Raw genomic sequence first — 72,089 nt, forward strand, 5'->3', positions numbered from 1 at the left:
TTTCACGCACAATGTGTGACCCTGGTCAACTCCTATAACTTCTCAGTAACCTTGACACATTTATAAATTGAAAAGCAGGATCCGATTTACATTGAGGGAGGGAGTTTCCTCACAGGGAGTTCCCTTACCCAGTACAATCAAAAGTCAAGAAAACCAAATCAATGCAACTTAATGTTCCTTTGGCTAGTGGAGGCATTGACTGTTTTTTATTCACCACAGACTTCTGGGAGGATATATCTGGAAGTGTAGTTGACCAGGTGAGGAGCTGATGTGGGATAAAACATTAAGACAAAAAGGATGTTACCTACCCAAGCCTTCATTTTAAGGACTCTCCAGCATTTTAACTACGATCTTACCCCATCTCACTAGCAACTTACTTACATACCTTACCTTTCTCCATTAGAATATATACTCCTTCTGGGCCAAGGGTTATCTTTTTGTTTTTTTCTTGTTTTTGTATCTCCAGGCCTTCACACTTGCACTCTGAACCTAGTAAGTGATTTTTGACTTGACCCAGATGTGGAGAATCTCTCCCCGCTTTAAGTGGGCACACTCACATGTCTCCCTTCCAAGTCTCTGCTAAAATCCCACCTACTACCGAAAGCCCTTCCTGATTCCCCCTTAATTCTGATGCGAATTATTTCCAATATATTCTTGCACGACTTGTTTGTATGTAATTGTCTCTGTTATTAGACTGCGAACTCCACATGAGGAAAAATGTCTTTTACCTTTCTATCCCCAGCAGCTAGCACACACGGTGCCCGGCACATAGTAGGTGCTTAATCCATGTTGACTGATTCCTTAGACTATGAGCCCCCAGTGAGCAGGGACTGTCTGTTACCTTTTCTTCCCCAGCTATTAGCTATAGGTAATTAGGTTTATTGATTTTTTTAGGGACCTCCCACTGTTAATTATTTCCAATATCTCCTGCACTCATCTCGTTTGTATTAGACCGTGACCTCCCCGAAAGTGGAGAGTGACTTTGGCTTTTCTTTCTGTCGTCCCGCACGCCCCATCCTCGCACTCAGCACACACAGTAGGAGTTTACTGAAGGCTTCTCACCTTCTCTGCTAGCTGGACTTGCGCTCCACGTGGATCAGACTCAGCCTCCCTCAATCCCGGAGGCGTGGGAGGGAAGGAGGGAGGAAGGAGGAAGGAGGGCGGGGGAGGAGGGAGGAAGGCGAGAGAAAAGGTCAGGCTCGTCGGCGCCCCGCCCCGCCCCGCTCCGCCCCGCCTCTTCTGCCTCGTTTCCCTTGTCCCTCCCCTCGCTGGCCCCGCCCCCTCCCGTGCTCCACGCCCTCCCTCTCCGCCAGCGGAAGGAACCGAAAGCGAGGCTGAACGCCTGACGTCAAGGCGACCCAGCCAAACCTCGCCCAGAGTCAGGCGTGGAACGAGCCGGAGCGGCGGCGGCGGCGGCGGCGGCGGCGGCGGTGGCAGAGGAGGAAGAGGAGGGAGGGAGGCGGCAGCCCGGCGACCCACCCGCCTTGGCAGCCGGAGAGCGGAGACGGAGACGCCGAGAGAGAGCCCGGCTCTGCGGAGGGGGCCCTCCGGGGGACTCGGTGGCAGCGCCCTGAGTGAGTGGGGGGCCGGCGGCGGGGCGGGGAGGAGGCCCGGGCGGGGCGCGGACGGGGCGGCGGGGCCGGAGCGGGACGTGCAGGTGGCGGGGCCCCCTCCGGAGCCGGGGAGGGACGAGGCGCCGCCGAGCCGCGCTCTCCCTGCGGAAGGGGTCAGATGTCTGAAACATGGCGGAGGAAGTGCGAGCCTGAGGAGCCCCCTCGCACACTCGCTCGCGCACCCGCACGCGCTCCCACTCCCGCTGCCCGTGGCAGGCGCGGGGCGGGCGGGCGGGTGTCCGCCTCCCCCCCGCGCGCCGCCGGGGATCCCCGGGCCGCCACCCCGGGCTGTGGGTGGAAGTTAGCGAGCGGAAACGAGAAAAGTTGTCCTTGGACCGGACGGGCCGTCCGCGGAGCCGGGGGTGGGGGTGGGGGCTTGAGGGGGCGGGAAGGTTCAGGGGGAAACCACTCCCCGGCCCCCTCCCTCGGGGCTGCGAGGCTGACAGGGAAGGGATGGGGGGGCGCGACTCGCATTTGTTTCGGGAAGTGGTAGGAGGAAGGCGGCCGAGCGAGCCCCACCTAGTCCGGCTCTGTACCCGCAGCCCGGGGAGAGGGAGGCGATTGATTAAAGGGCCCTTCCTCCCTGCCGCCGGGCAGGAAGCGGCCTCCTTGGGGGCCTGCCCGCCGGGGGAGACCACCCCGCCACGTTCCCGGGTCAAGCCAGGTCGCCCCCGAGCTCGGCCCAAGCAGCCCCTGCCCTCCCTGTGTGCAGCGAGCTAGGATTCTCCCCAGCCTTGAAATAGGTTATCTCGGACCGCCCCAGCAGAGCTGGCCCACTTTTTTTTTCTTGGATATCATCTCTGAGCAAAGTACTGCACTTTCAAATCAGTGTTAATATATTAAGTGCCTACTATGTGCCAGGCCCTGGAAATGCTCAGAAAACCAACTCCCGCCTTCCGCTGCTCAGTCCAAGGAGGATGCGATAAACTAGGATTATTTCTAGCCTTGAAGTAATTATTGAAAACTGCTCCAGCAGAGCTGGCCCACTTTTTTTTTTCCCCACCTAGATATCATTTGGAAAAAGTAGTGCACTCTCAAGTCAACAAGGACTTCATTAAGCATCTGCTGTGTATCTGGCCTCATGCTTGGTGCTGGGGATACTAAGAAAAGCAATTCCTGTCCTCAAGGAGACCACAATCTAAAGGGGATACAAGAAACTATGATTATTAAAGGCTTGAAGGGAAGTGGTTCTTTTAATCCATTGCTTTTTTTTTTCTTTCCGCAAATGGATGTCCTTTGGAAAAGTACTGAACCCTCAAGTCACCAAGCATTTATTAAGCAGCTATGTATATGTAGCAGGCCTTCTGCTAGGTGTTGGAGAAAATTAAAACCAATTCCTGTGCTCACAATAAAATGAGAATGCAATAAACTGTTCCTCTTCATAGCCTCAAAATAGCTTTTTTTTTAACTTAACCTCATTCTCCCTTTTCCTCTTAAATGGATGTCTTTTGGAGGAAGTGTTGCTCTTAATATCAGGAAAGTTTTAGTTTCTTTGGAGATCCACCACCAGGTTTCCACTTAGGTAAACTCCTTGCAAGTAGGAATTTTTTTTTGTTAGCCTGGCAGCTAGTAGACTTAATAGTTGTTGGTTGATAGATTTTGTTCAGTACTTTTTTCTTCCTCTTTAAATGTTACCAGTTTGTCCAAAAATTGATGTGCCAAGCAGAAATTAATAACCTCAGATTTTTATTTTTCCTTTAAATTAAGTCACACTATCTTCATTTTTTGTATCAAAGTGAGAATTTTGGGGAATTACACCACCCTGTGTTTGAGGGGTTTGCGGATATAAGTATAACTTTGTAAATGCATACCTCACTACTGGTGAGACCCCCTCACCCATTTGGTACCTATTTGCTTTTAACTACCATGCTTTGTGCCTTTAAAGTATTTGGAATTTCATACAGGTTGTCCTAGCAAGAAATGATGCACAAAAGAAAAAGAATACCTTTTACCCCGACTTAATGTCTCTAAGCTAACAATGTTCAAGGATTTCCCTTTGGACGTAACTTTGGTAGTCCTAAACTATAGAGCTGGAAGAGACCTTGAAGGTTTTATCTAGTACAAACCCCTCATTTTCCAGATAAGGAAAAGATACCTCTGAGTGAAATGACTTATTCAAGGTCATACATTGAATGCCTAACTTAATGATGGTTTTTTGTTTTTCCTCTGTAGCGAAAGGGACAGAATGACAAATTCTGTCTGACAGAAATGATACTTGAGTAGACTTGTGGGGTGGGGAATCGAAAGGTTGGCCTTGTATAAATTAGATCTTGTCAAGAAAAGCCAGAAATACACACTTCAGTCTTGATGTATCAAATCCTGTGGCCTTTCAGGCAGAGGTGACTGACAAATGAAATTACACATCAGGAACAGGTCTGAATTTGTGATTTTGCAATTAAGTTGGTAGAGGGAATTTGTGGATAAGGAAATGGCCTTTATTTATGCAAGTCCGCACTTTTTTTTTCAGCATAAGTGTTAGAGAATTGCCTAGAGTACTGAGTGGTTTAGGGACTTGCCCAGGATCACCCAGCCATTATGTGACTCCAGAGTCAGTCCTTTTTCCATTTGGCTGCCTCTGCTGATAGGGAAGGAAAGTAGCTTCCTATTTGATTCTGGGATAACTGCTAGCAACTTGTTAAGTGGGGAGGCAGATGAAGACTTGGTTGCAAAATCTCTTGCCTTTATTTAAATTGCTTTAAATTTTTCCAAATGCTTTCCATCTACATTTTTATTTCATCCTTAAAATAACACTGTGGAATTAGTGCCCTATAATAGGTGAGTTGTGATGAGGAGTCAGAACAGCAGAAAAATCCTAGATACCTGAGTATCTTAACAGCCATACCCAGTGTAAAGAATTGTATTTTAGCAACTTGTATCATTAAATTATTATTCTTAATCTCTGGTAACACCTTAAAATTGATGAAATTGGATAGGGAACTAAGGTTCAACTCTGCCTTATGTGGCTTTAATTACAGTCTTCTAAACAGATTTGGTTTTTAGCTAACAAATTTACAAATGAACCTTTAGCATAGGTGAGAACACCTATTGATTTGTTTCTGGCTTGTGTTTTTTCTTAATGACAGTTATGTACTTCTGTTTCTATTCATATTAATAGCAGACTTGTTTCTCCCTTGTGCATACCATCCTTCCACTCATACCTCCCTCTCTGTCTCCAAGTTAATGTACTGTAGATTTCAGTGCCACTGGGAATATTTTGATACAATCAAAAGCATTCAAAGACCTATCTTGAGTCCTTTATGATTGTGCTTCAAAACTTTACTGTAAGACATATTGGTGATATTGGGGCAGAAGACTGGCCTGCTTAAATCCCTAACCAAAGGGGATTAGTTAGTGAAGGAGCAAAAGGACTCTATTACAAGCTGTGACACAATTTATGACTTTTTGTTTTTCCTATTTGAGAGATTAGATGGCTGAGATTGGTGGCTGAGAGCTTTTTCCTCCCAGGCAAACTTGTTGAAAGTTTCCCAGGCCAACTAGTTTACTAGTTAAAAGTGCAAGCCTGTGAATTGAGTGTTTTCTTGACTCTTTCAAAGGCCAATATAACATCAGATGAATCTGAGTGTAACCATGTATAATAATCAATAATGTGTGTTATATATAAATGCATAAATTTGTTTTATCAGGTTTTCTGAACTACATTATATAGGACAGCGATTTACCATGTAAGAACTTGTTTGTTTAAAAATCTTTAGGCTCAGTTAGATTTATAAGACACCAAGGTAAATACAAAAGCCAAGGTCTAATTTCTTCAAAGATTAGAATCTGTGATGGCACTCTGCGATGATATGTTAAGAGTTAGAATATACCACAAGATCATCTAATTCTTTTTACAAATCAGGAAACCTAGACTAGGAAACTGATTGAGATGTTGGTCAAGTAGGTAATGAACAAAGGGCAACATCCAGTATTCCTGCCCTAGATTCCTGACTCCAAAGGCAGTGTTCTTTCTATAGTCATACTGCCACCTCCTTCTGAGGTATATTGAACCACTTACTATATAAGAGTCAAAAGACTCTTTGGTTTGAGGTGTTACGAAGTTGTCTTTTGTGGAAAAAAGTTTTGTATGGAGCCAGTTAACACTCCAAATAAAATCACTTTATATGCTTTGTAGATGACTACTACTAAGCAATCTTAATGCCGTCTTTCAGTCATGTCACTTTCCTGTGTAAAAACCTTCAGTAGTGGGTCCCTAATGCCTTTTTGAATGTAGCATGAATTGCTTATTCTGATAATCAAGACCTCTCATCTTGCTTGAACCTACCTACCTTTCCAGTTTATATTCCAGCCAAATTGCATGGTTCCTTAGACTCCTTTTCAGCCCTATTTATTGTCTCTGTCTGAAATCATTTTTTGAGATTTCCCTCTCCTCTTTAACTGAAGTCTCTCCCTTCAAGGCCCAACTGTTGCATACTCATCTCCTTCTTTCAGATTTCCCTAAGAAACCCTCCTCTTCCTCGAATTTCTCCAGGCACTTTGCTTGGACTTATTGTATGTGTTTATCTCACTCTTCCTTATAGCAAAACCATTTGTACTTCCTCGGTATATTAGATTGTAAGCTCCTTAGTCAAGGCATGATGCTTTGTATATGTTGAGCACTTAATTTACCTTCAGAATTGAATTTTACTTAATTCTCAAACTTCCAGCCACTATAATATTGCCGTTGGTTTCTAGTTGTCCTGAAGGTCAAACATACTGTATGTCTATTATTTCCACGGCTGCTTGTAAAATATTTTCAATTGTTTAGCATTACTTGGGTTTCTGTTTTTTAAAATTTGTCTCTTTCTAGGGAAAGATAATAACTAGATTAGCTAGATATAGGGGGAATATAGATATTTGGCCTTTAAGTGAAATAATTTTATAAAATTACTTTCATATCTAAAAATATGTTGTGTTCATTTGATAAAGAAAATTCCTCTAGATTTTATGCTATAAAAAGGCACTATTCTAGAGTAGAACTGCATTTGATTTGTTTGTAATTCTCTTTGATCATGTACATCCTATATTTTTTAGATTTTAGAAATATGTTTGTCTCAGTATTAAGAAATATTTCCTCTTACGTGTTAGTGATGGTTTAACAACAGTATTATTCTAAATTGAACTTAAAATGCTTACTCTTGCAGTTATCTTACCTTATGCTTCAAAACTGCCAGATCTCCTAAAGTAAGTAGGTTTAATAATTTACTGAAATTAAAATCGGTAAACTTCAAGCCTACATATTGTTGAATAATTGTATTTCTATGGGAAGAATGCTTGTGACTTGGCAAATAGACTGCAAATGCAGAGGGAGGAAAGTGTCCACCAAAATAAAATGTAATCAGTGAGTTTTGTTCAGTTCAGGACATTAAACTACACAGTCCCTGCTATTTTACAGAGGTCTTTTTGGCATGTTTTAAAACAGTGACTTTTTTCCCCTTAACTGTTAAGTTCAGACAAGGGAACCCATTTGAATCTCCAGACTTATGCCCCAAAATGTTTTTAACTATAGTGACATAGTTATATTAACACATTTTAAAGAAGTAAAAGTCGCTAAATTCTAATTTGATGGAAAATAAAGATTGTTTCTTATCTTCTAATATCTCTAGTATTGTACATAGCACAAAGACATAATTTTTGTTTAATTTTTTTTTAAATTATATTTAGAACATTACCAAGAATATTATTAACTTTTTGGAGACTAGACAGTGAACTCTTGTTGAGTTTGCAGGGCCTTGATTCATCTCTTTACAGTTTTTGATTCATTAAAATTCATCAACAGACTTCCTGGATAGAAACTTTGGTACCTCCAAAAAAAAAAGGACAAAAATCACTGGTATAACTTTTTCCCTTAAATAAATTTCTGATTTGAATTCTTTAAAAAGTTAGAACTTGTTGCAGCAGGCTAATATCTCTTATTTTGTGGATTAGGTGATGATGCCCTTTGAGGGACAAAGGATGCTGTAAGCTTTACAAAGTACAGGCCCCATTATCCTGAGGTTAAGTGATTTGCACAGCCCTATTGCTGACATCAAGAATTTGAACCCGGGTCTCCTGGGTTCCTGTGTTCTCAATTCTTGCTCTTATACTGAGCTACCACTCCAAAGGCAGCAGACAGTTTGTGGTTATGTTTTTATTAGCCCTTCCTAAAACTTTGATTAGAAGACAGCATGGGATAGAGCTATTGGGCTTAAAATAAGAAAATCTTGTGTTAAAATTCCACTTGACATGAGCTGTGTAACAATGAACTCTTAACCTTAGTTTCCTCATCTGTAAAATGGGATTCATAATAGCTGTAGTACTTAACCTTAAATTTAGTGTTTTTATGAGGCTGAAATGAGATAATATATGTAGAGCACTTTGAAAAACTTTATCAAAATCAGTTATTCTGATTTACAACTATTGAAAATGAGCACTGTTTCTGAATATCCCTTGAGAATCTTGACTACTATAGTGATAGTGAGGTGGATGTGGGTGCTTTATTTAAGGATTTATTAAGCATCTACTGTATGCCAAAGCAGTGTGCTGGGAATATAAAAACAAAGCCTTCTGTTCATAGAATTTATAGTCTGTCAGGGGAACAGGTACACGTGTAAATAAACACAATCATTTCCAGGGTATTGGGCAGAGAGGAATAGAAGCTGGGGCGAAAAGGAAAGGTTTCCTCATGGGAGAGGGAAGGACATGTCTCTTGAGCTGGGTTTTTGAGGGCAGGAATTCTGAGGGACAGAGGTAAGAACAGAGTATGTTTTAAGACATGGAAGCAGCTCATGTAAAGAAGGGCATGGAGACAGATGGGATGTCATGTGTGAAGAACTGCAGGAAGGCTAGTTTTATGGGTTCCAAGAGTTCATGAAGGAGAGTAATGTATAATAAGCCTGAGAAGGTAGATTAGAACTATTTTGTGAAGGGTTTTAATTCCTAAATAAGAGTTCATATTTGTCTTTGAGTTAGGGGGGAGGCCCTGGGAACTTATTAAACACAGTTGCATAGACCCATCTTTACTTCAGGACAATTACTTTGGTAACCATGTAGAGTTTGGATTGGAGAGGGGGGAGATTTAAGGCAGAGAAATAAGATTACACAGTAATTCTGGTAAGAGGCAATAAGGGCTTCTGCACTAGGGTGGTGGCTGGAGTGAATGAAAAAAGAGGATGGAATTAGAATCAATAAGAATTGGAAACAGTATGGAGAATGAGAAGTCAAGGGGGACTCCAAGATTGTGATCCTGGTGGGTGATTTAAGGATGGTGGTAAACTTGACAGATATGGGAACATTTGAAAGAGGGATGAGTCTGGGAAGAAAGAATAAGTTGTGTTTTGGACATGTTGATTTTGAGATGCCTGTGGGGCATCTAAATAGTCCTTGGGCAGTTATGAAATTGGAGCTGGATATGTATATCTAGGGGGAAAGTAGATCTAGTAGATCTACATCTGTGAATCTAGTAGAGCAATTTTTTGGTCTACATCTGTGACTTCATATGTGTAGGGCACTTCCTTGACCAACATAGGTCCACAAGTGGTTGGGGACTTACACTCTTAGAACTCTCTAGATCACTAAAATAATAAATGTCTTGTCCAAGGTCACAGCCAATTAAGTGTCAAGTGGAATTGGAACCTGGGTCTTGATGTGTTTGTATCTGTGGAGGGGAGAACAAGAGGGAATTGGAAGGAGATAGAAGAAAACTAAGTTGAATTAGAGCAGTTGAACTAACTTAGGCTAAATAATTTTAATTCAAGCAATCAGCACACTCTAGAACTATTTTCAGTTTTCAGAGTTATAACCAAAATTGCTTATGCAAAATCTGTGTTTATCTCAACCTCTTTTTCTCAATCTCTCCCATCAATTTCTTATCCAGGTGCTCACTTCTCTTCATATTTTGTTTGGTCTTGCTGTCTAAGGTCATCCCAGCACTTCTCCCTTCTCTGCAGCAAGCACATACCAACTATGGTCTTTATAATATACTGTATTCAGGTTTCCAAATAAATTGTTATGTCATTTTTGTCATATGTGTCTCTTTTCCACTCCTCATCCTTATTTTTAGCATTTATTATTTCTCCTCACTCCCTCCCCATTGAAAAAAGAAAGCCCTCATACCAGATATGCATAGTCCAATGAAACAGATTCTCATGTTGGCCATGTCCAAAAACTATATTTTGTGCATTTTAAGTCTCTTGTCTCTGCTAGCAGCACTTGGATATTGTGCTTCATTTTTCTCTGGCATCTTGGCTTATCATTGCAGAGTTTAGTTGTTTTTCTTTGTAATCTTATTGTATGAATTGGGCTACTGAGTCTCTTCATTCACTTTGCATTTGTTCATAAAGTTTCTCCCAATTTCCTCTGAAACTGTTCATTTTGTCATTTCTTGTGACATAATAATCCATCATGTTCTTAAACCATAATCTGCTTGACCATTCTCCAATAGGTGGGCATTGACCTAATATGTCTTTTGACTGCTATGAAAAGTTGCTGTAAGTATTTTTGTACGTCTCACTCTCACACACACACACACACACACACACACACACACACACACACAGAGCTTTGAAAAAACTTTTGTGACAAAAGAAAAAGCCAGTCATTACAATGATTTATACAATTAACTTGACTAACTGAAGGCAGCACTCTACCCCATAATTCCCACATTTCTGTGGAAAGGGAAAAGGTAAGTTTCATATTCTGTTACCAGGAATCAAGATTAGGCATTATGCTTGCTTAGACTTGGGCTTTTTTTAATATTCTTTTTGTTTACATTATTGTGATGATGTATTGTTCTCCTGGTTCTACTTTACTTCGGTTCAGATAAGTCTTCACATCTTTCACATCATTCCTCATTTGCTATTTATTATTAGAAAACAATGTCCCGCTAAATTCACATACTACAGTTTTATTTGTCCTTTAGTTTATGGTTACCAACTAAGGGCAGAAACTATCTTTTGCTTCTTCATGTATCCCTAGCACTTAATAAATGTTTGACTGACTATTAGTCAAACGTGCAAAATTAGTGCAAAAAGTGTTGCCCTGAATCTTTTGGTTACATAGGTCTTTTCCATCTTTGGCTCCTTGGGATATGTGCCCAGTATACATTTAACTGGTACTCGCTAAAGTCCTGTTCTGATGATTTATCATGGTTTGGAGATGAACCTACATTCTTCAAGGCTGTGCCAGCGTAGTGCAAGCCCAGGCAGGCCCTAACAAGCCTTTGAGTTCCAGGAGGTAATGGAGTATAGACTTTTGTCATCTAAGGACCAACATACCTGAGGTTCCACACTAAATTGACTAGAGGGTGATGGACTTTTCAGCAACAAGGATTCTCGCAGATTATTAAATTATATAGGGATTGTGATCTCTATCAGCAAAGGGACAAAATCAGGTCCTTGAAATGTGTTTTTATGCTGGGGAGACTTCTACTAGCCATGCCTTGCCAATTTTATCTTCGTATCTTTCCCATGGGTCCCCATCTTTACTCCTACCCAAATACCTTTATCCAAGCCCTCATTGCCTTTCCCCTGTACTATTGAGCAGCATTCTAAATTAACTTCCCTATATCCAGCCTCTTCTCTCTTTGCAATCTATCTTCCACACAGCAGACAGGTTGATCCTAAAACAACAGTCTGTTGTCTCCCTGCTTAAGAAGCTTCATCAGCACCTGCTGCTTCAGAAAATTAAAACAAGCAATGAAAAATGTTGTGTCTGTTATCACAGTGACAAAAAGCCAGCCTTAGAGTCTTAAGAGACCTGCATTCAAACCCCACCCCACTGACTGTGTGACCCAGTGCTTTTAGGACAAAACAAACTCATGTCTATTTCATCTGTCTGGCTCCAACCTGTCTTTCTAGGCTGACTATGCAGTACTTCCCTTCTTTAACCAGCCTACTTGCTGTTTCCCATACCCAACATTCCATTACCAGACTTTGTGCCACAGCCCAGCAGAGGGCTCTTTACCTTTTATTTTATCTCTTGGAAACCCCTCATTCTGTTAAAAATTACCCAACTTGTTTGTGCTTCCCCTTCCTTACTTTGTGCACTCCTTTAAGTGTGTGCACACACTTAAAATGTTTCTGCTCCCCTTGCCTTCAGTAGAGTGTCTGCCCCTTGAAGGCAGGACTGCTTTGTCATGTTGGTGCTGAATAGATAAATTCTTGTTGAATTGAAAAGCTTTTGTTTCTTTTTTTATGAGGTCTCTTCAGTAGAAGTATTTAAGCAGAATCTGAAAGACTAGACAACCTCTAACTAGCCTAGCATCACCACACCACACTCATCTGCAGTGCTTATATTAACTGAATAGGGTACTTCATTTTTCATACAGGGTCTCATGTGATACATACAACAATCATGTGAGAATGGTAGGGCTTGCTGGCGTCTCTGTTTTAAGGATTAAAGACTAAAGCTCAGAAACGTATATTCATTTTCCCAAGAGCACACAGCTAGTGAGTTTTAAAGCTAGAAAAAGTACTCAGGTCACCTTACTCTTTCATCCTGTATTGTTTCTACTATACCACATTTCCTAATCGGAGAATGTACTTGGTTGGTACATTTGAACTGTTGAGGTGGACAGTGAGTATGTATGCACCTTTTGGATGTGTCTGATTAAACATTTGCTAAGCTCCTATCACATGCCAAGAACTATTCAGGGCATTGTGGACTCAAGGATAATAGTGAAGCAGATCTGCCTTCAAGAAGTTTATAGTCTACCCACCAGGAAACAATAAACATGAAGAAGGAGAGGGCAGATCATGAGATGACAAATTTACAGGTAAAATGGTTGTCTAGCGTTAGCTCCCTCATTTTGTAGAGGTGGAAACTCTGACCCATACAAGTTGTACTTTGTCCAAAATCACACAGGGCCATGACTGACATTCAAACTCAGGTTAGGGCTTTTCACTGTCAAGTCCATGAACACGTTCCACTCTGTTGCCTCCACACGAAAAATAGATACAAGTTTTTAAAAAGTAGGAGTCGGGCACTAGTGTAGCTAGGTGGTAAAGTGAATACAACACTAGATTTGGAGTCAGGCAGGCTGAAGTTTAAATCTAGCCCCAGAAACTTAATAGCAGTTATGTGACTTGTCCAGGGTCAGCTATCTGCCTCCTTTTCCTCATCGCTAAAATGAGGATTAATGATAGCACCTACCTCTCTGTTGTGAGAACAGAATGAAATATTTATGTAAAGCTCCTTGTAAACCTTTAAGTGCTATATTAATATTGTTATTATCAGTAGTAGCTGGTGGTGGAGTGATCAGGAAAGATTTCATATAGTTCATGAGTTGCCATGGATTATTACACAGTCAATCAGCAAACATTTATTAAGTCTCTAAGGTGGGGCACTTTGCTAGGCTCTGGAGGTACAAACACAGATTAAAACAGGTAATTTCTACTCTCAGGGATCTTATATTGTTACAGGAAAGATAGCAAGTACATATGTACTTGTACATACCCAGAATTAATATAAAGAGTGTGAAAGAAAAACTCTGTACTTTTAATTTTAGCTGGTCTGCCAGAGACATTTTATTAATAATACTTGCATTTGTGTTGGAAGAGAGGTTCAGAGTTCCCTCTGCTAATTAGAATTTTCCTCACCACTTCTGTTTTATAATAATCATGAAAGAAAGGGCACAATTCCACAGCAAAGTAAAACGAAGCAATAGTAAGGCCAGAATAGGTGCATCCTTTGAGAAATACCTTCCTAAAACTAGTCACTGCCTCTTAACTGATCCCTGTAATGCAGATAGTCTTTACCTATAGCTAGTGAACTTGTTTTTTAAATATTTTGATAACTATTTCAGTATAATTGGTTTCTTTTGTAGTCTTAAATATCTTATTCTTTTCATTTAGCATCATTGTTTTGAGGAAAGGTTCATATAGGCTCACCAGGTTGAGAATACCTGCTGTATTGTTTCAGTATAAATATGGCATTTTCTGCATTTTACTTTAATTCATCAGATGCGGGGGAAGGGGTAGGGAAATGAAAAAAACATTCCAGATGTTATAAAAGTATACCCACTGCTTTGATGTGTGTCAGATTATATTGATGGTGCTACAGAAAATGATGGTGTGAAGAGGCAAAAGCCCAGGGTTTAAACATGCTTTATTCTCCACCCCTTCACTATCTAGAAAGTAACCGGGAGATTATGAAGATGAGTGAAACTTGAGATCAGGATGGTCCAGTTAAAGACAGTTGGAACTTTAAAAGTAATAGTGTTTTGGTGGGCTGGAAATTAGATCATGATGCCTTTAGCCATGATTGTAAGAAAATGGATACTCTTAACTCCTTAAACTGATTTTTCCAATACAGCTACAACTCATTTGGAGAGTATACTTCTATTATTTGTTCAACTCAATACATTTTATCCCATGTGATGACTGTATTCTCATCTCTCATTTTTGGTAACACTGCCACTGCATGACTGTAAACACCAATTAAGTCCACTGATTATGCACCAACTCTTGTCATTCCATGAGCACTTACGAATTGACTGGGCTGTCTTTGTGTAGTTGAACTACTTTATATATCATACTAGTGACAATAGGGTAAATTTCAGTTCTGATTAGCTTTAATGCCTTTTTTACTCAAAAGTTAAAGATCTTTATCTCCCACCTGAAATATCCCAACCCAAATACTTCTTTCATGGTTAGAATGTAGTGTTCCAATTCATCAAGTAGAAGTATTTTTTTTCTCTGTGAGTTTTTCAGGATTGATCCTTGTTAGCTTCACCTTTTGAATTTTTGACTGGTAATTTTCATGTGTTTTTGCATATTAAGAATCTGATTGCCAGCTTCAAATAGATAAACCTTCTACTATAAAGATTGAAGTTGTGTTGGTGTTGGCCACCAGCTAGTTTACCCACTATTATTGAACGATTTTCTTTAAAATTTAATGATAGTTTTATACCCTTTCTTTAATAAACAGAGAATCTGTATTGGGGGTGCTCATAGGAAGTGCTTATAGAAAGTACAGGTCTTCTCTAACTTAGCTGATGATCAGGGTCACATTAAAAACCTTTCTAGCTAGCTGGGACCTACCAGAGGGCTTCCAGAATCCAGGGTCACCTCTACTCCATAATGAGGTATTACCCTAGAAGTAATAACATGGATGCTTCCTTGCATAAGAGAGGAGAGAAAAAAAGAGTATCGAGTCTAAACAGTGCTATTTTGAGTAGACAGGAAGAAGGGGTGTGGAGTAGTTGAGAGGCCAAGTGTGAAAATAATAACTTGACTGTAGAGCTTCAGTGATTTTAAGTAATTTAGAACCCACCCTTAAAAGAGATAATCCACTGGGGAGAGGAAGTTACTTTGGTCTTTCTTATATTAAGCTGTTTTCACAGAGTTCTGTTACATAGCATACTGAGATCATACTTAAATGCAGAACACAAAGACTAATTACTAGGTTGCCATTGGCTAGGATTTCTATTACTTTGGTTGCCAGATGAAAAAGAAAAGGATAAAGCTAATTCTGTAATGACAGGCTGACTAGAGGAGAAAAAGAGAAGAGAATGCCCAAGAGGTCAATTTCCCCATCGATCAAGGATGTGTCAGTCATGTTTAATGTCTTAAATATATCATATGACATGTATATCTTAGTCTTATGTAGCATCTTTCTTAGATATTAGTCCCTCTATTCCATGTCATCAGGAATATGTGACTCTCAAATGGCCATTTTTTACTTTAGAGATTGCCTAATTAGGCATTTTCAAGGCAACCAGCTAAACTTACGTAACTGTCAGTATCTTAAAGGAAGGCCTGTTTACTTATCCCTCTGCTTAGGGAAGCAGCTTGACATAGTTAATAACGAAGACCTGGATTCAAGTGCCGCCTCTCACATCTAAACATCGCGACCCTTGACGAGTCCAAGTGTCTTAACTTCCCAGAGCTCTTGGCAGATCTTAAATTACAAAAGAACTCATGTGTATTCTCACTGTATCATTAAATCACAGGGACTTGTTCCCCTTTACCAAATCAGCACATTTTAAACTGCCTTTCTGTGCAGAGGGCATGCAGCATGCAGGGAGTTGGGAGTAAGTATATAGGGTGTCCCAAGAGTCTTAGTGTAGTTTTTAAACTCTTAAAGCTTTGTTATGCCATTTTCTGTATAATACAATAGAACTTGTATTTTTTAGGTATTAAACCTTTTGAACTTTACTAAGACTTTTGGTACATCCTATGGAAACAAAGATTTACAGACAAAACTATCATTTAACTAGGTCTTTGAAAGATGGGTAACATTTGGCTAAACTAAGAACTGTGGTGGGCATCTCAGGAAGGGCTGAAACAAGTGCTGAGGCTGGACAGCACACAAGACTGAGGTGATCAAGCAACAGAATAAATCAGTAGTTAAGAGATGAGGCTGGAGAAGTATAGTAAGCCTAGTTTTGTGGAGGTCTTTCGTGTTCTTCCTAATTAGCATAACTTGTTTTCATAGCCCCTACCCTGTGACAATAGGATAGGGTCAAAGCTTTATTCAGTACTAACTCAAGGAGAAATACTACTACCTGGACAGAAAGGAGCATTTAGGGATAGAAAGAAACCATATAGTTTCATGATATAAATCTTTTTTTTTAAGTCTTTGAAAAGACATAGTTACGGAGTGAGAATTTTTAGTTTAGTATTTAGATTTTTTTAAACTAGTTTTTATATGCTTTAGAGCAGTGTTGAAAAACTCATAGAAAAGGGAGACACTAAATTGTACATAAAGATCCCTGCTGGCTGCATGTTGACTTAGAGAACCATTTATTAAAATCTTTTATTGTATTTTTATTTATTTTGTTCAGGATTTCCCAATTACCTATTTATCTGATTCAGGGTGCACTCAGCCAGCATTCTGTTTTAGACTAGAAATTCATTGAATTTTAAATTATACAGGAAGCTGGTGAGATTTAGAATATTCAGCATTTCAAGAGCGGTCATTTCAAAGATGTAGTTGATATCTTAATTTAAGAAGGGTTTAGAACTAGACTTTGAGTCAGCTCATTTGAAGGGTTTTTAAAGTATTTAAAAGAATTAGATTTTGTGGTGTTAGATCTTAGTGGACTAGTAGAATAATAAAGAAGTTTGTGGTTTTATGAGTATAGGTAGTTTCTCCATCTAGTGCAAAGCATAATCCTCTGCGTCTAAATATTTTGCCTTCATGAGTTGCTGTCGTGTGTGTGTGTGTGTGTGTGTGTGTATCTAGAGAGAGAGAGATCACTTAGATAGCAGGATAAATATCTGCCTTTAAAAATATTTAAGCATGTAATTTAGGAAGAAATTTTCTGGAGTTTATTTGCCTCTACAGTAAATGCATGTGTTTTCTAGGTGAAGCAGATAATGATTTGAGCCTCCTCAGTGACAAATGATCACACTTGTCTGTTCATTACCCTTTTGCTTCAAGTTATCAGACTATGTCTGGACAGCTCATCAAACCTTTATCCTTCAGTTGTCCTAATTGCTCAGGAGCTAATCTGTTTGGAGGAGGGAAAAGTTTGAGCCAGAGAGATTTTGGAGTTGGTCGGCACATTTCTAAAGTGTAGAATGGTGATAGAATTCCTTACTGCAGCAGCAAGAGCATATTGACATTGTTAATGAGTAGATGATTCTCCACCAACTATGCATTAAGTACAAACCAGTTATTATTAAGATTATGAAAATGCCTTTCTGAGTGAAGTTCTCAGTCCCTTGACTCAGTATTCTTCATATCAGTTCTTTAATTAGTCCTTTGATGTCAAAATTTATTACAGATCATAGGGTTTAGAGTAGGAAGAAACCTTAGAGCTCATCTAGTGCCATCTCATTTTATGTAAATGAGGAAGTGAAGTCCTGGAGAGGTTAAGTGATTTGTCCAAGGTCATGCAAGTAATAAAGAAACTGCAGAGCTGAGTTTGAATTCAGGCCCCAAATCCACATATTCGCATCTCTTAGAGCAGTTTTCTTTCTGCTCTGGACCTTTGAGATCATCTGTGCTTCTTATGTGAATAAAAAGCATGATGATTTCCTTATTGTATTTACTTATACAAAGCTAGGAGGAGCAGCCAAACTCGAAGGCAGTCAGGTCAAAAAGATTTTACCAGAATAGAACAAGGGATCAGATCAAATAAGGTCAATTTAATAGGAAATCCTCTTGCCCCAGTCCACTTCTACACTCGAGAAGGAAAATAGAAATTAAACGAGAAAATGCAATTTTTAAAAAGAGGACTAAGAGAGAGATGAAGCACTGAAAAAAGAGAGTAATCTATCACCTCTATTTAATTGGCTAGAGTTGAAAAGTGTCTTCCAATGAAGACACTGCCATACAGATTGACACGTGACACTCAATATAGTCTTAGTACCTGAAGAATTTATAGAGTTCTTTGGGCATTGGAGGTTAAGTAAGGTTAAGCCCAGCTCAAACAGCCAGTTTATGTCCAGTGCAGGACTTAACCCTATGTCTTCCTGACTTTGAAACCAACATCCATTAAGCCATGCTGTCTCTCTGTGCCACAGTATCATGTAATAATCTGAGTTGACCTTTGAACTCTGCTTAAAGGTCTTGAAAATTAAAAACTGGTCACCTCATTTGTCTCAGATGCCTTTGTGGATGTTTGGCAGACAGCTTGAGCTACTGCTGTTTCTGTGTTTATGATGACATCCTCAGACTGAAGGAGATTCAGATGCCTTGGATGATTTTTGTTTGTTTTTTTCACTCCTCCCTCAATATCCATTTTAACCAAACTACATGTAAGGATGTGGCTCTAGAACCCTGTGTTTTGACTTTAAGATCCTTTTATTTTTAAAACTTGTCTATTATCATGTTCCGCTCCATTAATAAGTTTCTCTCATATTAGTTACGTGGATAATAGGTATCCTTAGAAGCTCTGCTTGGACATCACTTCATATAATACCTTAGCTGCTTGTACCCTTCCCCCACTACCTTTTAACTATACTTAGATGTCTTTTGTTTTCCATATAAAATGTAACCTCTTTGAGGACAAGTACTGTATAACTTTTGTTAACAGCATCACCCAAGCACTGCCTGACACCTGGTTACTTGATTGATGAGAAATACTTTAGGCATGGTTCTTTTCTCTTTCCTTCCCTTCCTCCCAGAATTGTTTTTTGTTGTTGTTGTTTTGTTTTTCCTTCAGTTTTGGAGCAATAAGGAATTTCCTAAGGAGAGTTGTTTGCATTTTAGAGGGTTGGGGTTTTTGTTTTTTCTTTTTTGTTTGGGTTTTGTTTTGGGGGGTTTTGGACTATTTAAAAGTCTGTAAACTCACTTGAAATGGAGTGAAGCTAAGGGATATATTTTTAACCTTTTTTTTCTTTTTTCAGAGAAGAAACTGCTGTGTTCCTTTCTGAATTTTGACATAGATTGGAATTTCTACCGTGTTTTATTATGATTTCTGAGAAATTTCTCAATTTCATGAGTTTCCTACTCTCTCCCCAATAATATTTAACCTTACAGTATAGATGCTTGGGTAGAGAAGCTTATGGTCTTTCCTTCACTTATAAGGACTTAATAGCTAAGGAGAATAAGCAAATTTTTGATTCCGAATTCTTGTGCATATCCTAAATAACATGTACTCTAAACTATGGCTGAGAAATTTCACTGAAATTCTGACTTCCCATACTCATGACAAACCAGATCATAGACTGTATCTATTATTTAGTCTGGTTTTTTTTTTGATAAGATTTCTTTTTCCTAGTAGGGCCTGTCTGCAGAGTTGGTGTAGTCACTTAGTATCTTTATGCAATGTATCCTCAAGAAACATCAGTTACAGCATAAGATTTGACCAACATGCCTTTTTATGTACACTAGGAACATATAACACATTTAAGCTTCAGATTGTTGCATTCAAATCCAGAGGAAGTTTACATCACAAAATCAGAAGTAGAAATATCTCAGTCCTTGTCATTCTGAATTTTTTTTATCAGTGATATTTGGCAGATGGCATATATGTTTTCCATTTCTGTGGTTCTATGATATGTTTACTTTGCAGGTGTTTGATACAACATAAAGTTTAATCTGAGGGGGCTGGAGAAATTTGGAAGATAATGGAGATTGTCTCGTTTGATTGCAGTAAATAGCACACTTATTTTTGCTATTACTTCAGTATCATAACTCTTTGAAATATTTATACAAAGTTTTGTTTCTCATGACTGCATCTTTGCCTGGAAATATCTGTTTTAGTGAAGGTAGGAAATAGTTGGCATCAGTTATTTTTTTCCACTTGGCAGTATGACCATGGTGGTAACTGACATTTTTACATAGCAATTACTATGTACTAGGCATTGCACTAAGCACTTTTTAATCCTTCACAACACCCTTAGAGGTAGGTGCTATTATTATCATTGTTTTCCCAGGGAGGAAGCTGAGGCAAACTGAGGTTAAGTGACTTGCTCAGGGACACAGACCCTTCTGAGTCAAGATTTGAACTCGTGTTTCTGACTATTCATTGCACCATATTCTTTAAATGTGGTACTCTGCTGTTAGCCTTTTGCTAGCAAAACTTCATTAAGTTAACTTGTATTCTTTTAGTCTTCCCAGTAGTGTATTTCCAGTGGGACATTTTCTTAAGAATTCCAAGTCAGCAAGAATTGATTAAGCTCCTGCTGTGTGTCATGTAACAAGTTCCTTACACTCAGGATTCACATTCAGTTGGTGGAGACTGTGTGGATCCTGAGTATATACAAAATAAGAGAGAATTTTGAAGGTAGAGGGCACTGGCACCTGGGACAAGGGTTGAGGGCGTTCATTCAGAGTGTGGCATTTTGAAGGAAACCAGGATGCTGGTGTATGCTAGTTAAGAAAGGTCTGATTGAGGATTGTATTTATCATGAAATGTAATCTTTTTTTTTTCTTTTTTTCTTTTGTAATGCCCAGCCAACTACAGTTTACTAAACTGAATATTAAAGAACCAGTAAGTACTATTTATGGATGAGTGTGTCTAAACACCTGTGATACTGAATAGCTGTGCAGAGCGCTATGTGCTGTTAGGTATAAATACTCTTGATTTGTGTAAGGGGCTTGAGATAGAGAAGTGGAATCATTCCATAGAAAACAAATAAGGGCTAGCCAGGAGATTCCTCATCAAACCACCTGTGCTAATGTACTGTTGATCATAAAGTTCAATTAAGTACTGAATAAGCTGTGGGAAAGTCTTGAACCTGAGTCTGTTGTTGAATTATTGTCTAATATTTTGTCATAACATTTACACTTTACTGGGGTACATATCAATAGGTGTAGATGTATACTATAATGGAACCAATTATTCCTCACATGTATTTCTAGAAGGAAGAGGTCATTCCTAAAAGCAGAATCTGAAACTGCCTCAGAACTTTCAGTCAAATGTGAATATATTCCTCTGTAAGCAACTCCGTAAATATGTAGGTCCTTATTACAGTCTGAAGAGGGGTGAATCAGTTGGTGAATGGCACAGCTGAGTTAACCTGATCACACTCACTGAGCCAGTAGTCTTACAAGGAAATCAAATCTAACACCTTTGAGACCTAGAGAAATTAAATAATGCCAAGGGCATGAAAGTATCGACAGGTGAGATTTAAACCCAGGTTCTCTGATTCCAAATCCAGTGCACTTTCTTTTTGCTATAATGTGTCAGTTATTCTTAATGTACTCCAGAACTGTGAAATTATCCATTAAAATTAGAGAATCCAGTGGTTGAGAGATTTTCCTTTAATAGTACGTAATTGTTTGGAAGGAGAACTGATAGCCACTAAAATCCTTCCCCAAAAGTCTGTCTAGAAATAGTTAGTGTTATTACATACTGATATAAGTAATACACTCAAAATTTTATAACAAGCAGATTTGGGGAGGCTAAGTCATAACTGAGTATGGTTGTTTCCCAAAGATGATGTATAAAGCAGTTTATAGCAGTCAACTGAAACTCTTCTCTCCATGGACTTTTTATTGCTAAATCCACTTACCTTATCTTATTCTCCATTTTTTCTGAACTCTGTAATACTTGATTCTGTTGATCATTTATCCTTAACTAGGTTTTCACAACATTGCTCTCTCCTGATTATTTTTCTTTTTGATCCAACTTTGTTAATTTACTTTGAAGAATTGTCACTCATTTCCTGTCCCCTTATGTGGATGTACCATCTCTGTCCTGAGTGCTCTGTACCCTCTCTCAATGATCTCACCTTCTTTCCTAAGGTTCTGTTATCTCTATGCAGACATCTCTCAGATCTCTATGTCCATTCCTAATGTCTAGACTCATAGTCCAAATAAAGCTTCAGGTGCTGCTGTACTTGACCTAGATATCCCATAAGCATCTCAAACTCAAACATTCCAAAGAAGAACTCTGTATCTTTCCCAAAAAACTTGGCCCTGCTCCTGCCTTAACTCCTTTTGGCAAGGACATTTCCATTCCACCAGCCAGTCTGGCTATAGCTTCTTGCATACTTTGCACAGTATCTGTGCTAGTTTACTAATCCCCACACATTCTCTGTCTCTTTACACCTCTCACATATGTGTAGACTGCTCTACTTTCTCACCTCTCCCTTATGGAATTTCTATTTTCTTTCAAGACTCAATTGCCATCTCTTTTAAGAGGCCTTTCCTGATTACCCCAGGTGGTAATCTCTCTTCCCATCCTGTCCCCAAATCACTTACCCTGTGAATTTTTATCCTCAAGTGAAATAGTGACTCCTTGATGGCAGGGGCTGTCTCACTTTTATACTTATATCACAAAATAATAAAATAGCACATCACAACAAATGCTTAAAGTACTCAGTACACACTAGCTGTTCCCTTTTATTCAGTAGCTTTTTGCTGCTTCACAATACTATGGTTGTGCTTCTGTGTTCTCAAAGGATTTGCGTAAGGGATCACAAGCTCTAGCAGGTTCAAGCTGGAAAGATTTTGAGTTCTGGGTCCATTGATTGACAGTTTGATCCCTCTGACAACAAAGGTCGGAGGCCAGATTGCCCACAGGGTCTGGGGTGGGGTGTTTTTTTGTTAGGACTCTAACAAGTTTCCAGGACAGTTTTTTATTTTGGGTTAGATTTTAATCTACATTTTTGTATAGGAAGTGTTCACACAGATGAAAGTATAAATCCTTGATTATTTTGTTCACCTGCTTTGTTGATGTTGGGGTGTTTTTGGAGTTTTTTACTTTTGATTTGGAGGGCTTTTTTAGAAGACATGCTTCTTAACTGGAACTGAAATGGATATTGGCAATAGTGCCATTTTTCCCCCATAGAAATTAGAAACAATGTTTTTTCAAAAGTCTAAACAGAACAAGACCAAAGAGTTGAAATTTAAAGAGGTGTGAGACATTTACACGGAAACAGAAGTTGTTCGCTTATCAAAAGGCAAGATTAACAATGTTGGAGGGAATGTGGAAAGTAAGGCACAGCAATGTGGTTTTGATGGATCTATGAACTGGCTGCAACCATAATATACAAATAAAATGACCAAAATGTCCATACCTTTTAGCCTGGAGATTTCATTTGCCCCAAGTAGGTCATTGACAGAAAGGCTCCATGTACGCCAAAGTATTTATAGCAGCGCTTTATTGTGATAATAAAGAAACAAAATAAGTAACTATCAATTGACTATTAAAAAAAATGGCAGTTAAGTTAATACAGTGGAATATTATTGTAACAACTGAAGAGCATGACATACAGAAAAGCTTGGAAAGACTTATACATATTGATACAAAATGAAATAAGCATAGTCAGAAAAATACTGTATAGTGACTACACAGCCACAAAACAATGTTCTGAAATTATTGAGAGCAAGCTTGGCCCGAAAGAAGAGCTATGAAGACACTCTCCTAACCTCCCAATTCATTTGCAAATGTCAGAATTCACAGGTGTGGAACATGGTATTTAATGTCTCTGTGAATATGTGGATCAGTTCTACTGGGGGGTTTTTTTCCCCCTTTATTAAATTCTATTATAAAGAATGACTGGAATGAGGAGGGATGCAGGAAGAAATCTAGGAAATGTGAAATTTCACAAAAGATAATGGTAAAAATCTTATTCAAGTCTTTTGACCACTTATCCACTGGGCATGATTTCTTATAAATTTGATGCCATTTTCTATATATCCTAAACACAGAGACCTTTATCAGAGATACATCCCCAAGATTTTCTTCTCATTTGCCTGTGAAAGTTGTGCTTTAAATTCATGTATGCTATACCTTAGTCTTTTGATCCTAGAGTTTAGAATTCAGGAGAACTTCAGGGATCATCTGGTACAACTTCCTTTTAAAAAAAAATTTTTTTTTTGTTTTGTTTTAGTTTATTTATTTTTGGTTTTCAGCATTCAGTTCCACAAGCTTTTGAGTTTTAAATTTTTTCTGCCTTCCCTCTCTCTTCCCCCTCCCCAAGTGGCATACAATCTGATATAGGCTGTACATACACATTTATATTGAACATTTTCATATTAGTCATGTTGTGAAGAAGAATTAGAACCAATGGGATAAGCCACAAGAAAGAAGAAACAAAAAAGAGAGCAAATGGTATGCTACAACCTGCATTTAGACTCTAGTTTTTTCTTTGGATGTGTTTGGCATTTTCCATCATAAGCATTTTAGAGCTGAGAAGAGCTTAGTCTAGCAAAGTCAGTCATAGTACAATGTGACTATAACTGTACAATGTTCTCCTGGTTCAGCTTACCTCAGCATCAGTTCATATAAGTCTTTACAGGTTTTTCTGAAGTCTGCCTACTCGTTTCTTACAGCACAACAGTATCCCATTACATTCATATACCATGTTCAGTCATCCCCCAATTGATGTGCATCCTCTCAATTTCTAATTCTTGGCCAACACAGCTGCTATAAATGTTTTTGTACATGTGGGTCCTTTTCCCATTTATGTGATCTATTTGAGATGCAGCCCTAAACAACTTCCTTCTTTTTTTATGGATTAGGAGCCTGAGTACAACAGGTGAAAAGACTTTCCTAAACACAGCTGGGATTGGACTATATAGCTACTAAATTCATCATGTATCTGCATGAAGAAGCAGCATGATGTAATGCATTGGTGTCAAACTCAAATCAACATTATGTTGTATCATTTTTTAATTTTGTTAAACCTTTCCCAATTACAGTTTAATCTTGTTTGGCAGGCTTGAGTTTGATACCTCTTATTTAATAGTCAGAAAGACTTGAGTTCAGATCCCATCTGACACAATGCTACATGCCTCTTTGCTCTCCACTGTAATCTCTTCTTCTGCTACCATTGGAAGAATAAAATAAGTGAGAATTCTTTCGTTTCATAGTGTTCTCTTTGTACTATTTCATGCCAGAATAGCATACTTGTGAAATAAATCATGGTAGGCGAGATTAAAAATTCCAAGTTATTCTAACATGAAGGACACAATAGGCTTTTTCATGTAACTATCATCTCAGCATTCTCACAAAAGTCAGTTTTTCTGGTCTTAAAAATCATATCATTTGGGAAACCTGGAAGACATTCTTACAGAAATGAGATTTAGATCAGTATATCACAGTTAACTTCAAATGGGTCATGAACATTTTAAATTAGCGAATGGAAGATTTCTTTCATGACTATGGACAACGGGGGAAATTGTTAACTGAATAAGGGAAAGATTATAAAAGATAAAACTTACAATTTCAATTTCCTAATTAAAAAGCTTTGCTATGAACAGAGTCAATGCAGCCAGAATTAGAAGAGGAGCAGTTATAATTGAGGTGGGGATGTCATTGTAACAAACAGCTCTAATAAAGGTCTGCTTTCCAAGATCATGTAGGGAATTGATAGAAATGGCATAAAAAAAAGATACATTCCTTAATTAATAAGTGATAAAGGGATATGAACTAGCAGTTTTCAAAAGAAATAAAATTCACATCCTACCCATCTATTCTAGTTTTTTGTCAGCTCTAAAAGGTTAGCTAGGCAATTTAGCTCTTCTAGCCATTCTTCAACATTTATTTTAGCAAATGATCTCTAAATGCATAGTTATTTATTATTAACTCTTTGCCACTAAAAGTTGAAAACAAAATAAAATTTACAATTCACATGTAATAGTGTTTAGGGAATGATATGTTACAGTTAGCAGGATCCTAGAAGAAAAACAATGCAGGGAGCAAGAAAGTTGTTCAGACTGCATGGGCCCTTCCAGATGATGGGCACAGTTCTGTGAGCTTGTGGAATTCCTCATCTTCCCTCACTTTCTAAGTGTCACAGGCTGAATCATGGCAGTGCTTTCTGAAGTGTACAGCTGAAACTGTCCCTAATCTCCGGTTTATGTTTTGTCAAGGGAGACAATGTGTGTATTAGTATGTTCACATGTATAAGTCATACAACTTCAGGGAGGGGAGGACACTCAGAGTTGAGGTAAAGAATTCAGAGAGAAAAGGGGGACTCCAAGACAGGAATAGCCAGAAGGGCCATAATATGAATGATGATATCCTCAAAGAGAGTACAGTCTTGTCAGATAGTGGGGAAAATAAGGAGGGTAGAGTTGCAAAGTATCCAGGAAGAAAATGGTCATCAGTATCAGGTAGTGCAAAGGGTTTAAGAAGGAGGACAACTGAGAAAAGACCATCAGGTTTGACAGTTAAGTAATGAGTTAGTACCTGGAGAATCTTGGTTGGGTGATGGGATCAGAAGCCAGATTGCAGAGGGCTGAGGTGTGACTGAGATTCAACTAAGATTTGAAGAAGAAAAACAATTAGGAGCAAAAGGATAGTTTTGCTTCAGTGTGGGACCTGTTGAGGTTAGAAAACAGAAATTTGTCGTGTGTCTGGGTAGCCTAACTCTGACTTGAAACTTTGTTCATCAGAGCTTTTGTCAGACAAGGAGTTTAGAGAGGACAATACAGAGGTGAGTTGGTTAATTATAGTGTCAATTGGGAAGAGATGAACTGGAAGTAAAAGCTAAAAGCAGGAGAAATGGCTCAATATAGTAACCAAGGGAAATTTTTTTTAGTATATTCATTTTATTTATTTTTAATTCTCTATAATCACTACCATAAAACTTAGATTTTTTTCCCCCTACCTACCCTCCACTACCCCCCTCCCTCCCCAAGATGGCATACAATTCTATATAGGATCTACACATACGTTCCTATTGAATACATTTTCATTATAGTCACGCTGTGTAGAAGAACTAAAATAAATGGGAGAAATCATGTAACAAAGCAAAACATAATACACGCACAAAAAAAATGATCTACTACATTCTGCGATTTAATAGTTCTTTCTCTGAATGTGGAAGGCATTTTGCCTTAGAAGACCATTGGGAATTGTTTTTTTTAATGTCACCAAGGGAAGTTAATACAGTAAGATTCATTCAGAACTGGTTGACTAAAAGCATAGGTTGGAGTGCTACATAGCCAGGAGGAGGGAAAGAGGATGTCATATGACAACTCTCATCAGGCATTTGATAGGTTGTCATGAGGACAGAGTAGATTAGATTTGGGCACAGAGGGCAGATCCAGAAGCCATAAATAAGCAAATTTCAAAGAGGCCGGTATAGGTTTGATGTTATGAAAAGGGTCCTAACAATTAGAGCTCCCCAGGGGTGGGGTTTCCTGATAGCTCCCCTGTCCTTGGTGGTCTTCAGAAGCAGGACAACCACTTTGGGGCTTTATTCTTGTTAGAATTCCTTTTGTGATTGGATTGGACTAATTTGCTCTTCAGATCCTTTTCAACTTCAAAATTCTTTGATTCTTAAAACATTCAAGTAAAATATTAGAATTTTTTAACTGAGATCACAAAAAAACAACTGATTTGGTGAAAAAGAATGTAAAGCTACAGAATTTACATAAGGATTTGTAAGGTAAAAATACAAATTTGACTTCTACATTTAGGGTCTAAATACTATTAAGAAAGCGTTTTTAAAAGTTTTAATATATGCTGATAATTTCTACAAGTGTTTCACATTGAAAGAATGTTAAAAACTAATAGGGTGATTGGAGACCCAAAAATTTACTTTGTCTTCAAAAGTAGCAACCTTCATTTGAAAGAGTCTTTGTTACTATCACTTCAGCTAACTGCATTGCTAATCTAGAGAATCATTTTAGAGATTTGTTAAGAAACTGGTTTTTCCACATTCATCACATTGTAGATAACCTTATATTGAAATTAATTAACAGTAACAGAAATGGTATGGAGATGTGATTGTAAGAATAAAACTGGAAAATGGGACCTAATTATAAAAGATTTCCTAAAATCTAATTCATCATATCTCAGCAAAATATATTGAAGGTTGGAGATGGTTATTACTTGTCCTGATCAGAAAGGTAGATGACTCAAAAAAGAGATTGATAACAAATCACTTTAATGCATTTTGGTAAATTTTATGATCCTCATTTTGACTAAGGGTATTTTTAAAAAAATTTTGATTTTAAGCTGATGCTTATAAGAGGCATTGTAGTAAAACAACTGAAGAAAACAGTTTCACTCAGGCTAAAGTGCCAGCGTCTTGACCCAACATTTGCCTTTGTAACCCCCTGGACAAGGCATATAACATCAGTGCCTAGAAAGCTCCCTAAGATTATAAGTTGCAAACAGATGCCAACCTGCTTTGGTAAGTAGTTCCCTCACCAGAAATTTCTTACATCAATGAGGTTACTGTTCCAATTTTTTTTTCTATCTTTTTGTTCTGTCCGTTTTATCTTTTCCCCTCAAAATTCCATCTTCATATTTGTTGAACCCTCTGGACCAAAAGATTAGTACTAGATATTTCTGGAATTTGACTGAAATTTAACTAATGTTGGGGAGGAAACACAGTCTTGCCTAGTTGCTAAAGTACTGCTTTGGGGGTTGGAGGTGGAAAGGAGAAATCAACTCTCCAGAGCCTTCTTGTACAAAAAGTGTACAGTGAAAGAACTGTCAGCCAACAGTTGGAACCAGTAGTTAAGTGTTTTAACTTAGTATTTTCATCACCCTTTATAACTTAAAATTAGTGCATGTGTTGCAGAAATCTGAACAACTTTGGAGCTTTGTGAAATTGCTTGGGTTACCAAAACATTGATAACTTCTACATTTATTATAGTGCTGTTAAAGAGGCAAGAGTAATGGGTATTTAAACGGAATTTTTTTTTGCCATTTAAATTTGACAGTAAATATGACTAAAACAACTTAATTGTTTTTTTCTAATATTTTGAGTTAAACTGTATTGTTAGAGATGGAATATTTTACAGATCACACTATTAGGAAACTGGGCGTTAAAGGACTTTCTCCAAGGACATACAGGTAGCAAGCTGTAACAGGGCTGAAATTTAAACCTGCATTTTCTGACTCCAAATTAGACATTATCTTTGGTATAGATTCTTGGCCCCTTGACATTAGCAAATATAGAAGATGGAAGGGGTGGGAGCTTGGTTACTTAACCTGGGATCCCCCAGGGCGTAGCATAGTTCCTATTTTATGCTGTTTTACAATCAGATGAGGAGAGTTACATGGAGGACACCCCCCCCAAAAAAAAAACAAACTAAAAAACCCAGGGATAATTGTTGGGACCAGTTCCTAAAGGTAGCAGTAGCCTTAAATCAAGAATACAAGTGTAGATACTATCTTTAAACTACTGAGAAGAATAAGAATAAAGAATAGTAGTGCAGGAGGACAGATCCCAGTAGAAATAGGGTCAATTGCCCGCAGAAGCCACATGTTGTTATTCATTTTGTTAAGTATTTTCCAGTTACTTTGTAATCTGGTTCTGTGGCACTGGGAGTATTGTGGCTGCATGTGGTTGACCTCTCTGCTGTAGCAGGATTGGTTGGGGGGGAGACCAAGGTGCAAAGGCATAAATAGCAAGTGGTCCCCGCTTCCCATTAAAGTTGAAGAATTTTAGGTTACCCACCAATCCATGAAGATGGTAGAAGCTATCAAACTGGGCTATAGAGTAAGGATTCAAAAATACCCAGATAGATTAGGACAGGCTCATTTTATAAGGTCAAATATGTAATACCCCTCCTTAATCAATGCTTTGATTGCAGATGAAACTGGATGACAGTTTACTAAAAAGTCAACTGCATTTCTTGTTCTTTTTTTTTTTTTTTTTTTTTTTTTACAAATTCTTCATAGAACTATGCAGAGAATTAGAGACTTTCTTTCCCTTTTATTCCTTTATCTTCTCTGACATACTGTAATAGGATTGGGATTTTTTTTCTTCATTCTTTTTCTGTGGTTATCACACCTTCTTTTCCAGTTATAAAAATATCTCTCTTTAACTGTATTTTATGGCACTTTTTCTTGAATCATAATTAGTAACAGCCTGATTATGCCCATCATTTGTCTTTACATTGCAATTCAGCTTATTTGTAAATTTGATTCTGAGAACATTGGGCTATGATTCATGGTCAAACAGCAACCCTGGGAAGGTTGTTATGAGAGGTATACTGTTGCTATGTTTTGCACTGAATAACGCTATAACTTGTAAAATATAATGCCTCACCTCACTGGCCGTTTTGAACGCTGCTTGTGTAGGTTTGTGCCACTTTATTTTGGGCTTTTATATTGTGTCCTTCTTTTGTTGTTGTACGTGCTTTTTAAAAGCCCAAGCTCATTATACAACCACTTAGATTTCTTTAAATACTTTTCCTTTTTATTCCTCATGACTATTAACAAAGTTAGGATTAAATTATAGATATTAGGTTCCTTACATCTTACCTGGATTTTTCTTACCTTTTGAGAGACACAGTACCTTCTATAAACCTAGACTGTCTGTTGTGCATATAAGATCTCATAGATAAAGAAATTTAGGCAGACAGAATTTTAAGTGACTTACCCAGAGTCGAACAACAAGAAAATATCTGAGACAGAATTAAAACCCAGATTTTCTTAATTCTAGGTGCAAAGCTTAATTGACTACTCCATGCTGCCTTTTCTCCTGAGGATTCCTAAGGTGGTTCTTTTCATATTATAGCTGATGTCCTTCATGGGATTCAGTTTTCCCTAGAAATTGGACTCAGTTCCTTAAATATCTTTAAAAACGAGGTGTTTCTCAAACTTGCTGTAAAGTTTTTCCTTCCACCTCATTTTTCTTCTTCCAGTTTTAGCTCCTTTGATTTTGTTTATGCAAGAAACTTTTAATATTTCATAATCAAAATTGTCCATATTTACCTCCAGTGAGCCTATCTTTTGTTGTCACAAACTTTTCTCCTATCCATAGATAAGGCAGGTAATTTCTTCCATGCTTCCCTAATTTATTTCTATTACCCTTCATGTCTTTTAAATAGGAAAGTTTCCTTTGTGGCCATCAAATATTCTAGTGGTTCTACTATGGCCTATTATAATCATTGTTGTCATTTATTAAATAGTGCTATAATTGGAGAGGTAACTTCTTGCTGCTTTTTAGAACTGTAACAATCCAGTTCTTGATCTGTTAAACCACACTGCCTCTCCTTTTCAGGAAATAATGCATCAACAATTAGAGGTCATAACAATCCATGAACTATTAAGTTTTCATTTTTTTTCCGAGGGAAATGCCCCTTTTCGAGCAGTTTTAAAAATTCAGTGTTCTAAACTCAGTAAATAAATGATGTAGAACATTACTGAACACCTATTTGTATAAGTTTAGACTAAGAGTTTTTAAGAATTTAACAGAATGAGAAAACATGCACTTTCTGAGTAGCTCTAATCTACTTGAAGTAGATAAAACAAATAATGAATTAGCTTGAACAAACTAAAATATTATGTATAAAATAATATAGTACACATTGAATATATTAGTTGTAAAAAAAAGGGGGGGGGAACATAGTAGGACATAAAGCTGGACTTTTCTAGAAGTTTATTTTTTAACACAGGCAAATAGCAGTATGGCTTGCCCAAGTTTGAAATATAATAACTGACCTCTAGACTGAGCATAGTTTGTCTTTAAATTGAATTCCACTTAGATCCATTTTTTCAGATGAGTTGAAGAGAGTGGCTTGCTTGGGGTCATTGGAAAGAGTAAAATTACAAGTTGCAAATAGGCAAATTAATGACATAATGAAAATCATTGGTGTAATTAAAAAGTCCTAACAATTAGAATTAGCTAAACTGGAAGTCTTTGGACAAAGACTGGACCTGTATTTTGTAGCATGTTTCAAGTATGTATTGAACTAGGTGGCCACTGAGGTTCTTTATGACTTTCTTCCCCAATTAAGAAAGAGTCAGGGTCTAAAGCTAAGGAACTTCAGAGAGTGAATGATGGGTGGTGGCTTTGGCAGCAGATTCATTGGTCCAGGTTCCTCTCTGAAATAGTTTTACTATCTTCTTTCCCTTTTCTTTTACCATTGTCTATTTTTTTTTAACATCTCTAAATAATAAATTCTTGTTAATATATTGTGTGGATAAGAGACGTTGAAACCCAGGAGAGTTTAAATAACAGATACCATAGCATGTTAGAGCTATAAGAAGCCCTAGACATCTAATCCTAACCTCTTCAGATAAGGAAACTGAGGCACAGGGAATAGTGACTAATTCATGGTTGCACAATAGATTTGTGGCAGAACCAGGACTATAACCCAGGATTCATAACTCGTGGGTCAGTATTCACTTTAAGCCAGATGTGGGCAAAATCTTTAAATATTTTTAGGTACAACTCCCACATAAAGTTACTCACGTTTTGTTTTTGTTTTTTAATGAAAAAAGCTTCATTAATATGACAGATTTGTTTCAGATTGCTTATTTTAATGCTGTATGCACAAATTATCAAATCATTGCATGAAAATTAAAAGGATTATATGTATTTTTCTCAACATTAATTTTGGCAAGTACAAAAGAATAAACTGATATCTCCTCCACTATTACCCACCTCAAAAAAGAAAAAAGAATCTTCAATTTCTTTTTTAATGGAAATAACTCAAGACAAATTATAATCATTTTGGATTTGAGTTCTGTGTTTGCTGTTTTAGCAGCAGATCGCATGAAATCTAATCAGTTGAAGTGACACTGGCAAGATCATTTTTCTAAGATTTTAAATAAGCAAAACCCAAACTTTTTATTAGAACTGTGTCGGATACTAAAAGGTTTGCTTCCATCATATAAGATGCTTGCTTACAAAATTATTCAGGGTAACAAAGCCTTATTAAATAGGAGAAACATTGATGCTTCCTGCACTTGTCAACATGATAGAAATGATATTTGGAGGATAATATGCAAAACAGTTGGAAATTGTTCTATAAGTCTGAAGACCTTTGTGAAAAATTAATGAAATATCCAAAACCTTTGTATTGCAAGTAAATAAAGCTACATATATATATATATGTATATGCTTACTTGATTATAAATGTAATACTGTAATCAGTTTTTTCATCTTTGTCTATCAAAACCAGCATATTATTGTAAGGAGGACTTGGTATAGAAGTTCGGTTCTACAAAATTAATCATAATGGATCTCATTATTATTTTGATTCTGGGTCAGATATTACCCCATTTTCCCAATGGACAGTGGCATCGTATATAATACCCTGTGTCATCAATTTAAGATTCCTGTGAGATGATTTTCAGTGATAATTTCATTTCCCTTTTTCAGTTGGTGATACAAATAGTGGTAATTTTGCATGTAAAACTTCTTTCCTCAGATAACCCAACTTCACTGAGTAATCCCAATCAAGTCTTCGCTAACATTTAAGTCGAGAAAATTTTTGTTGATATGGGGTGGGGGTGGGGGCAAGTGCTTGTTTAAAACCTGAGAGCTGTATAATGAGAATATTATCGATAATTAGAATCATTTTTTGTAATAGAATGGGTTCTTTCTCTCAGCTGATGTTTCACAAGGTCCCAAAGTTTATTACCGTTATTGCCACAGCAAAGAGGTTTTTTTCAAATTCTAAGGTCATTTTGTAGCTGAAGTTCATATCCTTTGTCTTGAGTGAAGAAGCTAATTAAAACAATTACAAAGTACACATGAATAGCAAGTTACTGTTTCTATATGCTTTTAAACAGTGGGTTTTTTGGATTTTAGATACTGAAGTGTTGACTACAGCCTTCCACCATGCGTGAATACAAGCTAGTTGTTCTTGGTTCAGGAGGTGTTGGAAAGTCTGCCCTGGTGAGTAGTTCTGTTTGTCCTGGAACAGATTGATTTTGAAACACTGTCTTTTAAAGTTTAGGATCAGAATATTGTCCTTTTGTGTTGGTTTTTACCTAATGTCATATTTTAAAGTTTCTGATTGTTTATCATTCATTGTCAGATCAAGTTTTTGGCTAATGCCAGAAGATGAATAGCAATCACATTTCTCTGAATTCTTTTTCTCTTAAAAGCAAATTTTGATTATATGTGAATGTATGATCTGTGTATCATCTGAAGCCTTCAATATCTCCATAACTGAGCTTCAAGTTCCTGACAGCATGGTTAAGAAAGTTAGGAGTTGAAGTGTGTTTTTCCTTATCATTCATGAATAATTTTTAAAATACTTGTGTATGATTCACATTATTTTTACCTTGCTTTTGTTACACTCAAAAGCAAGCTTTTATATCAAGATAACATGGACTTTAGAAAACGAAGGGGTCCAAAAATAAATGCCTGGGTATTTAATTTTTCTTATCAGTCATGAGAAGTAGAGGAATAGTTTCTGGTAGTCAGTTTACTTAACCTTAACACATTAAAAATTTATTTAAACAAGAGGGAAAAGAATAGGATCCTTGACCATCTAATGTACATGAACCTTCACCCTTAGAAGAATACTAGTAGAAAAAAGTCAGTATTAGTGTATATGTTATAGGGCTGGTTTTTTGTCTGTAACTCTTGGAAGTCTACAAATGATTACTTAAATAAAACAGATTCTAACACAAATCATATAGGATCATGGGTTTAGAACCCCCTCATCACACAGATAATGGAAACGGGTTCAGAAAGGTAGAGAGTTTCCCATGGTCACTTAATGGATGAGTGACAGAGCCAAGAATTAAACCCAGGTCCTCTTACGTCAGAACCCAGAGTTCCATGGTGCAACATGCTGCTCTTCCAAATCTGTTTCCTGACTTTGCAGTTAAGTACTTAAATATTATCTATGTGCCCATTAAAGACTGGTATTGACTGAGGGGAAAAAACGTTTAAGGGAAGGTGATTTTACTCCTAGAAATCATTTTTCTCTACCTCTGAGCTTCCTGGCTCCCCATCCCTCCCCCCTCACCAAAAAAAAAAAAAAAAAAAGCTACTCTACTTTGAAAAGCTGTTTTCCAGACTGAGTGAAAAAAGAACATTGGCTTTTAGGTTAAGAGAACCTCAATTTGAATCCCACCTCCGTCACTTACTACCTCTGGATAGTAAGTAATGCATTTCTCTGAATTTTTTATTATTTCATAGATGCTAATGCAATACTCATCTCTTTTGCTATGTGACAAGATCATCTCCTCTTTTGTCATACAGATCATAGATTATAACTTTTATAACCCTCCTCTACCCTGTAGTAGAATGCTCCTTTAGGACAGGAACTATCCATTTTTTTCACGGCATCCTGTTTCTTTCATACACACTACACTCAACTAATTTAATTGATTGTTTTGCAGACTGTACAGTTTGTTCAAGGAATATTTGTTGAAAAATATGATCCTACGATAGAAGATTCATATAGAAAGGTAGGAAGAAGTTAACTGCTTTTGACAATTAAAAGGTCTCCATAAAGTTTTTCAGAATAATTTTGCTTTATACTTCAGTTAATACTTGATTCCAATTTTATGTTTAATGTTTACAAAATAGACATGATGACTAGGCAAAGTTGATTTTTGAAAATTAATTAGATGAACAAAGACCATTATTGATTACTGGTTCTTGCTGAATAAGACAAATTTTTCATCACTGGAATATGGAATGTTTCTAGAAGAATTAATTTTATGTTGAGTGAAGTACAAGAAATAAAGAAAGTATATGTTACTTTCCATTTGGTTATCTCAGGTGCAGAAGTATTTCTCATTTTTTACTGTCCCTTTATATCCATCAAAAGAGGGAACTAGAAAAGGTACATGCCCATATTCAAAGAGAAAATGGAATTTCCACAAGGTTTATTTGAATACCTAGAAGAAATTATTGAAGATGATAAAAAATGAAATAAAAACTCTTAAAGACAAGAGAATAAGAAAATTAGAAGAGAAAGTGGTTAACTTTACCCAAGAATTGTACTCTCTGAAAGCAAGAAACATTAGAAAATCAAAATGGAGGGGGGAGGGATGTAATATATCTGATAACAAAAAGAGAACTCTTCTCCCCACCTCTTACCTGACCCCCAAAAAGTCCTAGAAACACTCTTATCACCATTGAAGTATGTATGAAGAAGAATATATAACTATGGAGAGAGAGGAAGTGTCAAAAGACACTCAGTTATATTTTATGTGAAATGAATGAAGGCAAGTTTGAAAAAAATATACACAGAACTACATCAAGCCCATCAACGAAACAAGCAGGATTAGGGAGAGGGGTTATCACTGGAGGGAGGGATAATCACAAACAAAATAAATTTCCTAATTATGAAAGGAGGAAACAAGAAAAGCAAAGAACTGCCTCTCATTGTGCCTTAGATTACTTATTGTACTATTCAGGAATGGTCAAACAAAATGTCTTGTAATTATAATATGATGTAATTTACAAAAGAGGCAAGTTTCAGAGCATGCTAGGCCAAAATAAGTGAACTGAGCAGAACCAGGAGGAAAAATATACAAGGAGAGTAATAGAGTAAATCCAAAATGCTGTAAAAGATCAGTGCAGTGACTAGCCATGTCACCTCCTTCCTGGCTGAGGGGATGGGCACAAGGTGCAGGAGCATGCATTTTGAACTTGGTCACTCCGTGGATTTGTTTTCTTGTCGCTGGTTATTTGTTAAAAGTATTTTTTCCTCTTATTTCTCTTTGGGGAGACAAGGGTAGCAATACAAAAGAAAGGAAAAGCAGAAAATATAGACTTGTAGGGCGTTTATAAAAATAGCATAAGGTGTACTGTACTTTTTAAGAAGAAAGTATGAAATGGAGGTTTGTGGTTTCATTTAGAAGTTTCTTTGTGTTCTGCTATATGTATGGAAGTGTGTGTGTGTGTGTGTGCGTGTGTGCGTTTATGTCTAGAATTTTTTAATGAGGTTTTTGGTTTTGCTTTTAAATGGAGGTGAGATACTCCCATGTTGTCTCCACAAACTCTTAAGATATGATGGACTAGGAAGAATGTTGGGATTTTTAAGCAGTGGTGGTGAGACAGTCACTTCTCACCACACTTGGCTATTACATAATAGCCTCACTTACCTAGTGTGGCCAGCTCCTCCGAACAAGGTGAGGAAATTATTCATCGGTGTTTCCAGGCCCTCTTACCTTCCTTTGTAGAGTATCTAGCTTTTCTTTCACAGCTCAGCTACAGTGTACATGTACGTTATCTAACCTGCTCTCCTTCAACTGATTGTGTGTCCTTCCCCTGCCCACAGAAAGTTATTTGGAATTTCCTTAAATGTGTACGTGTTGTCTTGTGTCTTGTTCATATTTATGTACATCCCCAGTAGAATGTGAGCTCTTTGAGGGCAGGGGTGGTTTCATTTTGGCTAGGGCAATTGCTAGGTGATCAGAGTCACACATCTTTACCAATTGTAAACATTCTGAGTTGTCAGTACGACATGAAGACAACAGCATCACCATCCACTGTTAGCTGTTTTATGTAGCACCTGACACAAAGGTGCTTAGTGAATTTTGGAAGAAGCTGCTGTTCCTTCCAGAGCTGCTGCAGGACCCAAGGGTACTTCTTAAGGAGAAAGGAGAGCAGTGGTAGCAATAGGGTTCATTGGGTAGCTGCTGTTCTTCCGCTGCCTCCTTTTCTACCAAAAAAAACATCTTTGGGATAAGAAGGGAAGTGCTTAAGGATCTTGCAAAGAAAGAAAATTCTGTGTACAGTGTCTCAATAAACAAAAGTTGGAGTTGTTATGAACTAGGCTCACACAGCCACAACTCTAATTCTGTAAAAGGGATGTCAGAGGCATCTAGTCCAACTCTCCCTCCCTTTATAGATGAGGAAACTAAAGCCCAGGGAAGTTAGTGGCATTTCTCAGATTCTCTTTTACATAGTTTTATTCATAATTTTAAAAACACACACAAAAATAAAAGAATACGTAGGAGCAGTAGCATAGAATTAAATATGGAGTGGTAAACCATAGGTAAAAAACCTTGTTTTAAAGATGGAGTGACTTTTAAAAATGATTTCACTTTTTTTACAATTCTAGTATTTAGCAAGATTTGCTCTTCAAAATATCAGTGCTGCTCCATCAGAAAAGCTAGTAATGGTTAACCTGATTTGAATAATAGATCTTTAAATACAGATGTTCTGCATAAATTAAACTGGCAAAATAATAAGCTGTATAAAATAGCCTAAGTGGGGTGTAATTCCTGCTGAAAGTGGATTGTGCTGTTTGTGGTCTTCATGCAGTATTAACAAATCATTGTTTATTTTTAGTGAAGATCTGGAACTTTGACCACCTAGCAGCTGTCATATTCCCTTCTCTCTCTTGTTTTTAACTGTTGTTTAATTATAAGTTTATAGACAGTTTTCACATGCTCACCCTATAGATATAGAGAAGACATATTAAAAGGGAGGAATACTGTGTTTAATGATATATTTTCCTTCCTCCTTTTCCTAGCCCCTAAAAAAATGCTCTAAATATGGTTCCTAAGCATTCTAAACAGTGAGTAAACAAGACTATTAACATAGTTGTACAATTTAGCTGATATTTCTGCTGTTAGTTAGCTTCCTGATGATATAGAAAAATACAGCAACACCTCTCCCCGCCTCACCTTTCATCTCTTTTGTAGATGCTTGTGTGTATGTATTTACCCTGATAGAATAGAAGTTCTTTGAGGACTCAGGGACTGTTGGATTTATTTTTATGCACATAGTAAGTGCTTAATAAATGTTTGAGTGATTTTATCATATATATGGAAATAATTTTTATAAAACTGAGTTTTGTTTCTGCTTTTTTCCTTGAACAGCAAGTTGAAGTAGATGCTCAACAATGCATGCTTGAAATCTTGGACACTGCAGGAACGGTATGGGGTGTTTTTGTTTTTTAGAATTAAGTTCAAATTCTGCCTCTTACATTGACTAGTACTAAACCTTTTTTGTCATGGACCTGTTTGCTAGTCAGGTCATACCTCTAGACCCATTCTCAAAACAGTATATTTAAATGCATAGAATACTTAAGATTATAAAGAAAACTAATTGTGTTGGAATAAATTGAAGCCATTTCACTGATCCTCTACTTTTAAGCACTTTTTGCCTCAGCCTGGATGGCCCAGGACTTCTCCTCTAATTCATAGATGGTTTTGATCAGCTTTGGAAAGAAAAGTTTTCTACGCTGAGATTTCCTAAGTAGGAAATAATTCAGGTTCTTTGCCTGTTCTTATATATTTTCTTCATAGTATTTTTGTAGTAATGATAGTACATTCCATGTTAGAACACAAAATATGTTTTTAAACAAGTCAAAAAAAATATTTAATAAGAGCACATTTTACTAAAAGGGAAAATACCTCGAGGTAAGACTCGTTGGACTTGGGGTCCACAGACCTGGGTTTGAATTAGAATTCTGCTGATGAACTCCAGGGTCCCTATATATCCTAAAACTATGATCCTGTTGGGAAGTGGTCTTGAGTGACTGATTTATCCTTATTGTTAAAAGTGAAAATGTAATGGAGCTAGAAATTTGCTAGTATAGTTGGAGGTGTTAGGGTTAGGAAAGTACTGGATTTGGTATCAGTGGTCCTGTCTGTCAAGTAGAGAGATAGTATACTCATACCACCCACTTCATGTGCCTTTGACAGTCAAAGCAGTTATCTAAAGAGTCACCTAATAAATGCTTCATTGATTCAAAATTTTCATTTCTTTCATGTCAACTTGTACTTCTCTCTAAGTGAAATGGCAAATGTGGTCTGTGGGGTATGGCTTGTGTCTAACAGTCCTTGGGTAGAGTTTTCACTGCACTTGACGCACAGTGGCTGTTAGGTATTTAAATAGCATTATCAAGTTGGTTTAATCCCAGTGATCTTAAGCTACAGTTACATTTAAAATAAATGCTTTTGGAGATAAAGATATTTGCTCCCCATTCAAGTATCTTCCTGTTACATGCTCAATTTCAACTTTGTTGTGTGGTTTACATATAGAATACTATTTCTCAAAATTCATTCTCAGATTTTAAAGAAATACTGTATGTATGATCATAGTTTTAGTGATTCGTGCAGTTTTATTGATAACTCTAGAGCAGTCAGATTAGTTGTCAAGACAATATTATATTTTACTGCTTTTTCCCTCCACCATAGGAACAATTTACGGCAATGAGAGATTTGTACATGAAAAATGGACAAGGCTTTGCATTAGTCTACTCCATCACAGCACAGTCCACATTTAATGATTTACAAGATCTTCGAGAACAGATACTTCGAGTTAAAGACACTGATGATGTAAGATGACTACCAAATGTGTTAGTTTTATTTTAAAATCTGATATAAATTATTCTTAAAATATGAGGTCTTATAAAGTATAACTCCTTTTTTGTTTATTTGCAAAGAATGTTAGCATTGGCATTTTTTAAATACCATTTCTTAAGACCAAAATGACGCCTGAAACCTATTTCTGCCAGAATAAGGCATTTTGTAGCAGATTCTTAGCAAAACCCAGCAGATCATGAGCCTTATTTTCTCAATTTAAGTACAAATTTCAATGAATTTTTATACCATAAACGTCCTTTTTCTAACCCTGAAGTTATAATTCAGTATTTTAAAATAAATACTATACAAGACATTATACAAGTTTTCACTTCGAGGTTTAAATTACAAGTGAACAGTTTTTCTCCTATAAAATTGATATAATGTAGTAAGCTTAGGGATGATAGGAAGAGAGAAGAGTAAATCTTGGTGTCTTGCCCTTCTGTAACAAACTTAAAAATACTAATTGGCTCAGCTATCACTGTGATGCCTTCTTGTACTTTACCCTTTTGCTATGATAAACATTTTGTTTAATTTAACAAGAGTTAGAGGTCATCAGGTATAGTCAGTATAGCTCTAGACTTGAAGTCAAGAGGACCTGGATCCAAATCTTGCTTTCTTCTTTTTAATAGTGTCACCTAATCTCTCTGGATTTTATTTTCTCATATGTAAATAGCACCTGCCTTATAGTTGTGAGAATCAAATGAAGATAATATATATAAAGCATTTTTCAAACATTAAAATGCTATGTAAATGCTAACTATTTCCATCTTTATTATCTGTAAAACGAGGTGTTTGATTCAGTGGCTTTTAAGATCTCTTCTAGCTTGAAATATATAATCTGTGATCCTATTTTTGGATTTATTTAAAGTTTATATTTGTTTCCAAAGGTGACATTTTCTTATCTGGAAACTACCTGAAATTAAGTTTTCCATATGATAGTTTGGTTTTCTTGAAACCCAGATCAGTTATAACTTCCCTTACAGAAGTACTCTCTCTCTTTTTTTTTCTTAGCTTTGGTGTCATCTTTTTGAATTCTATTATTAGAGATATTAAAAGGAGAGAAGGCTTTTTAAAGACAATATGAGCCAAAACTTAAGAGTTTAAATTGTTACAAGTTAAATGCTGTATTGTCAAGACAGAAAGGTATTGAATTAACTCTCAAAGCATGGGAAATTATCCTTATTATTAACTCTTAGAATCTGTTTACTGAAAGTTTTATTTTATTTTTATTTCCGGTCACATCAAGGTTTAGTGACCCAAAATTTTCTGTTCTTTGCATGAAGAAAATTAGACTTGTTAGAAGACTTGGGTTTGATTCCCAGCTCTGCAAGATGAAAGGCAGATCCTCTGAATTCTGTTGAAACTTGTTTTCCTCAACTTACAAAATAGGGCAGATACTTGAATAGAGTAGATCTGGAATCAGGAAGACACCTCTTCCTCAGATACGTCATAGCTAACCCTGTTTGCCTCGGTTTCCTCATCTGTAAAATGAGCTGGAGAAGAAAATGGCAAATCACCTAGTTTTTTTGCCAAGAAAACTGCAAATGTGGTCACAAAAATCAGGCATGTTTGAAACGACTGCACAACAACAAAATAATTCATGAGATTATTGTGGAGATTGGGTGTGAGTAAATGTTCTGTAAACCTTAAAAAGCACTTTATCTAAATTGCTATTGTTCATTTCCTATTAGCTTTGATTTTGTTTTAATGTTTCCTTGAAATGATTCATGAATTGTTTTACCCTTTTTAAAGCTTCTAGCTAATTTTGGTTTATTCATTTTTGTACATAAATGAGTGATTGTGGATACTAAAGTTTACATATAAGAACAGATTTTGTTTCTCCAGAAAATTGATTTGTTACAAAGTTATCACACTTTTTTTTCACATTTCTATACCTTAAGTTGTAAATAATCACCTCATAAGCAAAAACATTAACTTTGTCTATTTTTACTGAAAATTTACCTGGTGCAAATGCATTATTTATGTTGGCTTTGCTGTTATCATGAACATTTATTTGGTGCTGTCACATCTCAGAATTGCAAGATTTTGTTAAAAAACTTGGGCCTCTCCTCCCATTGCATTTCAGTGCTTTGTTTTTGCCTCTTATAGCTAAGATGGTTCAACTGAACCTTTGAAATTATCTGGATGGATAAGTCTGTAACTAAAGCATTAGACCCCTCTTATGTACAGAATATGGAACATGAGGACTAGACATTTAGATAAAATATCACCAGTCCCAGTGAAGTTTAAAGTACAGTATTAGCTCATGACATGTACGATACTGTAGACAGTACAATTATTACATGAAAGATAATGAATGAGGTCTAATCTGAGCTGAGTTGGGTGGGAGTACAGGTTATGATTACAAATAGAGGGATTGCCTCCTGGAAGAAGCAACATTGAATTGGTGTTCATAGGAATTCATCAGACAAGAACCTAGAAATACGTATGTGGAACAACATGAGTTTGGCTTGGCTGGAACATGAAGTGCACGGACCAGATTTTTTCTTATGAGACAAGGTCAGGAAGTATCTAAAGTGCCATACTAAATTAGAAACATGTTGTTTACAGTAGGACCTTTGAGGGGACTGTGACCAGATCTATGAATAATAGTTATTGGCATTGGGGGCCTGGGAGTAGGGGGAAACAGGAAGGTTATGTTAGGAGGCTGTTGAAATAGTCTGTGAAAAGGAAAGCCATTGGTGATATCAAAGCAGTGGATATAATAGATATGAGATGTTGAGGTACAGTTGAAAGGATTCAGTGTCTTAATAGGAGAGGGGAATAAGGGGGGGGGATACTGATGGTGCCAGACGTAAGAGAAATGGATCTATAGGAGAAAAGGTTTCTGTGGAAGGAAGGAAACAAGTATTTATTAAATGCTCAATATGTTCATTAATATGCTTAATAAGGCACGAGAAATACAAATATAAGCATAAAGGAAGACAGTCCCAGCTCTCAAGGAGGCTTACATTATAATGGCGGAAGGCAATACAAACAGGAGCTAGAAAAGTGGTGTTGGGGAAATACTCCACACTTGGGGCATATTTTTGAAGTCAAGCCAGCCTGGGCTTGCTTCTGGACAAAGAGAGTCCAGAAGTAACTCGGCAGTGAGAGAAAAGGGAAGACCTTTGGGATGTTTCAGGGTGAGCTGGCCACAGAAATGATAGTTAAAGAGTCACCAGGCACTGAGGGAAGTTTCAGGGTTAGCCAGCAATAGAGAAGGAATAATTTTGAAGTCTAGAAAGTCAAAGGGAGGTTAGGAGGAGAATGAAGTAAGATAAATTTTATGGAGGATATATTCAGCATAAACAGGCCATAGATGTATTAAGATGTTTTAGGGTAAGGAGGTTCCAGGAAGTGAAGAAACTTACAGGATGAGCCGGTGTAATAGAGAAGACACAGTTTTGACACATTGACCATGAGAATTCAATGGGAAATCCAGGTGGAGGAGTCATATAGGAATTTGGAGGTACAAGTTTGCCAGGCAATTAGAACTAGAAATATTTGAGTCATTTAGCTAAAGGTATTAGTTAAAGCTGTGGAAATAAAGATATTAAGTATTATACTTTGGAACATTCATGTTAAGGGATCTAAGAGGAGGATGAAGGGATAATAAAAAAAAAAGGGGGGGTGTGGTATCTTTGAAACTAAAGGTGGAGATGTAGGGGACGGTAGGATTTTGAGATTATTAGGTCCATAGCAACCCTTTGAGAAAGCAATTGCAGAAGAGTGGAAGGGGCAAAGAAAGCCAAATTGCAAGGAGTTGAAGAAAGAGCAGTGAGAGCAATTTTTTTAAAGAACACAGACTTGAAAGCAGTAAATAGACAATTGAGTGGTTGGGTGTACTGCAATGGCAAGAGATTTGAGGTAGGGAGACCACCCAGCAGTCTATTGCAGTAGCCCAGTCATGAGATGGAGGCCTGAATCATGGTGCTTCAAGTGTCAGAGAAGCAAGTATACAGGAGATGTTTCCAAGGTAAGAATGTGGAAACAACAGGACTTGGTACGCAATTGGATATGGAAGGTGAGAATGGAGTGTCTAGAATGACACGTGGGTTGTAAGCCTGGGTAACTTGGAGATTTATGTTGCTTTGGATAGTAATAGGGAAGTTAGAGGAAAGGGTTTGAAGGGCAAAGATACTGGGTTCATTTTGGGGTTTATTGAATTTAAGAGATGACTATGAAATATCAGGTTGAGATGTATCATTAGACAATTGGAAACATAGGAATGGAAGTTGAGAGGTTAGCACTGGACAAACACCTGAAAGTAATCTGAATAGAGATGATAATTAATCCATGGAAGCTGATGAGACATCTTAAGTTAATGGTCTTTTAATGGATGCAGATCCAGCTAAGTTGATTGAGAAGTGTTCAGACCAGCAGAAGAGCTAGAGAGAGAGAACAGCATGGGATCATAAATTGATCAAGGAGATAGGGTGTGTAGCTGAGAACTTGGGAGAAATTGAGTTTCTACTGAATGGGATCATATTCTCTAAATATGGCAGGTAGGGGATGTTGTCAATAAACAGATAAGAAAGAATGAATATTTAGGTCTCAAAAACTTAGAAAGGTAAAGAGTATCCAAAAGAAGAAAGTGAGCAACAGTATCAAAGACTGCAGAGAGTTCAAGATGGTGAAAAGACCATTAGACCATTCGATTTGTCAGATTATTGTTGTATTTGGAGAGAATTTGCAGTTGAATGATGTCAGAAGTCATACTGTAGAGAGTTAAGAGAATGAGGAGAAATAGTCACTGAGTGTAGACAGCCACTTCATACAGTTTAGCCATGAAAAGGAGAGGAAAGATGTGGGACAATAGCCCAGATGGACTGATCAAGTTAAGGGTTTTTTGAGGATGGGGGGAAGACCATGGGCTGTTTGTAGGCAGTTAGAAAGCAACCTGTAGTCAGGGATTGAAGGTAAGTGAAAGAATGGGGATAAGAGAGAAGGTGATCTGCTGGAGGGGACAAAATGAATAGGATCACCTCTTCTGCATGTAGAGAGGTTTGCCTTGGCAAGGAAATGGATGACTTTGGGTGAGGTGAGTGAAGGGAGAAATGGTAACAGCCCCCTGACTGGACTGGAAAAGACTGAGAGAATGGAAAGAGGGAGAGCCACAGGAGGCGTGAATGGGAGTGAAAATTTTAGTGGAATAACAGTTTGTCAATTAGAGAAGTAGGCTGTATGGCTGAGAACTAGGGAGAAATGAAGAAGCCTATTCAGTCTTCAATAAAGGAGGAGTAAATCAAAAATAATGGGTTGTGGGGGTTAATAAATAGGCTAAAAGGAATGACTTCTTGGAGGAATAGCTGGGAAAATACTTGAAGTAAAACATTACAGCTGTCATGTTTGAAGGGCTATCACATGAAAGATGGATTCAGCTAGTTTCATTTTTCCCCGAGGAGAAAAGCTAGGGGTAGTGAATAGAAGTTGTTTAACATTTTAAAAAAATCCTTAACAATTAGAGTCATCTAAAATTGAATGCTCTACCTCAGAAAGTAATGTATTTCTCCTCATTACAATTTTGTTAGGTGTATTGTATAGAGAACTCTTGTTTGAGTCTCAGTTGGAAAGATGGGCACTGAGGGCCCTTCCAGCTCAGTATTTGAATACTGCAGAGCAGTGAGGACTCTGTTTTAAGTATATATGCACTAAAAATTTGTAGTGGGTTGATACAGGATAGGAGTGAAAGAATTAAATTTTAGCGGTTACCCAGATTTGGGGATTATCAGATTGGAAATAATGAAAGATCTAAGGCAGAAGGGGGCAAGACCAGCTATGGAGCCAGAGTAGCAGAAAAAATGGACTTTAGAAATACAAAGAGAGAGCAAGTCTGAAAGTCAAGGTTGGGGCATAAATCAGGTTTGTTGTAAGCCATGCGGAAAGTTAGGAAGGTTGTGGTCAGGAATTGTAGTTTAGCAAGGCTGTACAGTTTAATGAGGTTGAGCTATCAGGTGTAACTGTGTTATATGTAGGTCATTGGAGTTAAGGAAGTTGGAGCACTTGTCAGATTGATCAGGGGTGGGGAATCCCTCTTTGAGGCCACAGGTTCCTCACCTCTGGTTGAGTATTAGATCACCAGCACATGAACACTGAAAGTATAGGTATAATTTCAGGGTTTAGAGGTAGTGAGGGGAGAGATTGTGGTCTAGGTGCCAAAGTAACAGACAATGATCTGGAGACTAGCAGCATTTATAGAAGAATACTGCACGGATGGTTGGGAGAGAGTGTGAATCCCTAATTACATGGACTTTGAAAGATGATGGATTGTTGAGGATTCATAGTAGAGGAGTGTTAACTCTAGCAGCTATGGAGTACAAATTAGCTAGCTTCTACTAGCCTACGAGAAAGCATACCTTCCAGTAATGAGAAAACTATTAAGGAATATGATATCTTTGGAGAAAAGTTAAAGCAGGAAGGCAGGAATATTTTGAAACGTTCAGCACATAAAGGAGTCTAAGAACATAGGAGTTTCTCTAAAGGCACAGAAGAAGGAACTATTAGAGAAGAACCGAGTTGGCACAGGACTCGGGAGAAGTAGAAGTAAAGCTTATCTGATTAGGTCAGTAAAAACTAGTAGAGTAACCTTGTACCTAGTGTGAGACCAGCCTCTACTGGGGGAACATTATAATAGCAAGTTGGGAGTGGTGGAAAGAATTGTTCATTGGGCAAACAGTAAAGGAACTTGAGAGAATTAATTAACCTTGAATTATAAATGGAATATGAAATATTGCTTTTTCACTACCAGGTGTCCTAAGCATACTGGTTTGATATATTTTCATTTTTTATGGGAGACTATTGAACAATCCCCCCACCCCTTTCATATCTAAGCCCTACCTAATTTTTATCTGATTTATCCAGCTTGCTGGAAACTGGATAACCCTTTGAAAATAATCTATGACTTTTACTCTATAAAAGACTGCTAGACTTAAGATTTTTGAATTAGAGTTTAATGCAGACTTCCATCTCAAACTCCTTTTTGAGGTTTTGGTTGGGTTTTTTGTTTTTTTAACTTTAGCCAGTCCTTTTCTGCTATTGAGCTAGATTTTAATCTTTTATTTTCTTTGACTACATTCAGAAGTTATTTCCTTTCAAAATATCTTTGTTTCTCTAGTCCAGAATAATGCCTGAATTTTATCCTAGCTAAGCTGTATAAGAGCAGATTGCTGGGGACAGGGAGGTAGGAAAAGAACATGGTTGTGAATAAATAGACAGTCCCCAGTTACAGGGATTGTGTTGCAAAAGAAAATTTTAAGGTTTTGGTCAAGATTCTATATGTATTTCTTCAAAGAAAGGATGTTGTAAATTATGATTAGATTTCCAGGCTAGTCCACAAAAGCCTATTTAATCCATGAAGTAGTTGAACTTGAGTTGCAGAAACAGGAAGGCCATACAGTTTAGGAAGAAGTAGTTTCCTCCCTTCTCTGGGCACAGAACAGTGTTAGGAGGAACAGGGATTTCCTCCTTTTCAAGGCACAGAGCCAGTCAAAGGAAAATTTTTAAATATTTTTGAAAACCTTCTAGTTCAGCCTTTGTAACCTTTGTGGGGAAAGGTTGCACCACCTAGGCCATTACTAACCACTGACCAACTGCCACTGAGGTGCACGTAAGCCCAAGAACCCTAGAAAGAGTGCCCCTCACCATCAAAGGAAGTTTTTACCAGAGGGGCTCCCCCTCCCGCTCAGAGCCTGGTTGAGATAGCCACTGAACCCAAGCCCCAGAAGTAACCATGCTGACCAGACCAGCAACTTTTCTTTGACTCGGCCCTTATAGCCATCATTGAAAAGGGGATGGGGGGTGTCACAGCTACTAAAGACCTGGCAGAAAAGGTTCTTTCCCCCAAAGCCCTCAGCACTGTCAAATAGTTTGGTATCAGAAACCAGTACTGTTAATAGATTGATACTTTACCTCCACACCCTTAGAACAGTGGGGCTTGTCCATCTGACAGCTAGAAACTGCCTATATGTGTTGTCTTCCTGTATTAGAAAGTATACTCCTTGAAAGAGGATGCCAGGGGGCAGAGCCAAGATGGCGGAGTAGAAAGATGCACCTACTTTAGCTCATAGTAGCCCATAAAATACCTGTAAAAAAATGACCTTAAGTAAATTTTAGAGGAGCAGAAGCCACAAAATGACAGTGAAAGAGATTTCCAGCCCAAGACAGCCTGGGAGGCAAACAGGAAAGGTCTATCACACTGGTCTCAGAGCGGAAAGCAGCCCAGCCTTGGCTGCGTGGTGTGCCTGGGACAGTACTGGAGCAGGTCTCAGGGCTCACAGTCCTGGGCAGCAGCTGCGGTTCCCAGATTACTCAACTCACATGCCAAAGGCAGCTGCAAAGGTCAGTGAGAAAACGCTTTCATCTGGGTGAGAAGGGAACACAGTCTGGCCCCAAGGTAGCAGTCTTTGCTGTGGCACAGTGTCCATTTTAGGAGCTCTCAGCCTAAAGACCCTGGGGAATCTTGCAACTGATCTGGATCTCAGCCCTAAGTGGCGGCCCTGGGGTGAGGAGGAGTGCTGGCTGGCATGGTGGAGCTAGTGGAGGCTCTGGAGAGGGAATTCTACTCACAGATCCTGGGCAGAAAAGCCTGTGGTTGCTCCCAGACTAGAGTTCAGGCCAGGAGAGGAGTAAACTCCTTTGATTGTGCCCCCTTGGAGGAACTGAGAACTTACAGGTGGCCAGAATATATCCTCCTCTTGACAAAGGACTCAAAAGTCAAGTAACTGGCTAGGAAAATGCAAAAAAAAAAAAAAAAAAGAGGGGGTGGGGAATAGACTACAGAAGGTTACTTTCTTGGTGAACAGGTACTTTCTTCCATTCTTTTGGATGAGGAAGAATAATGCATATCATCAGAAGAAGACATAAAAGTCAAGGCTTCTGCATCCAAAACCTCCAAAATAAATATGGAATGGTCTCAAGCCATGGAAGAGCTCAAAAAGGGTTTTGAAAATCAAGTAAGAGAGGTGGAGGGAAAATGGGGAAGAGAAGTGAGAGCAATGCAAGAAAATCATGAAAAGTAAGTCAACAGCTTGCTACAGGGGACCCAAAAAAATGCTGAAAAAAAATAACATCTTTAAAAATAGACTTACCCAGTTGGCAAAAGAAGTCCAAAAAGCCAATGAGGAGAAGAATGCTTTAAAAAACAGAATTAACCAAATGGAAAAGGAGGTTCAAAAGCTCACTGAAGAAAATAGTTCTTTAAAAATGAGAATGGAGCAGGTGGAAGCTAATGACTTTATAAGAAACTGAGAAATTACAAAACAAAACCAAAAGAATGAAAAAATAGAAGACAGTGTGAAGTATCTCACTGGAAAAACAACTGACCTGGAAAATAGATCCAGGAGAGACAATTTAAAAATTATGGGACTACCTGAAAGCCATGATCAAAAAAAGCCTAGACAGCATCTTTCATGAAATTATCAAGGAAAACTGCCCTGAGATTCTAGAACCAGAGGGCAAAATAAATATTCAAGGAGTCCACAGAACACCGCCTGAAAGAGATCCAAAAAGAGAAACTACTAGGAATATTCTAGCCAAATGCCAGAGTTCCCAGGTTAAGGAGAAAATATTGCAAGCATCCAGAAAGAAACAGTTCAAGAATTGTGGAAATACAATCAGGATAACACAAGATCTAGTAACTTCTATATTAAGGGATCAAAGGCCTGGAATATGATAATCCAGAAGTCAAAGGAACTAGGATTAAAACCAAGAATCACTTAACTACAAAAACTGAGTGTAATACTTCAGGGGAAAAAATGGTCTTTCAGTGAAATAGAGGACTTTAACACATTCTGGTTGAAAAGACCAGAGCTGAATAGAAAATTTGACTTACAAACACACAAATCAAGAGAAGCATGAAAAGGTGAAGAGAAATCATAAGGGACTTACTAAAGTTGAACTGTTTACATTCCTACATGGAAAGATAATATTTGTAACTCTTGAGACTTTCTCAGTATTGGGGTAGTATTATACATATATTATATACATTATAGATTATATACATATAGACAGGACACAGGGTGAGTTGAAGAGGAATATATCAGGAGGAGAAAGGGAGAAATGGAATGGAGCAAATTATCTCATAAAAGAGGCAAGAAAAAGCTTTTTCAATGGAGGGGAAATGAGGGGAGGTTAGAGGAAAAAAGTGAAGCTTTTCATCACATTTGGCTCAAGGAGGAAATACACTCAATTTGGTATGAAAATCTGTCTTACACTACAGGAAAGTAGGGGAGAAGGGGACAAGTGAGGTGGGTGGGATGATAGAAAGGAGGGCAAATGGGAGGAGGGGGTAATTAGAAGTGAATACTTTGGAGAGGCACAAGGTCTAAAGAGAGAACAGAGTAAATAGGGGGCAGAATAGGATGGAAGGAAATATAGTCCACCACAATATGACTATTATGAAAGTCTTGTGTAACTACACATGTATAGCCTGTATTGAATGACTTACCTTCTCGGTGGGGATAAGTGGGGAGGGAAGAAGGGAGAGAAGTTGGAACTCTTAAGTTTTAGGAATGAATGTTTAGAACTGTTTTTGCATTCATCTGGGAAATAAATACAGGTAATGGGGTACAGAAATCTATCTTACCCTACAAGAAAACAGAGAAGATGGGGATAAGGGAAGGGAGGGGTGTGATAAAAGGGAGGGCAGATTGGGGGAAGGGGTAATAACAATGTACACTGTCTTGGGGTGGGGGAGGGGAGAGATGGGGAGAAAATTTGGAACTCAAAATCTCGTGGAAATTAATGTAGAAAACTAAAAATAAAATTTTCAAAAAATGAAAAAAAAAAAGGATGCCAGTTAACCCAAATTCTTATTTTTAGCAATGTGAGAGCATATGCTCTTCTACTTAATAAATGTTTAATGATTCGGAGCAGGGGAGGAGGCATTCTTTAATCAGAAGGGTAACCCTCATTGGCAGGCCAATTGCAGATAGGCATCTGACCCTAGAATTAGTTTTTAAGATTCTCCTGTTCTTTACAGATTCCTCCTTCCTCCACTCCTGAACAGCTGGCAGGCACTTCTGGGGTGGGAGTTGAAATTAGTAATTTTTTTGTATCATTTTAGTAAACATTACATGATCCCCTGAATTTACTGACTAGATTATAACTATATACTTAAGCACATACGAGTTTAGTAATGTGCAGTAAGTCTAATTCTTCCCTGCCATCTCAAAAATGAACAAATTACTATGAGTCTTCCTGAAGTATAGTCCTGTTGCAGATACAGAGTCTGTTCTAGTCAAATTTATTCATATCTGAGAGGGAAAAGGCTAATTGCCACAATATGGCAGCACAGCTGCTTAGAGAAGAGGGATTGCCACACTAATCTTGAGATTGATTGTATTCCTTTTAACTGTCCTAGAAAGCCATGGAGCAGCATAGCAGGAAAATCATTTGGGTTTGGTTTTGTTTTGTTTTGAAGCCACTAACTTTGATCTTATGAATAGGACATTGCAACAAAGGTGCCCAGCCATGGGCAGGAGCCCTTTCTGTCTTTTGCAACAGAAAAGGGAATAGTCATAGCACTTGAGGCTTACTAGGTAAAAAACAAATCAACTTTTGAAGTATGCCAAATGATACAATATGATAGAAACTGTTCTGAATTTGGTTGTGAGACCTGGGTTGATTTCCAGCTGTGCTACTTACTATTTCTGTGATGTCAAGGATGTCACCTTTGGTGTTAATTTCCTCATCTATAAAGTGAAGGGGGTTGGAGAAAATGATCTCTAGGTACTTTCTAACTTCAAATGCTACAATCTTATACCTGTAATGAAAATGTTTCCAAGAGGAGTGGTCCATTTAGAGGCCTCCTTGATCTAAAGTTATGTTTAAAAGCTTAGAAAATTAAAACGTTGAAATCTTCATTCCTTTGATATTTGTTGGGGTCCATTTGACAAACCTCTCAAAAATGGCTTTTCAGGTGCCAATGATTCTTGTTGGTAATAAGTGTGACTTGGAAGATGAAAGAGTTGTAGGAAAAGAACAAGGACAGAACCTAGCAAGACAATGGAACAACTGTGCATTCTTAGAATCTTCTGCTAAATCAAAGATAAACGTTAATGAGGTAAGACTGATGCCTGTGTTTTGAAGATTTTAATATAAGATAAATACCAGGGAAGTTTTTAGCAGAGCTTTTTAGTATTTTTCCTTATACCTAGTACTTCAAGCATCAATGATGTTGTTGGTGTGGATGCCTTCTTTGCTAATTCATACTCCAACTTAGCATAAGAGGCAGTGACCCCAAAAAATATCATCTTCATGAGGGCACCTTGGTGGTGATCCTCTCTGAACTTAGCTGGGTTTGTTTTCTAGCAACCTATCTTCCAGGACCAACAGACTTTCCTGAGTCAGGTCTAATAGAGATTGAGTTTCCATGTCATAGCCTGTGAGAACAGACAGTCTTCATACCACAGTGAAGCACCAAGGGAAGGAATTCTTTCCTTAGATCTCTTTTAAAGGAGGCCATAAATATTCCTCTGGAGTGCTGAATTTATGATCCTAGACAGCATCTTAGTTGAATTGGGTGATCTCTTCCGGATGTCTTACTGCAATCAGAGAAACTTGGCTGCTATAATATTTAGTTTTACATTGACATTGTTGAAAATAAATGAGCGTTTGCTTTCTTGAGTCAGTTATATTATAATGAACAAATCGTGCATTATTTTCTTTATTTGTCTGCTGAATCACACATTTGTTTTTGCAGATCTTTTATGACCTAGTCCGGCAAATTAACAGAAAAACTCCAGTGCCTGGGAAGGCACGTAAAAAGTCATCATGTCAGTTGCTTTAATATACAGATGCATTGTAGCTCTGAGCCAGGTATGCCCAGTGATACTTCTTTCATCTTTCACCTTTAGTCTATAAAATACTATTAATCGAGAACCTAACTAGATTTTTTTACCTCAAAAATAATGATCATTAAGGTAGTGTGGTATTTCACTAGTAGAGCAAAACGAAAGGTCATATCTGGCAAGTGGCAAGGATGAGGTGTTGTGCATAAATTGACCTCCCAGATAACTGAAGTTTAGCCATTCAGGCACCAAAACATTTACTGGAAATCTTTTTAGAATTTATTCTATACTTTTATTTCTTACACAGAAAATACCTTGTGTAATACATTTATGATTCTGGGTCATCATCAATTTCATTTATATTACTGATGTATTTGAATTTGTAAGACTGCTATTAATGGTCTCCTAGTTGCATGTGTTTCAGTAATGATGATAGTTTTGGGGGCGGTGTTAAATATTCTATAGCTAATTGTACTTTTTAGGGAGAATAGCCTTTTGGTATTGTCATACATAATTTCACATTCTTTGATAGTACATTTAAGTTTATTTGCTGTGTCCTATGCCACAACTTGCATTTGACCTAAACAAATTTCTTAAGATCATGTTTAGATGTTGAGAAATATAGACCCCAGCCTTCTGAGGTATGAAATAATGAAAACTGTTTCCTGTGATAACAGGATATAGAACTGAAATGGAAAAACTAAGTCTCAGAGTTTGGCTTGCTCAAGTCATAGAGGTAGTACCTTAACCAGGTCTTCTAAAAACCAGGTTTATTTCTTTACCACACTGACATCTTATGGTGCCAAAGCACAGTGAGGGTAGATTAGACAGTAAGGCAATGAAAAAACTCCTATTTGCATGTTAACTCTACAAATAGATATCATAAATACTAAAATATTAAAAAGGATAGAATAGGATTCTTACAGTCAGGTTGCTGAAACCTTTTTTGTCACTGTTTTAATGTGATCCTTGGAACTGTTAGCTTTTCTCCAAGTGTTTTCAGGTCATTTCTTTGCTCTTTCAGGTCTGAAGAACTGTTGCCCAATTCAACAGTGCCAGCAGCATTCCAACTTTATTAAACCTACCAACATCTTAAGCGGACTTTCCTGTGGTGGTACCCTGTAAGAAGTGGATGAAAGCTACTATATATCAGTTTGCACATTCTAATCACTTTGCAGTGTCACAAGAGATTTTTACTTACAATAGTCTGAGTATGCAACTGGTAAAACCAGAGGCTACATCCAGTATTATTTGCTAAGAGACATTGTTCATCCACCAATGTTGTACGTGTATGAAAATGGTGTACTGTATACTTTAACATGCCCCATGCTTTCTATTGGAGAGTACAATAATGTAAATCCTAAAAGCACCACTATTTTAGCATAATAAAAGAAAGTCCAAAGAGCTCCTATATAGACTACTCCAGATAACTTTGCTTCTTTGATATTTGTAGCTTATTGTAATTTTTTTTAAAGAAATACAAGGTCATCATCATTGTACAAAAGCGCTTTGATTAACACAGCTATAGTTTTTTTAATTTTTTGAAAAACCTGTGGAGACAGTGATCTTGTCTTTAAAAATAAGATAGTCCTCTCAGTATCATGTCTTAGATAAAAGACGTTGCCTTTAATATCTGTTGGGAAGGAAATGTCCAGACTTTTCAATCTTTTATTGTATGTTTCCTTTTTGTTTACATAGGGAACAATGTTTATAGTTGTGTGTACAGTGGGGGTCTACAACAAGAAGTGTATATTTTCAGATAATTTTTTAATGATTTAACAATTTTGTAAATCATTTCCAGGCTTCTGCAGCTGTAGATTCTCACTGTGAATCCCTTGCTTGCTCATGCATAAGTGTATTTGCAATACCAAATATGCAGGTTTAGTACTTTTGCCTGTTAGTGATTGTTTCACATGTGTAACGTTTTGGTTGAGATGTTAAATGGTGGAAGAGTACTGTGGATGTGAATGTGGGAAGTAATTTTAATCATGTGTAATTGGTCACAGGGCCTAAGTTGCAGTAACTAACTTTTTGCTGATTTATTTAACAATGCCTTGTTGCTTTGTATGCATTTAACGTTTGGGTGTAAAGATTGTGTGTATATCCAACAGGGAGCCACAGTATTTAAATTGACCAACCTAATGTTACAACTACTTTGAGGTGGCCAAATGTAAACTAAAAGCCTTAATTAAAGTGGTGCAATTTTGTATAACTTAGCATCAGTAGTTCAATAAATTTGGATTGCCATGCAAGGGCTTGCATTATAATTATCTGCCACTTGAATGTTTTGTGTAATGTTTTAACAGTGCTAGTAAATAAATATGGGTTTAACTTTTTTAAATGTAATAGGTGCATTCTGCACAGTGTGGTTTCATAATTTAACATTTGGGCAAGCCAAGTTGTCAGTAATGGCAAGAATGGAAGATGTCATGTTTTGCTTAATAATATTTGAGTATCCACATAGCCACCTTTAAATTTCCCTGGGAAAGCATTTTTTAACTAAAGCAACATCACTTACATGAACGGTTTTTGGTAATGTTGGGCAGTTACGTTGGATGATGTGGGTAGGCAGTAACGTAACTTTGACACATTAGTATATTGTTTTTATATAGGATGAAGTTATACTTAGCATATTATGGTTATAAAGGTCTTTGAATGAAGTGGACTTACGTACTGCTTTCTTTTAAGATGGAAACAAGGTTTTCTTTATCTTAAAGATGCACTGTAATTTATTGCGCATTTGTGAAAAGCTCTGCAAGTTGAGTCTTCATAGTAATCAACTATGTAAGAAATTCAACTCCTCATAGGAGAGGTCTGATTTAAGTGTAGCCTTAAGATCTTTACTGTTGTAATAGACCATCATAAGATGTATTCATAGCTTCAGTTTGGGGATATCATTGATCCTAAGGTAAGAGTTAGAAGAGATTTAGTAATCATTCCCTCCAACCATACTGGAGTCCAGAGAAGTTCCTTACTTTGCCAGAGTCGCTCAGGTGGTAGTAGTGAGGAGAAAGTTGAAATTCAGACTCAGGATTTCTGTCTTCTGAGCACCATATAAACATCCAATAGCCAAAAGGAAGGCTTCACCTAGTTTAAGAAATAAGTGGTTTGATTTGCTGTAATTTAAAAGCAGGATCATCTTCAGTCACCTGGGACAATTTGAAAAGATGAAATTTAAAAGGAAAAATCAATGCTCACTGGGAGAATAACAGATGTCTGTTTCTTAATACATGTATTCCAGATGAACTCAAGTCATATAAACTCTTCAGTTTCCTCATCTGTTAAAATAAGGTTGGTTAGAGGGTGTCTACAGCATGTGACATCCCTGTCCACTTTTTTCTAACCTAAGCCTACTGCCGTGACAGGAATAATTTACTGTGATATTTTAGGGGGGTGGGGTGCCTTTAACCATATGAGAAAAAAGTTCCAATACTGAGAAGTTAAGAAAGCACAAGTTTGATTTTTTTATTATTATTATTCATAATTGAACTGATTTTAGATGATAATTCTACAATTTTGTTAGAGAAAATAAACTAAAGTGAAGTATTTTGGGGGTTTTTTGTAGAAGTGATAGCTAAAAAGAATTTGTCTCATGGAAAAGATTTAATGTTCATGAAGATAAACTTGCATTGTAGTTAAAATCATCTGTGAATCAGTTTTTATAGGTCTACATTTTAGAATTACCCAGAGGTATAACTGTCACTGTTACAGGAAGCATTTCATCAAATTGTTTAAGGAAGTGGAGAAACCTACATGCTCTTGAAACTTTTTCAGTGCTAATAGTAGTAGATCTGTGGGTTGGCAAAAAGCACTGTTCTGTCCCATACCACTTAGCAACTGAAGCTTAAGAATACAGATAATTATTTGAGATGGCATCTCCTGGTAATGGATAAAATATTTGTCTACTAGCTAGGAAAAATATTTCAATTCATGTTCAGATCCCCGAGAACACTTGGAGTAGCTTCAGTTTTTAGGAGAAAGTACTTTACCCAAAAGTTTTTTTTTTTTTAATTGTATGTAATAGTAGAATTTGTCACAGCTTTGCTTTTTGTTGTTATAACACAATAGCTACTTTACCTAATATGAACTCTTTTAAGAGAACCTTGAATTATAAGTCTTTACTTAAGGGACTTTAAATGCTATAGAATTTTTTTATGCTCAAATTTTACTTTAATTGTTTTTAGTTGAATTTAACTTCTGATTATCCTTGTTCTGTCTCATCTCCTTTTTAAACATTAAAAATATAAAGGGGACTTTAACTTTTTCCATTGAGCAATTTTTTGACTATTTTATGTTGGAATAATAAAAATATTATGTCAGGTTTCCCTTTTTCTCAATAAGTGTCAAGCCAGATTATGGTGTCAGTTGATTCTAAAATGTTCATCCAATTATAAAAACTATTCTTGCATTTTTTTGTGATGCTTGTGGTCATGTTTGAGTAGCCCACTGTGATTCTCCTTGACTTTCTATTGCCTCATGCTTCTCCATCTTAACTCCCCACTCCTTCCACTGTGCTCTTTGAAATGCCTACTCCACAATTAACAATATTTAATCTTAAACTTTTGTTTATCCCTTTACATATTCTGGCCTTCACTGGGACTCCCTTCTGACCCCACTAGTTTCCTCAATACACTTTCCAGTACAGATTACCTGTCTAATGACCCAACTCATGGTTATGGTAAGGAATTTGTATTACTCTTTGATTCACATTGCCACCTCCCGACAATCTCTTAATCACTTTTATGAAGCCACTTCTTTAAGCATCGTATCCAATTTATCACTGATCCTAGATCTTTTTGGCAGTATTTCTAGGTCCTTCTGGACATTATTCTTTCTTCCTCAATAGGTTTAGTGCTTGGCTCAGTCTTTCTGTTCTCCCCATCATCTGCCCTGATACTCAAGGGCTTCAGCATACATATTGATAGTGCCTTGAATGTTCTAAACCAGATTCCTCTGTGTACTTGATCCCTATTATTGCCCTTTATCTTTCTGGCACCCACAAGTATTCTTTTTTCATATTTATAAATTATGAAATAACCTTTCCTGATCACAATTTTTTTTTTTTATCCTAACACATCTTTATGATTTGTTCATCCACACTGGGATCTCCACTCCTCCTACCCTTCATTACTTTCCCTGGATAGCATAGCTACAGACTCTTCTTCTCTTTCCTGTCTTTGTTTTTATTGTTTGGTCTTTTCAATCATGGCTGACTCTGACCCCATTTTTTCTTGGCAAAGATACTGAAGTGCTCTTCCATTTCCTTCTCCAGCTCATTTTACATATGAGAGACTGAGGCAAATAGGGTTGAGTGACTTGCCCAGGGTCATACAACTAGTAATTCTGAGGACAGACTTGAATTCACAAAGATGAGTCTTTCATGACTCTAGGCCCACTGCCCTATCCACTGCACCACCTCACTGTCCCAAATCTTTCTGTTTACAATTTGTGAACCAATTCAGCTCTTCACTCACCATTCCCTCACCCTTTCACTTACTTCCAGGTGCACCCTTCCAATGTCTAATGTCTCCTTTTTTGAAGAAGGGACGTAACTCTTGCTACATGTGAACTTGATCTTCTCCCTTCTCATCTTCTTCAGCAAATTGTCCTATCATACCCACTTGTTTATCTTGTTTCTGTCTACTGACTCCTTGCCTGGTGCCTACAAACAAGCCTACATCTTCCCTGGCCTTTTGAGGGGGGGAGGCAATCAGGGTTAGGTGACTTGCCTAGGGTCACAGAATTAGAAGGTGTCAGGCCAAATTTGAACTGGGGTCCCCCTGACTCCAGGGCTAGTTTTCTTTACACTGTGCCACCTAGCTACACACAAACATACAGTTTGACCATCCACAATAGTTTTTGTCCTGTATCTCCTCCCCTGGGCTTAAGAAAGGCATCTGTCGTCAATTCATCCCTCCACTTCCTTTACTACCTCTGAATTCTCATTTTCTCTCTAGCTTTCAACCTCAATTCGACTGAAACTGCTCTCTTCAAAGTTCCTATTCTTAATTGCCAGATGAGATCTAATGGTCTTTTCTCCATCATGGTCCTCCTTCGCTTGTCTGTAGCATGTTACATGTCACCTACTTCCATAAGATTATTAACTTCTCAGTCTTTTTTGCTGGTTCTTACATAGAACATTCACTGACTGGATATCCCCCTAAGGTTCTATCCTGGTCCCCTTATCTTTTCATTCTGTACTGACTTGGTGATCTTAAGTTCCCATGGGTTCAATTTTTATCTCGTCAGATGTTTCCTCCCGTCTGTATAGCCTTCTCTCTGCTGAGCTTCGGTTATGCATCTACTATCTCTTTTACATGTCAAACTGAATTTCCCATAGACATCTCCAACATTCCACCTCTTCATGATTACCCTTGAAGACACCACCATTCATTTTTCTAGTTGCCCAATTCCACAACCTTAGTGTTGTCCTCAGCTCCTAACTTTATCCCACATAGCCAATTCCTTGACAAGTCTTGATGTTTCTACCTTACCTCTTATATGTGTTCCTTTTTCTCCACTCATACAACCAGGACCCTGATTCAGGCCCTCATCCAAAGTACTGCCATAACCTCCTGGCTGCTCTCCCTACCTCAAGTCTCCCCACTCCACCCTCCATTGTTCCACAAAAGGTATATACAGAAGACTTGTCGCCTTCCTGCTTAAATGAGCTCCAGTTCCCTATTAACCTCTAAAACCAGATTTAAATCTTAGATATTTAAAGCTCTTCATAACATGGCCCCTTCCTACCTATCCATTCCTTATATCTCCTTTCTCTCTTAAGTATTTGGCTACGGTCAAGCCACACTGGCCAAACAGTGTTCCTCAAAGATCTCCCTTCTCTGTCCCTTCCAACTAGCCAGTTTACCATTTCTGGAATACTCTGTCCATTCACCTGCTCCTCTAGTTTCCCTGGCTTCCTCAAAGAAATGTCAGATTCTGCACCTTTTCTAGGTGGAATCTGTCCTTCCCCCTACGTTGCCCATCCCCTCTTCCCCTGCACATTCTTTCAGATCACCTTTATTTATTCTATATATTTTTCTGTATACCTCATTCCCTTATATTCTGTTTTCTCCCTTGGAATGCATATTTCTTGAGCAGCCTCTGATTCATGCCCCTCTTTGTTTCTTAGTGTTTAGCATAGTTCCTGGCACAAGGTAAGCGCTTATAATAAATGTTTGTTGGCCATAGTTAATCTATTTTGGAGCTCAACTTCTTAGAACATTATTTCCTGGCCTGTGAAAAGGGAAGTGCAGTGGGCACTGATGTTAGGACAAAGCTCAAAACCCTTTGAATCAATTAATTCATTTAACTGTCTTACAAATGTGATCAGTACAATCTAGTTCAACCCGAAGTGCTGGTGAAGAATGGAAAATCTTTCTGCATGTTAATGTATTAATCTATTCTAAAAACTGAAAAGTGATCACCATTTTTATTCTAAATTTCGAGTTCAGTATACTTTTTAGAAATTTCTAATGCCCCTGTGAAAATAGAGCATATGAAGAAAAATTTTAGAATAAAGCCTGGATGTCCTTGTGCAATCAGATGACCTGGGTACTAGTCCTCATTAATGACTGATCCTCAGCAAGTTTGTTGATCTTCTGAGCTTCAGTTTCCTCGACCTTAAATCAAGGAAGTTGTACTACAAATGACCCATCAGGCTTTAAAATTCTAATTCTGAATAGAGGGAATTGTTATTTTAGATTTCAAGGAAAGAGTGACATTGTTAATAACCTACCTCATTAATCTCCCTGCGGCTTTTTTATCCATTCAAGTCATTGGCCATAGAGCTTCTAAAATGATCTTTGTAAGACACAAATCTGACTATGGTACTGCCCTCAGGTATCAAATACCTATATTGGCTTCCTGCTGCATCTAGGTTTAAGTGCAAACTTAGAAGGTTGACATTTAAGGCCCTCCACAGTCTGGTTCTCACAAGCCTCTTCAGACTTTGCAGTGAAGTGTGTTCTTTCCCTCCCCTAAACACTTTTGCTTTACTTACTTATGTGCATTTACCCTCTGGCTCTCAATGTGTTGTAAACTCTTTGGAAGGCAGCAACTTGCACCAGTAGGTCCTTAATAAAAACTTTGTCAAATTTAAATACTCTCAGGTTTCCTTACACAACCTTGATATTCTACATGTTTTTCCTGTTCCTATATGGTAATAGAACTTAATTCATATGTAGAAGCACATTAGGAAGTCATTTCTGAAAACTGCTACAGGCACAAATAGGGGAATATTAATTTTTTTAATTATACAACCAATAGGCTTTTGACTGACTTCAGCATTCTCTATAGAACCTTCACAAACAATAAACCTGGAAAATATGCCCACCACATACCTCACTCCTACTTTAGGGGCCTCTGGCTCCAACTGACAATACCCGCTTTCCTACAGTCATGTCGTTTTAGAAATAATGGATGATTAAACGCTTAATTTCTATGAGTAATACCTTAGGCCACACTCATAAGAGTAGAGGGCATACTTTGTGTAATAAATGGCCTGACCTCATCATGGGATGCTAACATTAGTCCTAGCAAATGTGTTCGTCGCTAGTGAAAATATATCTTAAACCCTTTGTGATTTATAAAAATTTCTATCCCTTCACACAGGGCAGCTTTAAATAATGGTGAGATAGGAGAGGTGCTGTTTTGACTTGCATGCCTCATTACAAACTTCTTTTGGATGCTACCTTTGATTATATTGGCATAGGGAGAATCTTGGAAGTGCATGATTAGAAACTGATTTCTCATTTGAGTTTTATAACAACAACCTCAGTTAAGTTGGGTCTACAGGTTTTATTAACTTCTCAAAATAGTTTGGGAGTGACAAGCCCCGGATCATGACATTAAGTATGGTTTGAACCCAAATCTTCTTGCCTTTAGGTCCAGGAGAAGTCAGGGATGTGAGGTGATACAGAAAAATATAGGTGTCATTGAGGCTTGGTGGGGGAGGGGGAGGAGCTACATTTGTAATCCCGTGCAGCATTTTCAAGCTAAGAATATTGGCTGTCTTCAGATTGTTAGTGGTCTCTTAAACACCTTGTGGTGTACAGGTGTCCTAAAGTCTTTTTATAGTTCTAAGCTTTATTTTGTTTTGCAACACCTTGTATGTGCTTTTCTGTTTACTGTATATACACACACCAGTCCTATCTAAACTCCTTGGGACTGTTTTGTTCCCCATCACTTACTTAGCACAGGGTGCTCGTTGGTTTGGATTTATTTTAATTCTGTGGACTAATAAATCCACTGACTTGACTTATATGGCTGCTTTAGAAATACCAATAAAGAAGCTTCTTGGCAAGCCAGAGTTGACAAAAGTTTAAAACAATAGCTGTCCCAAGGCCACAGTGCATTTCCCAAATATGTCACTTTGTACCACTTTTTCAGCTATGTCTAATGGCCCAAAACATCTTTTTCACTTTTAGAGAAAATAGAATTTTATTCTTTTCCTGAGGAGTAGGGATCTCTAAATGAAAGGAAATATATATGGGGTTCTGAATACCTGAATCTATGGTTGCTACACTGCTGTGTCACTAAAGATTACCATCAGTGGTTTTTATCCTGTAATAAATTTTACTGAGTTGGCCACAGCTAGATGTTATCAGCTTTGAACCATACTTTGAGGAGTAGCTTTTAGGAGCAGATGAACTTGGATAAACCAAAAGGCCTTACCACACTCTTTTGTTTACCTTCCATGTGATGGTGACTGAATGTCCTGTCACAAGGAACCCAGATGCTGCTGCTTGACTTACCCTAGATACCTAGGCAACCAGTTAAACAACTGTGGTTCTAAGGACTTATCTCAGGTATGATCTTAGGCAAGGCAGGCCAAGCAGGATGGCTTCAAACCACTTCCCCTTCTGTGTCTTCCTACTCCCAGATCTGAATCTTGACTGTGGTGATGTGTGAGCATGCTGGAGATGGTGGTGTTAGAGGCCCCTTCTAGACCATCTTCCTTTGGCCCTTGCTCGAGGTCAGAGCAGTTGGCCTCTGCTCTTCTTCCTGAAAGATCTCCCCCCACTTTGTAGCTTAACAGTGCAAAAACGAAGCCTCTTTGTGGAAGAGTTTCCAGAATCTTTCCAAAAAATAGGCTGTGATTCATAATGGAGAATTTTTGGAATGGGCCCAAAAAGGGAAAACTAATTAGTATTAATCTGTTGAACAATGTTCTCGAATATCAGTCCTGGCACTGTGAGACAAGCAATCGTCTCCTTCACAAAAACTATCCACAAGGAACCCTATACCTATGCAACGTTGAGGGTCTACAATCCCCCTCAACTTTGATAAAATGATTATCATAGATTTTAATCAGGGAGTGACCTTAGAAGTCATCTAGGCCAGTCGTGTCAAATTCAAAAACAGATTTACTAAACCCAATGTAAAGATCCCTGTGGGCAGAAAACCACAAACTAGTATCTTTTATTTATTTTGCTAAATATTTCTGAATTACATTGTGTTCTTGTTCCAGCTGCACTTGGGAATGATGGGCCTCATCCTCCAGAGTCACATTGTTAATACCTCTGATCTAGTCCAACTCCTTCACTTTAGAGATTTGGACAGAGAAGAGGGGGAATAATGCTGCTACTTTGCACCTTTGTGATTTGCCCAAGGTCACAGGTGCAAAATAGTAGAGTCCTGGATCATTCTTTTTTTTAATTTTGCTTTTTTAAGACTGGGTGTCCCAATCTGTCCTTAGCTGGAAGTATTCACAAGTCTTATCATGCTCTAATCAGCATAGGAGCCTTTGGCCTGTTCCATTTCCAGCTTGAGTTACTTCACTTCTCCTTAGGCAATCTGGTAGCCCTCCTACCCCACCCCTCCTGGAGGCTCACCCTATTCCTGCTGAACCTACCAAACTCAACAGAGACTCCAATTAGGCCCCACCACACCAGGCAAGGGTAAAGATTTTTAACTTAGGGTCTGCCAATTCCAAACTTAGTTTGATGAGTGATACGGCTCAGATGGCTGTATAACCAATCCTATTTAGCACCTGCAAGGTAGTGTAGTGGTTAGAGCATAGCTGGAATCAGGAAGACTCATCTGTAAAATGAACTGGAGAAGGAAACAGCAAACCACTCCTGTATCTTTGCCCAAAAAACCCCAAATGAGGTCACAAAGAGTTGAACAGAACTGAAAAACCGGCAGATTATAATTTTTTAAAAAAAGGAGAAATCTCTGCCCTTGGGTAGGAAACAATCTGCACATGAAGAAGAGGACAGATTATTGGACCATAGATTTAGAGATGAAAGAGCTATCTAGCCCATTCCCCTTATTTTACCAATGAGTAAACTGGGGTCAGAGAAGTTAAGGTCATATAAGTACTGAGATTTGAAATTAGTTCCTCAAACTCAAGATTCAGCACTCTTAAAGCTCTACCACATTGTCCCTTAAGTCCTAGACAGAAAATAATACAAGGGGGAGAGGTTTGGCTAAGGGAGGAATTAAGATCAGGATCAGAAAAGGTTTTTATCTAGAAGGTGGCACAAGAGGCTATCACTTCTAGTTCTGACCTCTGTCTTTAGACCAAACCCAATTTCATGCTTCTCCCTCCCCAAACCCTGCCCCCAACTTTAACCTAAATATCCCCCATTGCATAATCTGAACCTCAGATGGAATAATTTCACAGTTTCTCTTTGCTTTTCCATAACTAGCCCTAGGTCACTCCTGTCTAAAGAATAGTAGGGAGATAGGTTGTCCCTAGGACTAAGGTGGTATTTTTCCACTCTATTGTGACACTGGATATCCAAGATTAAGTCCTTAAAATGACCCTTTAGACCAAAATTACTGGAGGATTCAGTGATTACTCTAGGGTTCTTCACCCTCATTTCCTGGTACAATGGAGGCCACATGATACTGCAGGACCTGGCTTCAAAGCCCACCTTTGACACATCTGTGAGACCCACTGCAAAGCGCATAGCAAAACTGGATCTGTTTCCTCTTCTGTAAAAGAAGGTGTTGGACTAGTTCGTTTCTAAGTTTTCTAAGGAACCGATAGGAATTATGGGATCTCAGAGATGCTATAAATTGCTATTTCAGTGCTGTAAGGTGTGCAAAGTGTTTCATATATATAATTGCCTACTCAGGCAATAAGTGCTTTTATAATCAGCGAATGGACTCTTGCTTCATTCCAGGTCATCTTTTAGGCTTGAGAGTCTTTTGTTATCAGTTCTAAGTCTCATAAATACCTCTCTTTTTTTTTTTGAGTTTAAATATTTATTTATTATAGTTTTCAGCATTCACTTACATAAGATTTTGAGTTCCAAATTTTCTCCCCCTCCCCCTGAGAGGGCATGCAGTCTGATATAGACTCTACGTATACATTTATTTTAAACATTTTCACATCAGTCACTATGTAAAGAAGAATTGGAACCAATGAGAAGAACCACAAGAAAGAAGAAATCAAATAGAGAGAGCAGATAGTCTGCTTCAATCAGCATTCTGACTCCATAGTTCTTTTTCTGGATGTGGATAGCGTTTCCCATCATGAGTCTTGGAGTTCTCTTAGATCCTTGCATTACTAAGAAGAGTCAGGTCTATCAAAGTTAGTTGCTGTTACTATGTACAATGTTATTCTGGTTCGGCTCATTTTTCTCACCATTAGTTCATGTAAGTCTTTCCAGGTTTTTCTGAAATCCACCATAATACCTCTCTTAGATTGGTACGGCAGAAAGTGTTCCCATTTTAAGGCACCAAGACTCAGGAAGGTCACGGTATCTGAGACAGGATTTGAACACGGAATTTGAATACTGACTCCAATTCCTGCATTCTGTGGACTTGGTGGGCTTTGTTGTTTATCAGATATTCCATTAGGAAACATTAAGCACTTTGTATGTACCAGATTTGGTGCTAAATGCTGGGAATGTGAACATGAAAGTTGAGTCTTCATACAATGGGAGTTTACCATGGGGTGACCTAAAATAAAGCTAACCTTTGAGACCACTCTAGGAATTCTAGGCTAATCTGGACCTCGACTCCTAAAACCAGTCTGTATCCAGTCATCTCAAACCATAGAAGCCAGGGAATGAAGTTAATAACTTTGACCTTGCTGAACTTCTTTCCATTTGGCCCACACTTCGTGTGCTTCATTACTTTTGTCTGCTTGATGTTTTCAAACATCTCTGGAGTTGTTGGGTTTTGGGTTTTTTTTTCCCATTGTGCCTGACTCTTTTAGCTTGCCATTTTTTTATTGAAGTGACTTTCATCTTATTTGACTGCCTTTCCTGCTGAATTGGATGTTTTATTCATTGTTGTTAGCCTCCACAAGGGGAGGAAATGGGAGAAGATGGAAGAGATCAGCAAATATAGACTGCAAAGAGTTGACCATGTTTGGAATGAGGGAATTGAGGGAGAAAGGAGTAGAACCCCTCCTTATGAAATTCAAATGTCTTTCCTTGGTTGTATCCAGCCTTTTGGATAATGATTTGTTTTATTTTGTTTTCTAATCTTTTCTCATAAACAAAGTTGGATTCTCTCCAGAAATGGCTTGCAGCTAATGAGTGAAATTAATGGTGTATGAGACTCATACCATCTGTGTGGTTCACACATTTAATATATGTATAGTGCAGGGTACTCCGGTATCTTTTTAGGTAGGATTTTGGAAAGAATTTATATTCCATTCATTCATCTATTTATTCAGTTAACTCCATCTTGGAGACTTTTTCAGTTGGAGACTTCTTCAATTTTATATGATCCCATTCACTCAAAAAACAGATTCTTGAAAATATATCATGGGGTCTTTTCTAGGACTGTACTACCTCAGTTCAATTCAAGCTAATGCTGACTTGCCCTCAATTAGTCAGAAATGGAGGAATGGTTATTCATCCATTGAAGTTCCTCTTCCTTGTGACAGAATCTGTACCCTGTAAGACCCCTTTGTTAATTATTTCCTCTGCTACCTCTGCTGCCATCATGGAAATTTACCCAGCTTGATAGTATTGGTAGAAACCTATGTCCATTTTACCCAGATTCCTCAGATACAGTTCAGTGTATCTGGGAGAGAAGAAAAAAGTCAAGGAATATGGGGTGAGAAGGTAAAGTGTAAGATGGGGGTTGGCCATGCTCAGGAGTTAATGCAAGGATGCCAGACACATAGGACTAATGCTGACAGTCACAACCGAAAAGTAACTAGGAATGTGTGTTTCAAGTGCCAGAGCTCAGTTAAAGATGACAGAGCACACTACACTCAAGAGAACGTGGAAAAGTAGGCACTTAGCTCTCAATCTTTCTTTTTATTGAATGTTTAGGGTATGCAAATAGGGGCATGTAGGTAGCTCAATGGGTGGCCAGACCTGGGATCAGGAAAATGAGTTCAAATCTGGCTTCAGCCACTTACAAGTCACTTAACCCTATTTGCCTCAGTTTCCTCATCTGTAAAATGAGCAGGAGAAGGAAATGGCAAACCACTCCAGTATTTTTGCCAAGAAAACTCCAAGTGGGCTCACGAAGTGTAAGACAAAACTGAGCCAACATTCTTTTCAACACTATGTGCGAGGCATTGGTGATGAAAAAACATAGTAGTGGTACCTCAAGACAGAGTGGGTTGGGATGGTAGCCTACTCATCACATTTTGTTGTTAAAGCAATGTCAGAAAGAGGTAACTGTGTTTGTGGTGTGGGGGCCAGAACTTAGGCTTTTCTAAGGGTGGAAGAGGCAACTAGTTGACTCAGTGGATAGAGTGCTGAGCCTGGAGTCAAGAAGACCTGAGTTCAAATCTGGCCTCATATACTTACTACTTGTGTGACTCTGGACAAGTCACTTAACCTGTTTGCCTTAATCTACTGGAGAAGGAAATGGCAAACCACTCCAGTATCTTTGCCAAGAAAACACCATAAACACTATTGGCGTATTATTCCATGGAGTCACAAAGTCAGACATGACTAAACGACTGGACCACAAAAAAGGAGCAAGGGATCTTCTACAGGAAGCCTTCCCCAAACCCTCTTAATTCTAGTGCCTGCTTTCTGTTATTTCCTGTTTATCCCGTAAATATCTTTGCTATTGTTGTTCAGTGAGCCAACATCCTTTAAGGATCTTGACTCTGGTCGTCCCCCCCATTCAGCTAGCACTTACCCCCCAACTCTGCCCTCCACACTTCTCTCCATGGAGTCTTCGAATTGAAGTCCTCCCAATGAAGCCTTAACCTCAAAGTTGCCCCTGCCTTCAGTCCCACAAGCTATTGCCTAGATCTACCTCCATCACCATGAGCTTCATTTAGGAAGCTGACCTAGTTCTTGGGAAGATTCGGGAATTTCTAGATGAGGAACAAAAGCTGGGAAATCGGAAGATGAGTTTCTGAGTGTTGGTTTCAATATCTTGGATCCCTGATTATAGATTTCAAGAGCTATAAGGAATCTAAAACACCATCAAAGTGGTGACACACACTTCTAATCCCTGCTACTGAGGAGGCTGGTGCTGTTGGAGAGCTTGAGCCCAGGGGTTCGAACTGCAGTAAAATTCAAACTTATTGGGAGCAGGTAGGTAGTATAGTAGATAAAGCACTGGCCATGGAGTCAGGAAGGTCTGAGTTCAAATTTGACCTCAGATACTTAGTAGCTGTGTGACCCTAGACAATTCACCTAAATCTGATTGCCACTTCCCCCCATTCTCTATCAAAAACAAACAAACAACAACAACAAAAAACCTATCCAGTGTCGGAATTAAGTCCAGCACCAATAGGGTGAAAGGGAGGGATGTGCCAGACTGCCTTAGGAGGTCAGAAATAGAGTAGGTAAAGGCTTCCATAAGTATCAGTAGTGGGATTGAATCTATGAAGGTGAGATCCAGTCCCCTCCTGCCCCACCAAAAAAAATCATCTTGTCTAGCTATACCATTTGACAGATATGGAAATTAGATCCAGAAAAAAATCACTGACAATTTCTCAGTAGGTTAGACAGAGTTCTACTCTTAATTCTACTCCCTCCAAGTCATAGGGTTATAACATGTGGTGCTAGCGTTGGGTATGGGGAATGGGAGCAGGCTGGGGCACCTTTGTATGGTGAATACCATTTTTGGTTCCAGCTGGCTCTAGACGCATGATGGGAATATTCAAAACATGTTACATAATCACTTCAATACCAAATAAACCTACTCTAATACTTACAGTAAGTAATACTTTAGCAGGAACATTAAAACCTAAATATAAAAACTTCTGGGAGGTAAATCATAATTATTCTATCAAAAGCTGATCATTATATTAGCTAATTAGATTATAAAGTCACCTATTTGCTTCCCTGACTGTAGAATACAGGATGTTGAGATTCTGTCTCAAATTAATAAAGTCTATTTTAAGAAAAATCTTGAAGTGATTAAATGTTCTAAAGGGAAACAAAGAAGATTGACTCCTGGTGCGTATAGTCTTGATTTTTCATTTTCCAAATTAAAATCCAATTTAGCAAGTGCTGAACATCTGTGATGAAAGATTGTACTACTTTGATGTCGGGAATGTCTCCCTCCTCATCTCCACCTACTGGCTTCCTTTAAGTTCCAGCTAAAATTCCATCTTCTACTTGGGGCTTCTTAAACTTTTTCCACACCTCTCAACCCCTTCAGCACTTCTTAAACTGTGGGTCTCTACCTCATAGGGGTCAGGACGAGAAGCCTCCCCAAACCCTCTTAATTCTGGTGCCTTCTTTCTGTTCATTATTTCCTATTTATTCTGTAAATAACTTTCTTAGTATTGTTCAGTCCTTTCATTCTCCATAACCCCACTTGGAATTTTCTTAGCAAATAGTGGAGTGGTTTGTCATTTCCTCCTCTAGTTCATTTTACAGGTGAGGAAATGAGGCAAACAGAATTAAGTGACTTGCCCAGGGTCACACAGCTAATAAGTGTCTGAGGCTGGTTTGAATTCAGGAAGATGAGACAGAAAAAAATTTGATTTCAGGACTGGCTCTTTATGCACTGTTACACCTAGCTGCCTTGTAAATAGCTTGTTTTGAACATATTTATTTGTTGTCTCCTCTATTAGATTTGAGTCCCTTCAGATCAGGAACTTTTGCTTCTTTATGTATTCCCTATGCTTAGTAGGGTGCCTGGTATATAGTAGGAGCTTAATAAATGTTTATTGATTGAAGCTTCATAGTTACATGAAAACCTTGGATGCATAGGTGGGAACCATTTACTGCTACTTGCACATAGGGATAGTCCTTATTATACTCATAGCTTTGTGCCACCAAGATTTTTTTTAATTACATAAGAAAAGCTCCAATTTACATAATGAGAATATTTATAAGAATGGTCTGTACCTAGGGTAACATGAGAAAGAAATAAAACAGGCTTTCAAAAGTGGTATTCCATGGTAAGAATGTACCTTTATATTCATACAATTGACTGAAAGATGTTAAAAATAAAATATCTCTATGCTAATTTTTCTTCATTTAGAAAAAGTACATGAATGGATTCAGTATAGCATCCCTCCCTGACTCCCACCTAAAAAAAAATTGAGAAGAGAACGATAAAAGGAATCTCAGACAAGTAGGATGACTTTGAAAGTTATATTTTTGTCATATACTGAAAATGAAGAATAATTTTTGCCATATAACAGAAATTTTCACTTTCATGTACAGTTTTCTCTATTCCACAAAATATATGGAAATGCTCATCTCATTTGGTGTTAAGTTTAGAATAAAAATAAAATATAAAACAAAAAAAAAAATACTTGATTGCAGTAAAGCAAAATGTTACCTTGAAAGTTTTACTCTAATCGGCTGCCTCCCACACAAAATTATACAAGTTGCCTCAAAAGTTATAAAAACAGAGATAACCTTGTTTACCTACCTTCTAACCATATCATCAGGAAAAGCATAAAAGAGAGTAATAGATATGTTTGCCAAAAGTTATAAAAACAGAGCTAACCTTGTTTACCCACCTTCTAATCATATCATCAGGAAAAGCATAAAAGAGAGTAATAGATATGTTTGCCAAACATATTTGCTTCTGTCAAGGAGGAGAGAACAGAGGCACAGATAGGAAGGATTCTCAGGGTCTTCAAATGTTCCTTTTTGTGGATGACATTGTACTGCTCTCATTAAGGGAATATGGCTGAGCCTCCTGAATGTGAGTCAGGAAAGTACTCAAAGGAGTTTGGCTTAACTATACAACAGGAAAAACAAAGTGGATGAAGACTACCTGTTGTCCAGACTAGACATGCAGTTGGATGGCCAGCTTGTCCATCAGCATCTGTATACATATGTATGTGTTTAAATAGATTCATAGATATCTTATACAGATACTGAAAATGGACAATTGGGCTCACAATTGAACAGGAAACCAAACTAAATGACTTTGGGAAAATTGTTAAGTTCTTTCAATCACCCCAAGATTCTACCTGGAACATGTCTCCCTTTAATACCAATTTATGGTGATGTACTCATGGTGCTGTGGCTCATGGAATGAAGTAGTACGTGGTGGGTACAAGTGGGCTACAGCACATTACAAACAAGGAATTATTCAGAAGAAACAATATAAAATATGTCACCAAAGAAATATGTGATTTTTAAAATGGGCTGATGACAGAATAAGAGTAAGTTGTAACTGATGGATAATTTTTGTGTTCCACTGGTATTATCATGATGTAAAGGTTGTGAGGAAAGTCCCCGCCATCTTGGGTGGACCGCTCTGGTGAACTTATGGCATGATTTGCACAACTTCCCAATACAATGGGCAGGCATGGATGGGTAGAAATTAGTATCACTGGATGGAATACCCACTTAATTAAAATCATAAATTCATTGGAGTATTTTCCTCAATGGATGGAATACCCACTTAATTAAAATCATAGATCCGTTGGAGTATTTTCCTCAAAGTAATATAACTCATCCTTGAAGACTCCTCACACAATATATTTCCCTTGTTAAAATGTAACATTTGTTCCCTAACTCTCCCTGTTGGCTATGCATAGGGCAAGGACCAGAGGAGTGAGAGTTCCACTGGACTGTTCCTGGAATACTGCCTCTTTGCTGCAGCCTAGCATCACAGTAGTGTGGGGCAACAGGGATATAGATGGTCAACAGGGGTTAGTGAAGGTTATACCAAAAAAAAAAAAAAAGTGCTTTGATAAAACATAAATAACAGGAGAGCATAAGAAAGTTCAGAAGAGGATATACATGTAGGGCCGTGTTGGAACTGTGTTAAACTTAATAAGTACTTTTTAAAAGAACTATATATTTCATATGTAATTCTCTTTTCTCTGTTCTTTGCATATGGACAATTCATGTTTGACATTTTCCAGTTTAAAAAAGGGAAAAAAATGTATATTTTCAGAAATAGCCATATTTATGTGTATGTATATTTATATATACATTGGTTTTGTCTGGTTGTTAATTTGCTACAGATAACAGCACTTAGCAGAGGGCCTGGGTCACAGTAGGCACA

The 72,089-nt window shown here is 37.8% G+C and overlaps 1 protein-coding gene across 1 annotated transcript; it reads left to right on the top strand.

Annotated features, from left to right (window-relative positions):
* The first annotated feature begins 1,249 nt into the window (after positions 1–1,249).
* Positions 1,250–55,061, top strand: RAP1B (RAP1B, member of RAS oncogene family). Its single transcript, XM_072655325.1, has 8 exons — positions 1,250–1,574; positions 33,446–33,532; positions 34,993–35,061; positions 38,434–38,490; positions 39,757–39,897; positions 51,845–51,988; positions 52,628–52,743; positions 53,740–55,061. Exons 2-7 carry the CDS (start codon positions 33,476–33,478, stop codon positions 52,712–52,714), a joined length of 555 nt encoding a protein of 184 aa, XP_072511426.1. The 5' UTR covers positions 1,250–1,574; positions 33,446–33,475; the 3' UTR covers positions 52,715–52,743; positions 53,740–55,061.
* Positions 55,062–72,089: the final 17,028 nt, after the last annotated feature.

Source organism: Notamacropus eugenii, chromosome 3 (genome assembly GCF_028372415.1).
Source record: "Notamacropus eugenii isolate mMacEug1 chromosome 3, mMacEug1.pri_v2, whole genome shotgun sequence".
Lineage (NCBI taxonomy): Eukaryota > Metazoa > Chordata > Mammalia > Diprotodontia > Macropodidae > Notamacropus > Notamacropus eugenii.

Coding starts and splice junctions, on each gene's coding strand:
- RAP1B (XM_072655325.1), top strand. CDS start 33,476: ATGCGTGAATACAAGCTAGTTGTTCTTGGTTCAGGAGGTGTTGGAAAG. Junction 38,491..39,756: donor TCTTGGACACTGCAGGAACG/GTATGGGGTGTT, acceptor CCTCCACCATAG/GAACAATTTACGGCAATGAG. Junction 39,898..51,844: donor GAGTTAAAGACACTGATGAT/GTAAGATGACTA, acceptor ATGGCTTTTCAG/GTGCCAATGATTCTTGTTGG.